Genomic DNA, 72,089 nt, shown 5'->3' with positions numbered 1-72,089 from the left:
CCTATTTTGTGCCTATCCTTGGTGTTGTTTTACTAACGTTTTAATCTCAAGTAGGGCAGCTGCCAGGAAAAAATAAATGTGCTCACAATAGTATCTGACTTTGATGCTGAGGGGCCGGCTGTTTTCCTTGGTCTGTTTGTAAACTCCTTATAATTCCATGTGAGATAAAAATTTAAATAACCAAGGGAAAACTACTTAAGAAGTTAGATATAAAATCGTTGTCAATGCCTGGCTTCCTTGCACTCTCAAAAACTGTAATTTTGTTTCCTTGAGCTACATGGGGAATTTTTTTTTTTTTTTTCTTTTTGAGACAGACTCTCACTCCCAAGTAGGTGGGACTATACACACCCATCACAACTCCTGGCTAATTTTTCTATTTTTAGTAGAGACCCAGGCTGGTCTCCCAACTCCTGGGCTCAAGCAATCCACCCACCTCAGCCATAGAGAGCACTGGGATTACTGAAATGAGCTGCCCCATGCCTGGCCACTTGGGGGAATATTTGTGACAACAAAAATTTTGTTTCACTCATGTTTGCCCTCCCTCTTGATTGAGCATTCCAGGAACAGGAAATATAAGAGCTGAAAAGAATCACTGCTCTCCAGAGAAATTGTGCTACTCCCCTGGATGAGGCCAGTGGAGAGCTACTTTCTCTTGTGCATGCTGCTCTCTGTTCTCTAAAAAGTCTGGCTAGCCTGTTAGCTACCATATAAAGAGATCGATGGTGATAAAGAAAAAGATAACTGAGGGTCCTCAGCTATTTGAGTCTTCCCAATCCAATCACCAGAAATGCAAGTGATGAAGCCTTCAAAGATACCAGTCCAGACACTAACTAAAATTGAATGAGTCTCCAAGAAAGAATTTCCCAACAAAGACCTGTAGCTTCAGATTTGTGAGCAAGATACATGATGTTGCTTTAAGCCATTAGATTTTTATTTTTTTTTTATTTGTTTTTGGTTTTTTTGGTGGTAAAGCAATAGATTACCAGAACTATAAAACTATAAAACTGTAAGCCAAGTATACAACAGAGACTTAACTGTAAGATACTAGTAGCTTAGACAGAGCAAGATGAAGAAATTGAAGTTAGTTGTGAAGAAGGAAGACCCACCGAGCTTCAGCTCTAGGGGAAAGAAATATTCCTGGCTTTGGAGTCAACAAGATCACCCTCATAGTAGCTGGCACTTGCTTTGCAGATGGCAACTTACTTCAAAACTCTAAGTAACTAATTCTCTTGTTTGAATTCCAAGCTTATGAAACAAACAGAAAATACTTATAAGTAGCTGAGACTCTATCAGGTTTCTCATTGGAAATTTATGTATTAAAATTCTGGTTTTATATATCAGTTTAAATATGATAACATAAAAAACTCTGCATTAAAAAATCAGACCTATTTATAGGGTCAACTCCAGTTGTTTACATAATCTAATGCTTCATTAAAGGATAAAATATAAAAAAGTATTTTAAGGTGGTCTGGGCATGGTGGATCACACCTGTAATTCCAGCATTTGGGAGGCTGAGGCAGGTGGATTGCCTGAGCTCACAGATTCTAGACCAGCCTGAGCCAGAGCAAGAACTTCATTTTTAAAAATTGCTGGGGTTGGGTTGTGGCAGGTGCCTGTAGTTCCAGCTACTTGGGAGGGTAAAACAAGAAAATTGCTTAAGCCCAAGAGTTTGAGGTAGCTGTGAGGTATGATGCCCTGGCACTCTACCAAGGGTGACAAAGTGAGACTCTTATGAATATAAATTCTATATAAGATAATGTTGGGATATATTAGTAATTTTTTAGAAGTAGCACTTTTGTTGTGATTATGTATGAACATGTTCTTACTTTTAGGAAGAATACACTGAGTACTTTGGTGAGAAGTGTTATGATGGTTTAGAATTCATTGTTAAATGGAAAAGTTAAGGTTGCTGGTACTTGAGTATCCATCATGCTAGTCTTTAAAATTTTTTACATGTTTGAAAATGTTTGTAAAATAAATTATGAGAAAAATTCTAACCCTGAACACAGAAATAATTAGAAGATTACATAAAAATCATGAAATGGATATTTGAGAATTATAAAATTTTAATAATTTTTTTTCATTTGTTACAAAGAAATCTGAAAATTTAAAAAAGAATAGGATATAACAAGGTACAGAAAGTTGAATTAAACATCTGGTGAAAAATATTTTCTATTGATTTAATGAAATATATCTTATTTTAAAGTATATCTGCAATAAAAATTAAAAATTACCATAATTGCAAATTGCTAATGTCAATAATAGCAACTGATTTCATATAAACAACTATTATATAATAAGCATTACAATAGGTATTTTATGCATATTGTCGCAACCTATGTAATAGGATATGTAGCAGGTATGTAACAGACTATGTAGCAACTTGTGTAATAAGATATGTAGCAACCTATGTAACAATATATGTAGTGATCTATGTAACAACCTATGTACAAGGTGTGTTGGAACAAGGACAGCAGGCTTGCAGAGACAAAGTGTCAGTTGGAAATTGGTTATCTGTGGAAATCTAGTGTGGGAGTCAGGCTCAGGGGAGGGGAGCTTGTTCTCAATAAATAGCAACTACAGAGGTTGCTTGGGGCCTTTTTCCCCACATGCATGGGGAGGCCCACCTCCTGCAAGTTTTGAGCTTACAATCCATTTTCCAGCCTGCTTCCTTGGTGACAGCACTGACTTTTGGCATAGTTGGCAGGATAGCAGATATAGACTGAAGGGGAATATCACTCTGAGTAAGTAACCTTCAGCAATATGGCAGGAGGAAGTTATGGGGAGGGAAAAGGGATTCTCTATCCAGATTAACCAAGGGACAGTGTAGCCTTTGGCCACCATAGGTACCTAGCAAGGGGACAACGTCACTTAAAGTTAGTGCCACCTTTGGCAAATCATAGGCACCTACCAAAGGGATATTAAGATCTTTGGCAAAATAATAAGCAAATCTCTGTCTGTCCTACCAAAAGGAATGACAATTGTAGTGGGAGAAACCTTTTTAAATAGCTAAAAGATATACAGGAAAGCAATGGATGGCTTCTGGTCTGTGGAGTCGCAACAGTTTCAGACTGATAAAGACAGTGATGAGGTGGTGCAGCAGGTTCAATTAGAACAGAATGTGAAAGAACCCAAGTCTTCGGACTCTCTGTCCTCCTATCTTTTTCCACCTTCATGCCTCAATAAAGCTAAGCTGAATCAAACCCTAAAAGTCAGGATTAAGTAGTTAAAAGATCCAACAGTTAAGACTACTCATATAAAGCTTCCAGTTAGGAAAGCACTGTTAGAGGGTCGCCAAACAGGAGGCTTTACTTTAGAAAATACTTTGGGGGTCTTTCCTGTTACAGTTACTGACATCCCTCCTAATTCACAATATCCTAAGGTGGTCAACACTTTAGTCATCATATGTTTACTTTTAAAATTCTAAAAGATCTAAAACAGGCTGTAACACTGCATGACACATAGTCCCCGTTTTCTAGAGGCTTATTACCGGGACTGACACAAAAGCAGTGACTTATTACATATGATTGAGACATGATGGACAGAACTCTTCTTGAATTTGCTCAATATTTACAATTTAAAACTTGGTAGAAGGAGGAGGTTGACCTGATAAGTCACCAGAACCAGGAGAGGAATGTTCCCATAACTTCAGAACATTTCACTGGCTCTGGTCAGTAGGTGGGCATTCTGAAACAACTTTAATATGATGATATAGCTATAATACAAACAAAAATGTGCTGTCTTAGAGCCTTGGAAAAGGTTCAGGCACCTGGAGAAGTCTCTAAATCATTCATTAAAGTAATGCAGTCTAAAAATGAACCTTACACTGAATTTTTAGCTCGATTAAAAATGTCAGGAGATAAAGCTATTGCTCAGTCAGAACTTAGAGATATACTTATTCAAACCTCAGCATTTGAGAATGCTAACTCTGAGTGTCAAAAGGTTTTGTGTCCTCTGAGGGCAAAAAATGCTCTTCTAAAGGAATATATACAAGCATGCTCTGATGTGGGAACTGAACCCTATAATGCTAATCTTATTGCTGACACCATAAAAGGTGGCTTCAAATCAAATTTTGTCACATGCCATAATTGTGGGAGGCCAGGCCATATGAAAAAAGGGTATTGGAAAAGGAATAGCAATGGGAAGGGCAATTTCAATAATCAAAAGAGACAAGGAAAATCCAATCCCCCAGGGGTATGCCCCAGGTGTAAAAAAGAGTTCCATTGGGCTAAGGAATGCCATTCTCAATTCAATAAAAATGGAACACCTTTACAGCAGGGAAACTATCAGTCAGGCCCAACCTGGGGCCCATGGACAAAAGTACATACAGGGATTTACCCACTCACAAGCAACTTCAGCCCATCCAATCCCTTTTACATGTCACCCCAGGTAGCTCTGCTTTGGATTTGCCAACGTGTGATAATGTTCTTTTACTTCCTAACTTGGGAGTAAAGAAATTAAGAACAGGAGTATGCAGTCCTATTCCCCCAGACTCTGTTGGGCTATTGCTGAGAAAAAGTGGTTTAACATCTCACAGGGTGCTAGTCCACACAAGTGTTGTCAAGAGCGACTTTGTAGGGGAAATACAAATCCTGATCTCAGTAATTCAACCCACTCACATTTTAGCCAGACAAAAAATTGCCCAGTTGCTGCTTCTCCCTTGCATTAAACTAACTGATAATAAATGTACCAATGATCTTGGCAGTACAAACAGTATTTTTTGGCAAACTTCTATTAATTATAATAGGCCTCAATTAACACTCACCCTGAAAGATAAACACTTTAGTGGCCTGTTAGATACTGGTGCAGATGTTTCTGTTATGGCTTTAAATCAATGGCCTAAGGAATGGCCTAAACAAATATTTGATGTTACTTTTACAGGTATAGGAACTTTAAATTCAGTTTTTTGAAGTATTTTGCCTTTAACCTATTTAGGACAGGATAATCAACATGCTCAAATTCAGCCATACATAGCTGAAATAGCCATTACCCTATGGGGGCGTGACTTACTCCAACAATGGAAAGCTATGGTAACTATGCCCCCCCTACAAATTCTTTTCAGATTCTTCTTTCAAATTCTTTTCAATTTAGCCTAGAGGCCACTGCCCCAAAATATGCTCACAGTTATCTTGGAAGAGCGATAGTCCAGTGTGGGTGGAGCAGTGGCCGTTAACAAAAGAAAAACAGGATGCTTTACAATTTTTAATTCAGGAACAAATAAAATAAGGACATGTTGAACCCCCCTCTAGCCCCAGGAATTCCCCTATCTTTACTATAAAAAAGAAATCAGGCAAATGGAGAATGCTCACCAATCTCCACAAAGTCAATGAAACTATTATCCACACAGGTCCTTTGCAAACTGGTCTTCCTTTGCCCTCTATGATTCGTTCTAATTGGTATTTTATATAATTGATTTAAAACATTGTTTTTTTACTATATATTTACATTCTGAGGATCAACCCCATTTCACCTTTTCTGTCTCTTCCTATAACCTGCAGAGACCCTACCAATGCTTTCAGTGGAAGGTTCTGCCGCAAGGTATGTTGAATAGCCCTACATTGTGTCAGCATTTTGTTGATCAACTATTGCAGCCCATTAGAAAGAAATATCCTATAGCCTATATCATTCATTACATTGTTGATATTTTGCTTGCCCACCAAAATTTGACCATTTTACAAGACATGTTTAAACAAGCCATATTTGCCTTAAAATCTTAGGGCCTTCAAATTGCACCTGAAAAAATTCAAATTATACCCCCCCATACTTATTTAGGATACAAATTTTTGGTTAGATTCTTTATCTACTTTGAATGACTTTCAAAAATTATTGGGCAATATTAATTGGGTTCATCCTACTTTAGGAATACCAACTTATGCTTTAACTAATCTCTTTAAAATTTTGGAAGGACCTTTGTATGTGAACAGTCCTCACTCACTCACCCCTGAGGCAAAAGAGGAATTGCAATTAATTGAAAAGGAGTTTGCCTCAAAAGAATTAGATTGGATTGACATTAGGTTTCCAATTCAACTGATAGTTATAGCCACTTCTCACTTCGCATGTGGAGTTATTTATCAAGAGGATATTGACAAAGTGGCTATTCCTCTCTAATAAAACCACACAAAAATTGCAACAATATTTGGCCAAAATTTGTGAACTAATTGCTAAAGACAGAAACAGACTTTGTCAACTCTTAGGCTATATCCATGTTCTATAGTTGTTCCCTTTACAGAAAGACAAATTCAACTTAATATTTAATCATCAGTGCCTTGGCAAATCACTCTTGCATCTTATATGGGCCTGATTACCAATGAATACTCTCATGATAAAAGATTTCAATTCCTAAAGCTTACTTCCTGGGTTCTCCCTCATATTGTCAAGGACTCCGCACTTAATAGACACTATTACTTTTTACACAGATGCTAACTAGCATGGCAGAGCTGGATACACTGATGGTAATAATCTCAAAGTTGTTCAAAGTCCTTATAACTCTGTTCAATGAGAATGAGATGCATGCTATTTTTATTCTACTCCAAGACTTTGACTGTGCTATGAACATGGTCACTGACTCTCAGTACTCCAGCTTTGCTCTTAACCACCTTGAAACAGAGACTATTCCTCATACTGATGAAATCTCTTTCCTTTTACAATCTATCCAGAGACTCCTTCGATACCATATTCATCCTGTATATATTACTCATATTAGAGCACGAACCATTCTACCTGGTCCAATGACTTTTCTGAACTCTCAAATCAAGCTCTTATCGGTACCATCCAGTAAGCATCCACTTTTCATTCTTATGCACATGCTAATGCAAAAATGCTTCATAAGAAATTCCATCTCACAAAAATTTAATCACAAAAAATTTTCTTCAGTTATCCTTCTTGTTTCAAAATACATGTGTCCCCCTTTTATGAAGGAATCAACCCTAGAGGATAAACAGTAAACCAAATATGGCAGATGGATGTGACCATTGTCCCATACTTTGGTAGATTATAATATGTTTATCATTCCATAGGTACCTTTTCTCATTTTTCCTAGGCCACAACCTTACCAGGAGAATGCACTCATCATGTCATTAAACAATTAGAATGTTTTAATGTCATGGGAGCTCCCTAAGTCAATTAGTACTGACAATGATCCTCTTACTCTGCTCAAAAATTAAATAATTTTCTATCCTTTTGGAATATTAAAAGTTCTTATGGTATTCCTTACAATTCTCAAGACCAAGCCATTATTGAATGTCACCACAAAACATTAAAAGATATGATAGTTAAACAAAAAGAGGGAGATGGCATAATCCCCTTGAATAATAGCTCCAGATATATTTTCACTAGAGCCCTGTTCACCCTTAATTTTTTGAATTTCAACAATGATAGAAACATAGTTCCTGAATGTCACTGGACATCTCTGACACATACGCCATATTCCCAAGTGCAGCAACCTATTTTCTATAAGAAACCTGATATGGCTGAATGGAAACCTGGTTATGTGCTACAGTGGGATCTAGGGTTTGTTCATATCCTTACAGAACAATGAAAAAAGCACTGGCTACTTGCTGGATTAAACCTCAACATGAGCAGGAGACCTTGCCAACACCTTGACGAATCCATCCTCAGTAACTCTTTCTATAGATACAAGGTTCCTGCACTTTAGCCAGAATAAGGAACTCAAATTTTTAGGCCTGAAATTTCATGAAAACATTCTACTCCAAACTATCCACCGTGATTGTCATTTACTGTGAACCCTAGATCACCCTCCTCTGAGAAACCTCTAACTGCCTCCCATATCATCTTCCATCCTCAGCAGGAAGTAGCTTGGAGCAGTCAGCGCCCTTTTCTCCATAAACAGCTAAAGCTTCTGAGAGGCAGGATCAATATAGGGTTCCATCATTTAAAAAAATTCCTAATCTATAGACCCAAGTGAGCTCAGTCCACACCTTCTTAGCTCTAATAAGGTTCTGAACAAAGCAGTCAACTGTGGTATGAAATATGTAAAATTAATATTACCCTTATTTGTTTAGAAGAATACAGCATAACACAAATCCTTTTGGGGGGGGTGCATCTGCTAGAAACTGCTTTTTTTTAAAATATATACTTAATGAATATAGATGAAAAAATATTCAATAAGATCCTAGCAAACAGAATCCAGCGACATATTAAATGAATTATACCCCATGACCAAGTGGGCTTTATCCCAGGGTCTCAAGGTTGGTTCAAAATACAAATCCCTTTTTGTTGGTGAAGGCCTTCACTGACTCCTCTGATGTCGTTTTGGTAACTATTTTGTGCTTTTCTTTTTTCCTTTTTCTTTCTTTCTTTTCTCTGCCTAGCTAAAAAGAGCACTATTTGAAAAGAACAAGTGAAATAAATAATTACAGGGTTTTCCTTTACCCTGCATAAGAATGTCTTAAACAAAAAAGGAGGAATATGTAGCAACCAATGTAACAGGATATGTAGCAACCTATGTAATAAGATCTATGCAGCAATCTATGTAATAGGATATGTAGCAGCTTATATAACAGGATATGTGGCAACCTATGTAACAACATATGTAGTGATCTATGTAACAACCTATGTAGCAACCTATACAGCAAGATGTGTAGGAACCAGGACAGTGGGCTTGCAGAGTCAAAATGGCAGTTTTTTGAAACATACAAGCAATCACTAAACATTAAGGAACAGACATTGGCAGTTGGAAATTGATCAGCTGTGGAATTCCAGTGTGGGGGCTTGGCCTTGGGGGAGGGGAACTTGTTCTCAATAAATAGCAGCTGTGGAGGTTGCTTGGGGTCTTTTCTCCGACATGCATGGGGAGGCCCACGTCCTGCAAGCTTCAAGCTTACAATCCATTGTCCAGCCTGTTTCTTGATGATGGCACCAACAGTATATTATACCTAAAATTCAACAGTGCTATAAGAAAAGTATTATCCCTGAACTATATGAAGAAAATCTTATTTCCTTGATGAGAGAATTTCTCCAGCTTTCCAAAGAATGATCACTGTTGCTTGAGTGAATATAATAATAAATGACCCTATGAAACATGAATATTTAATAAATAACTACATATAGATACTGACCTGAGATATTTTTCTAAGAAATAAGTTTAGAGGAAAAATACCTAATAGTCTTTTATTTTGCTAAAATAAGTATGCAAATTTTAGATGAGGACTAAATATCTGGAAAATTATGGCATGTGGGGAACATTGGATACTATACAGGGTAAATCAGGTAAGAACTATGAAGAAATTCTGAACTGAGAGGAGAAGGAGATATAATTGCTGCAGTCTAAATGCATGTGCCCCCCCCACCTCGCTGGCAAAAGTCACATATTGAAATTCTAACCCCAAAAGTGATGGAATGAGGACATGAGTCCTTTGGGAGATTATTGGATCACTTGGGCAGACCTCTTCTTACTGAGATTAATGTCCTTATAAAAGAAACTCCAGAAAGATCCCTTGTTCTTTGTTGTTATGTGAAGACCTGTCAAGAAGGCATTGTCTGTGAACCAGAAAGTAGACCTTCGTCAAACATTGAATCTGTCAGGGCTGTGATCTTGGACTCCTTATAGTCTGGAGCTATGGGAAATAAATTGTTATTATTTAGCAATTTATGATATCTTTGTTGTAGCAGCCCAAAGGAACTGACTCACTAATGGGACTTTAACTTTCCATGGGCATGCATGTAAATTCTCTATCCTATTCCCTGGCATTTTAGGTGACTATCAGAATATAATCAGTTTGGCATTTGAACATGCAGTGAATAGACATGTGGCAAGAGCCAAACCATGCACTTAAATTTGGTCAGTTTGGAGCTAAAGAGAGGAATACAGAGTTTTGGATGAAACACAACTGATTCATGATGCACATACCACTTAACTGGTGAAGAATGTTTGAGGGCAAATTAGAGAATAAGCATTTAGCTGTGACTGTGCAGTGTGCCATGGGCATCAGTCAGTAAGTGCTATAGGAGGATAAAAAAGTTTCAGGTAATTATAAAAGCCAACTAAGTAAATCTAACCATCTTTAATTCTTCTGATTATTAACATCCCATACTAAAAAATTTTTCTAATTTTGTAAGCCTGATTGATCAGTGTGATAGTGTAATGGGTCAGCTTGGCTAAGCTATAGTACCCAATTATTTAACCAAAACATTTACTCCAGGTGTTGCTGTGAAGGTGTTTATAAAATGTGATTCACACCTACACTTGACTTCTTAAGTATAGGAAAATATTCATGACAATGGAAGTAGGCCTCAGTCAATTGGTTGAATGGTCTTGAAAGCAAAACGAATATTTCACAGAGAAAAAAGAAATTCTTTCTCTAGAGTACAATAATAGCTCCTGCCCCAGTGTTTCTAGCTTGCAGGTTTTACAACCTTCAAATTTGCTAGTCTCTACAAATTCACAAGGCAACTTCTCAAAATATATTTCTATCCCTTTAAATATATATTTATTTGTTATCTATTCATCTATCATTTAGCTAGCTAGCTAGGCGTTCTAAACTAAGGCAAAGAAGCAAATCACTACATAATTTGGAGAGAAATCACCTATTGTCATTATGGAAGGCATTTTCTTTTCTTTTGATATTTTCTAAAGGTCAAGGGTTTGGAATACTAAAATATTTTGCATTTCAAAGTGATGAATCAAAAGGGAAATCAAAATCTGCCAAAACAAGGGCAGGCATTTACACCTGATGCATAGTTTGAGTGCAACTGTGAAAATCTCCAAAAGCCAAAAATAAAAAATATTGGTGAGGATGCAGAGAAAAGGGAAATCTTATACACCGTTGGTTGGAAGGTAAATTATTGCAACCTCTATGAAAGGAAAATAAATCATTATATGAAAAAGGTGCCAGTAGTCATTGTTTATCACAAAACCATTTACAGTAGCAAAGATATGGAATCAAACTCTGGGCCCATCAATGGATGAATGGATAAAGAAAATGTGATACATATACATAATGAAATACTCGTTAGCTGTAAATAGAATGAAATTGTGTCTTTTGCAGCAACGCGGGTGGAAATGGAGGCCATTATCTCAAATGAATCAACTCACGACAAAGAAAGAAAAATACTTCGTGTTCTCACATGTAAGCAGGAGCTAAATAGTGTTTAGACGTGGATGTAAAATGTGAAATAATAAGATAACAGAGACTCCAAGAGCTGGAGGGGGTGGGAGGTGAAGAGAAGTAGATAAAATAGAGCTAATTAAATTGATTAATGAAAAGATAATATTCAAATACCATGAAAATCAAAATTTGAAGAAAAAGATGGTCATAGAGCAATATCACAAAAGGCCAGTCTGGTTGGCTTTGTAAGAAATTCATTCAACTTTCAATAAAAATAAAAATGTTGTGAAATGCTTTAGCAAATGTAAATATTTAAAAGCATAAGTTTATTTTATAAAGCTAGCATAACACTGATGTCAAAATTCAGTGATAATTGTTACTTGCCCTTCTACTTTAGCTCGTTCTCTCAAGTCACCCAAAGACACTGGCTGATAGTACATAGAAAACACAGGAAAGCATAAATGAATAGCTGTATAATTTTGGAAAAGGAAATGTCATTAAGAGTGACATTAATTGTGACTCAAGGGAAATCAAAATAAAAAGATGCTATTAAAGACAGAAACTATAAAGGAAATTTTATTCATTACAATTATAAGAAAAAAATGTGTAAAATGTAATTAATTAAAAGACAAAAGAGGCTGAGCACAGTGACTAACACCTGCAGTACTGGCACATTGGCAAGCTGAGGCAGGAGATTGCTTGCATCCAAGAATTGGAGATCAGCCTGGGAAATAGTGAGACACTGTCTCCACAAACAAATAAAAATAAAAATGGTGGTACATGCCTGCTGCCCCAGCTGCCTGAGAGTCTGAGGCAGGAAGAATCACTTCAGCACATTTGAGGTTGAGGTTGCAATGAGCTATCATGATGCCACTAAACTCTAGCCCAAGCAACAGAGTGAGACCCTGTCTATAAAAAAAAAAAAAATTAAAACTCATAAAAATGTTTTATTCAATATCTATTTTAGAGTATATATGTTTATCTTTGAAAAATGGGCAAATCTCTTTTAGTGCCAGTGGAAACCAAGAACAATCACAATCTGTCATCAAATCACCTTCGCAAGAAATTCTAGACGTGGAAGCTACGAAGGTACACACAGCCATGGTTAGAAGACACTAGAATCACTTGGTGACATTTGAAAAAATAACTGCTTAGACCACACCTAGACTATCACATTAGATTCCTGGCAGGTGGGGTGTTTATTTAAAAGTATTTTCATGAATGTTTACTGTTTTCATCTTTAATATTTTATGATAAGAAAGCCACAGAAAGCTACAGTTGCATACTTTGTATCACTTCCCTAGGAAGCTTTTCTATGTTTTAATACCCAAATAACCCTAATTTGTTGTTGTTATACTTTTAACTAGTCATCCTCATTTTCTTCTAAAATTCATTGAAAAGTAACTTAAACGTGTATTTGTTTACTGATACTTTCTGAGAAAGTGTTAAGGGAAGGGTAGAGAGTAGAAGCATCAGGGTTAATATAGTTCATATAATTCTAAAAACATTCTAAAATTCTTCACCCATCTGTTTCTTCAATGTATGTTCAACAGCTGCCTTCAACTCTCTACTTTGTTTCTTCCTAACTCTTTTGTTTCCTAACCTTTCATGCTCAAATTCCATCAGCACAAGCTTTTGTCCTGTTATTTCCTACTGGGTTAGCTGTCTGTTATGTGTATCTCTTTCAGAGCTCATTTCAGATTCTCCCATGACCCATACATACCAGATACTAACAGGAAACTAAAAACATCTTAGATTCTGGGAATTGGAGGAGTGAAAACACTTATAAGTATTTTATCTTAATCACAATTATAAATGTAATTCTTACTAAATAAATGATGCTTTCCAATGGAGAATAAAAAGTTTACTTTAATTCAACATTTTATTTTTAAGGATTAATAATAGAATCAATGTAGTTAAAAATATCATAATATCTTACAATGTTGAATTTTAGTGTTATGTTTTAAAGAAATTAGGAACAGATTGTGGTGGGGGGGAGCAAGATGTCAGACTAGAAGCAGCTTGCACTGGTCATTCTCAGGAAGAGAATAGGAAGTTGGAGGTACAGTTAATTTATGGTTGGACCTTCTTGGAGACAGAATTGTGCATCATTAGGAAAGCAATGGGAGACGCTCAAAACTGAAGAAGAGAGAGTCAGGCTATCCTTTCAGCAAGATTGGAAGGTACCTGTGGAAGAATTGACATATGGAGAAGGTTCAAAGAAAGAACCTCAAGTCTCCACAGACCTCCAGAGAAAACCAAAACCTGAGCTTCAAGGTGCTCCTCTATCACAGCAGACTTCTGAACTAATGAAGGGGCTGCTTGGAGACTGTGAGGCACTATTCCACCAAACAGTAGGCAAAGTGAGTCCCAGTGGCATCTGATTATGAGTCTCTGTAATAGGCACTATTCTACTCTCTGCCCCAGAGCACCTGGTCTATATAGGAGTCAGCTCCATATAGCTACTATCCCATTACCTCTGCAGAGTTGCACAGGGAATGGGAAGAGCAGGTACTTTCACACACACTGTGACTGGGTACCATGTAATGTCCCCACTACCACCCCATAAAGGTCTTGATGGCAAAGCAAACACCCACTGGTCCTCAGCATGTGCAGTTGCCATCTCATGATCTCAGCAGTGCCATCACTGCCACCTGAGAAGCACTGCAGCAGCGGTTGCAGTTGGGCCTGGGCAGTGAGAGACACAGACACCGTGAATCCCCAGTAGAGCACTGCATGTCTCCACCCAGCCTCTGCAGCATGAGCCAACATACCATTGGCTGAGGTCCTACAATCAATGCAGGCATCCCTCTAGCTTCTCAGGTACACAACAAGCCAACACAACCCACTCAGGCACCTATAAAGGTCCAGTGCCCCATCCAGCCAACTTGTCAATGTTGAGACCCATCCAGATGCCAATCAAGTTCCATGACCTGCCTGGATACTTGCAAAGTCCCATGACCAACCAAACCTCCCTGGCCCTTCACCCTACACATCTCAGCTCCGCATGCTGTAAACCTGGCACCACTGTGCACGTCAGTAAGCACGCTCCATGCTGCACAGCTACAGTGGTGCTACCCACACAGACTCATAAGAAGTCACCTTCCACTGCCCCTGGGACTGAATACATACAATGCCCACAACACTAACATAGAGGCTAGCACACCTAAATAGACCACCCAGCAAACTCTGCCACTGCTGCTACCATGTAGAGTCCCAAGGAGAGCAAACTCTCACATCACCTCCCTCCATGGAAAGGGACTTTCCTAAATAAGTTTCCAACAGTGGCCTGGGGACACTCCACCAGGACTTCATATGAACATTCTCCAGCATTGGCTTGGACTGTGACTTCCACAGGGGACTGCGACTTCCACAGGAGAACTTTTGCATTATAGGCTCTCAGGGTATGAACACCCTCACGCTGGCTAAATCTTCTGGAGTATGACAAATATCCCATCATGGACCTCTCCTTTTCACCCAGCAGAGGAGCACAGGTGTACCACAAACTTATATTTCTTAAGCTGAGAGAAGAGATTTCAGAGGAGAAGAAACCAACATGGGAATTCTGTCAGTTTTAACAACAAGTTGTTTTGAGGGCAGCGCCTGTGGCTCAAAGGAGTAGGGTGCCTGCTAGAGGTGGCGGGTTCAAACCCAGCCCATGGGTGTCAAATAAGAAGAATGTGATCAAAGAGAAAGTTGAAAACAAACACAAAGGAGACAAAAAGAAAATCAGGACTTGAATTAAAAAAATTAGAATGTTACTAAAGAGATAGACAACATAAGGAAAGGTAAAGCATAACTGGAAGAGATGAAATAGTCTTTTAGGAAATTCCAAAATACAACGAAAAGTTTCAACAACAGGCTAGACCAATGATTTTCAATGGGTGGGCTGCAGCACACTGGTGTGCCATGAGAGGGTCCTGGGTATGTTTCAAAAATTGTTAAAAATTATTAAATTATTTTTAAAAGAAGTTCCAAGCACAGTAATTGTATTCTTTTTTTTTTTTACTCACTTTTTGAAGCAACATAATTTAAGCATACTGTGGAAATTTAATTTATAGGTGCAAGTGTACTATGAGATTAAAAAAAAAAAGATTGAAAAACACTGGGCTATATCAAGCAGGAAAAAGAATTTGAAAGGTTGAAGACAGGCTTGAACTAACTCAGTTAGTCAAAGATGCAGAAAAAAAGTATTAAGAAGAATGAACAATCATTCATAGAAATACAGGACTATGCAAAGCAAGCCAATATAAGAATGATGGGTATCACTGAGGGAGAAGCAAAGCAAAAAGTACAGAATATCTATTTAGGGAGTAATTGAGAAAATATTCCTGGTATTGCCAGAGATTCAGATACATGGATACAAGATTGTCATTGAACACCTGCAAGACTCGTGGCAAATAGGACATCACAAAGACAAATTGGAATCAGTCTGGACAAAGTCAAAATGAAAGAAAATCCTACAAGCTTCAGTATGAAAGTAACAAAGGAAACCTCATCAGACTGAAGGCTAACCTTTCAGTAAAGATCTTACAGGCCAGAAGGTCAGAAGAAATTGGGGCCCCATTTTTAGTCTTCTGAACAGAAAAATTGCCACTTAAAAATTTATATACAACAAAAGTTGTAAGTTTCGTAAATGATGGAAAAATAAAGACTTTTCCAGACAACCAACATTAAGGCAATTTGTCACTACTAGACCTCCCCTACAGGATATTCTCAAAAGTACACTATACATGGGACAGAAAAATAGATACTTACCACTCTAAAAATACCTCAAAGTTAAAGCTAATAGCTCTTAAAAAACTGTAGCACAAGAAGGAAAACAAAACAACAAGGTGTCACTCAACACAATGAAAGGAGATGTGAATGAATACTCTTCATGTTTTTATTAAAAGACACAGATTGGCTGAACAGGTGAAAAATCACAACCCATTTATATTATGTATCTAAGACACATATTTAACTCTCAAAAAGTCATGCAGATTCAAGTTAAATTGATGGAAATATATATATATATATACACACACACATATATATTTGCATATACATATATACACACATATCATATATAATGATATATACACATATCATATATATGTATATATACACATATATGTACATATATACACATGTATATATATATCATATACATGTATATACACACACACCACATGCAAATTAACTCAGCAGCACATTTGATGGAAATATATATATATAACAGCATATATATATGCACACATATATACACACATATACATATATATGATGTATATATATGTATATACACACATACCACATACAAATGAATTCAACAGCACATTTAAGATAATTTTATATGATCAAGTGGGTTTTATATCAAATGTCCAAGGATGATATAACGTACACAAATCAATAAATGTGATTCACCAAATAAATAGAATTAAAAACAAAGACCACATGATCACCCCAATAGATATATAGATGAAAAATTTGATAAAATGTAGCATGCCTTCACAATAAAAATTCTCAATAAACTAGTCATAGAAGGAACATATATCAGTGTCATGAAAGCCATACATTACAAACCTACAGTCAACACAATATTGCATGGGGAAAAGTTGAAATCATTCCTCCTAACAACCAGAATAAGGCAAGGGCATTCATAGTCACCACTTCTATTCAACACGGTACTGGAATTCCTAGCCAATGCAATCAGGAAAGAGAAAGAAATAAAGGGCATCCAAATTGGAAAAGAGAAGTTCAAACTATCCCTATTTGCTGATGATAATATTTTGTATTTAGAAAATTCTAAAGACTCCACCAAAAAACTCCTAAATTGCAAAATAAATTCAGCAAATTCTCAGGTTACAAAATCAATGACACAAATTAATATCTTTTCAATATTCTAACAGTCAAACAGTCAAATCAAAGACTCAATGTCATTTACAATATCTACAAAGAAAATAAAATATTTAGGACTCGACTTAATGAAAGAAGTGAAACATCTCTATAAGGAGAACTGATAAAACACTGATAAGAGATATCATATAAGATGCATATAAAACACTGATCAGAGATATCACATAATATGCACATAAATTAGAAACATCACATGATCATGGTTTCGTAGAATCAACATTGTTAAAATATCCATACTTCCCAAAGTGATTTACAGATTTAATGCAAGTCTTGTCAAAATACCAACATCTCTTTGCAAAGATATAGAAAAATACTCCTAAACTTCCTCTGGAACCAATAATAACCCCCAAACCAAGGCAACTTTAAACAAAAAGAATAAATTTGGAGGCATCACATTACTTGACTTTAAATTATATTACAAGGCTATAGTAATCCAAACAGCATGGTACTGCTATTAAAATAGAGATATAGAACAACTAGATAGAATAAAGAACCCAGACATAAAGCCAAATAGCTACAACCAACTGATCTTTGACAAAGCAGACAGAAGCATACATTGAGAAAAGGAAGCCCTATTCAATAAATACTGCTGGAAAAATTGGATAGGCACATGCAGAATGTTAAAACAGGATCCCTAGCTTTTGCCATATATAGAAATCCATTCAGTATAGATGAAAGATTTAAATGTGAGGCATAAAAATCATAAAAATTATAGAGGGAAATGTAGGAAAAACTCTTCTAAATGTAGGCATCAGCATCAAGCCTGTGCCTAAAAGTCTAAAGGAAAAAACAGCAACAACACAAAAAGCTAAATGACACTCAATTAAGTTCAAAAGCTTCTAATCCACAGTGGAAATTATCAACAAGGTAAACCAGCCACCTATAGTATAGGAGAAAATAGTTTCAAACTATACATCAGACAAAGGGCTAAAATATAGAATCTACAAAGCAATAAACATGAAAAAGAAAACCATCAAAATTTGAGCAAACACATGAACAGATTATTTTATTTAAAAAAAAAAAAGATAACTATTCAAAAAATTTATTTTAAAAAGTTCAACATCACTAGTCATTAGGGAAATGAAATTTAAATTCACAATGAGTTATTACCTTACCCCTGTCAGAATAGACCTTAATAAGTAAAAAATAAATAAATAAATAAATAAATAAATGAAACAATACATGCTTGTGTGGATACAGACAAAAAGGAACATTTATCAACTGTGGGACTTATATACATGGTGGGACTGCATGTTAGTATAATCCCTATAATAGACAGCATGGAGATTCTCCACAGAACTAAAAGTAGACCTACCATTTGATCTGGCATTCCCATCACTGTGTAACTAACTAAATGAAAAGAAATCATTTTATCAAAAAGTCACCAGAACTTATATTTATTGCAGTACAACTCATAATTCCAAAGATATGGAATAAACCTAAGTAGCAGTGGATTAAAAAATGTGGTAGATGTATACCACACAGTACTACTCATCCACAAAAAGGAATGAAAATATTTATTTTATCATAACGTGAATCAAAATTGAGGCCCTAATTGTAAGTAAAGCATCTTAAGAATGAAAAAATAAACTCACTAACAAGTGGGAGCTAATTGATGGGTACACATAGGCACAAAGAGGCATAAAGGACATTGGAAACGAAGAAAGGATATGTGATGGGAGAGGGTTGAGGGATAAAACTTACCTATCAAGTATAATGGACACCATCTTGGTGATAAGCATACTTTAGCATTATACAGCATATCCATATAATAAAAGCGCTTGTACCTTCTTAATATTTTTGGAGAAAAAAAGAAATTAGGAACAATTTGTTGAAGAGTTGGAAAATAAAGGTATATAAGCTTATGGTAGATGTATAAAAAGAAATGTTATGTGTGTTACTGTTTAGACAACAATAGCTATATTAATTTTATATCTCCCAAGCACAGTAAAGTGCTTTCAGCTGGTTATTTTGTTGCAGAAGGACTGATATCATTTTTCATGGCACAAATCATATTTTTCTTCTTCTGTACTGTATTTACTCCTTGTAATACCTAGTACAGTGTAGACCACAGGTAAGCGCTCAATAAAATGTTTGCGTAAATGAATTCTACTAATATAGGAAGCGCTGAGAAAAAGAAGAGTATCAAACAATGACAGAAAAGATTGTTGGAAGGAAGATAGCAATTGATTAGTAGTTGCCAGAAGCCATTCAATATTGTTCCTGCATCAACAAAGGAGGACAAACACAGCAAAAAGATCAATTTTTCTTTTTACCATTTATTTCTAAAGCAAACTCCTGCATCGCTTTCCCCCTTCACATAGTAAATGCAGAAGGGCAGTTTTGTACTGTTCTTGAATAGGGTAAATTAGCATCATTACCTATTCAGTTTCCCTTTCTGTCTCCACTCCCCAAGAGTGATATTATCATACACAAAAGGAATGTGTGGAAAGAAGGACCACAATTGACTTCAATCTATATTAAAACACATTTTACCACTTGGGCCACATATAGCAATATATTGAACTTCCTCTGCCAATTTTCTTTTATTTACAAAGCACTATCTCTGTAACTACTTTTTCTTTTTTTTAGTAGAGACTCCATACATTCAAGAAGCCCTTTAGCCTGCTGATTTTATAAACATCTCCCAACATGAAAAACAGTATTTGAACAATGCATGATAGGCTGGGAGCAGGGATAAGATTGAAAGAGACTAGGAAAGATGGTAAAGAATCAGGGAGGTTGTTGAAAATTATGTATACAATCATGAGCCTAATAATGGCATTTAAGTCAACAACAGACTGTATATGTTATGGTGTTGCTTTGACATTATAATAGAGTTTAAAAGAACTCTTATCCTCTAGTGGCATTGTAATCTTCCTAATGTCAGCGCAATGCAACTCACATGTTTATAGAGATGCTGGTATAAACCTACTGTGTTGCCAGTTGTATACAAGTATAGCATATACAGTTATGCACAGTACATATTTAATAATCAAAATAAATAACTATGTTACTGGTTTCTGAATTTACTATGCTATAGATTTTATTATTAAAGTATAAACACACTCATAAAACAAAAATCAACTTTAAAACAGCCTCGGGATGTTCCTTTTAGTATGTGTGGTTTTGTCTTGGTGATTAACAAAAAAAAGATGTAAAAAGTAAACAAAAAAAAAAGATAAAAAAATTTAAAAGAAAAATGCTTATGGAATAAGGATAGAAAGAAATTATCTTTGTATGGCTATCCAATGTGTGTGTCTGCTTTAAGCTAAATGTTATTACAAAAGACTCTAAAAGGTAAAAAAAAAAAAAATTAGAAACTTATAAAACAAAAATGTTACAATAAACTAATGTTAATTTATTATTAAAAACAGACATAGTTTTTATAAATTTAGTGTTGCCTATGTGTGCAGTGTTTACAAAGCCTACAACAGTGTGTGGTAATGGCCAGGCCTTTACATTTACTCACAACTCACACACTGAATCTCCAAAGCAATTTCCAGCCCTGTAGGAACCGTTCACAGTAAGTGCCTGAGACAGGGTCTTCCTGTGTGGCTGAGGCTGGAGTGCAGTGGCATGATCACAGCTCACTACAACCTCACATTCCCAGGCTCAAGTGTTCCTCCTGCCTCAGCCTCCCAAGTAGCTGGGACTATAGGCACTTGCCACTACATCTAGCTAACTACTTTCTTTTTTATAGAGATTAGAGTCAGCTATTTTTCAGGCTGGTCTCAAACTCCTTACCATGAAGAAATCCTCTTGCCCCAGCCTCCTAAAATGTTGGTATTCCAGGCTTGAGCTACTGCACCCAGCCCAAGCCTGTAATACTTTTATCTTTGATATAGTATTCTTGCTGTTCTTTTCTATGTTTAGATACACAAATGCTTACTAGTGTGTTACAATTGCCTGCAGTATTAAATGCAGTAACCTGCTGTACAGGATTGCATCCTCAGAACAATAGGAAGTACCACATAGCCTAGGTTGCAGTAGGGTGGACCATGCAGCCTTGTGTAAATAGTCTCTGATATTCACACAAAAATAAAACTACCTACCCACATATCTCTATAAATGTGGTTGTGATGGTTCAACTTATGATTTCCATACTTTATAATGGTTGGGATAGCATTTATCAAAAACAACATATCAAATTTTGAATTCTTTTCTTTTCTCAGGCTGGCAATCTGTAGCACAATGTTCTCTCATGATGGTTGCAGTGGCAGTGAGCATGGCTTCCAGTCAGCCCTGCAACTGTGAGGGTGAACAATGGATACTTGATACCTTCTGGAAGGATGTTATTCCTACTAAACCCATGATAGGTGTCAATGCCCCGTGGCCTTCCACCAGCTATGCTCCAGCCTCATCGGATGAGAGAGAAATTGGCAATCCTGCAGGTAGAGCACCCCCATCATCCAGCAGTTGATTTTTGTCAGTGCCTCAAATATCCTTTAGGTCCACTCACTGTGTTTTCAACTGTGTAAGTTAACTGTGAGTACTCACACAATCATTCTGTTTTTTACTTTCAGGACAGTATTCCAGTATTCAACAAATTGTATGAAACATATTAAACTTTAATATAAATTAGGCTTTGTGTTACTAGATGATTTTGCCCCCACTGTAGGCTAATGAACGTTTTCTAAAAATGCTTAAGGTAGGCTAGTTTAAGCCGATGTGAGGTGTATTAAATGTCAGGATGTGACCCTTCTATAAGTTGAGGAGCATCTCTTGTGTATAGTGTATACATACATATATTTTAATAATTTATTTTTATTTTGCATTTGTGTGTATATGTAGTATATACCATCTATATTACACATACAATATCAAGACAAAATGAAAAGCAATAGATAACACTACCCTTCCAAAAAGTAAATTTTAGCCTTTGATAGAAAAGCAGAATCTAGCAGTGTGGTATCAGCCATACTCTCCTAATTGTTAGGAGGAAGAGGTAGTCTACAAAGAGCACACAGACCAGTAATAATATAGAGCAGGTATGTGTGCACATACCATCCAGTGCTCAGATGGTTATCACGTAAGATACACTAAATTATATCGACAACAGGATAAATCCACGTGTGGGTGATACTATTAATTCATTCAACATACATATATTAAATGCTTACTTAGTGCCAGGGACTGTGCTCATTTAAATCTTGGGGTAAGTAAATGCAAAACATCAGTCACTGATGGGCAAACCATCAGAATTAATATAAGGAAGTATTTCATGGTTTTTAGAAATAGGTCACTTTACACTAAGTGCAGTAGCACACCTCTGTAGTCCCAACTCCTGGATGCCAAGGCAGGGGGATTGCTTGCACCTAGGAGTTTAAGGCTGCAGTGAGCTATGGCTCACTACAAACGTCCTGTGGCTTCCACAACAGCCTGGGTGACAGAGTTAGACTCTCTCTAAAAAAAATTTTTTTTTAAAGAAATGGGTCATTTCCTGATGCAAATGCAGTCTATCAGTGTATGTTCTAAGAAGCTAATGACTGAGATAAGTTCTTATGGGAGGAAGAGAGCAAGGAGGAAATAGAAGAGAGAATTGACAACATATAATCGCTTCTTATCCATCTCCAGCCTAATGTCAAATACAGAAGCTGTAAAGCAAATGCTGTGAAAGGTCTTTAATGACTTAATATTAGTATACTCTGATATTTCTAACGTTGCATGTTATATCTTGACATTTCTTCACAAATGAAAATTATCACTTGTCATTACAGACTTTCAACAGTACCCAAGCAGCTCAAGAATTCTGCTTCTTTGTCCCAGGCAGTTCTGAAACCAAATCTAACATGCATGAGATAAAGCCAAATATAGCTCTTAAGAAGAAAGGAATATTTCAAAAAGAAAATTTCTCAGTCTAAACTTTATATTCAAATTTAACAGTGTACTTGAGGGGGATGACATTGAGAGAATTGTAGCTATGTTTAAGAATCTAAATATTTCAAATAAAGGGCAATACTGACAAATAGGAAGGTACAAGATGCCAGAACCTGCTGGCATTTCTCTCTTTTCCCTCATCTTCACTTTTACTACCCCCATGTTCTCCACTTTAGTTGTATTTACATTGCTTAGCACATGACCCTACCAAGGGATATATAAGAATTATGAATGTTTGTGTATATTTACACATACACACACACACACACACACACACACACAAATCCCCTACCTGTGTTCTTCTCCTGCAGACTACCTGGATTTTGCGATTGTTTTTCTCAACCATTCTATGATCTATGTGCCCATGCTGGAAAGCCTCAGTTTCCTCACTCTACCTTTCAATCTGCCCTCTTGCACTGAGATGACAGACTTGAAGTCAATTCTGTTTCTCATGATTGCAGCAGGCTTCTTTCAGGAAGAATGCAGAGGCTCTAAATTCAAGCCAAAACTCTGCCCTATCTAGATATTATCACTTGCTGGCTGGAGAAGTAATGTTCTAAACCTCCATTTTCTATACCTAAAAACTGGGCATAAAAATAGCATCTAATTCTAAGATTTCTTATGAATAAAATAATTAGAATAAAATTTAAAAATACACTTACAATAGTGACTAGTACATAATTGCTTTCTATTAAATATATTATTTTGTTAGTGTCATCATCACATATCCATCAGCATCACTTCATCATTATCACTGAAAAATTTAAAATATCATAATGAATAATTCTAGCTTTCATAGAGTTAGTTGGTTCTTTTTTTTTTTTTCTTTTTTGTCCTTTACCACTTAGTTTCAAGTTTTCTTTTCTACTCTTTTTCTTTTCCTTAATTTCAGGTTGATGTCAGAGTACAGATGTTCAGGTTACATTGTTTTCATTTCTAAGGTAAAGTTCAAGTTTTAATTGAGCCCTTTACCCAGGGGGCGTTCTGTATACACTTACATTGTGCTTATCACCCTACCTCATCCCTTTTACCTTTTCCTGCTTCTCCTCTCGCTCCTAGAATATACTGTGTTCTTTTGTGTGGGCATGCAGTTATTTATATCTTGATTTTATATTAGTTTTGAGTACGTTGGATACTTGCTTTTCCATTCTTGTGATATCTTACTAAGAAGAATATGTTTCAATTCCAGTCAGGTAAATAGAAAAAATGTACTGTCTCCATGCCTTTATATAGATGAATAGTACTCCATGGTATTCATATACCACAGTTTATTAATCCATTCATGAGTTGATGGGCACTTGGGTTGCTTCCATGTCTTGGTGATTGGAATTGAGCTACAATAAACATTTTACTGCAAACGTCCTCTGGCAAAATCATTTTTTTTTCTAAGTGGAAAGCATTTCCACCATTTCCACTAAAACCAAACTAGAACCAGACAAGGATGCCCACTGTCACCACTGCTATTTAACATAGTGCTAGAAGCCCTAGCCAATGCAATCAGGCAAGAGAAGGAAATCAAGGGTATTCAAATGGGGACAGAAGACATCTAACTCTTACTCTTTGCAGATGACATGATCTTATACCTGGAAAACCTACAAGACCCTTAGAAGTGATCAAAAAATACATTAATGCCTCAATATACAAAAATAAATGTCCACAAATAAGTAGCCTTCATATATGCCAATAACAGTCTCCTGGGAATCAAGTCAAAGACACAACACACATCACAATAGCTTAAAAAAGATGAAATACTGGCGAATATATCTAACAAAGAATATGAAGGATCCCTATAAAGAGAAAAATAAAAACTTGAAAAAAGAAATAAAAGAACACGTTAACAAATGGAAGAACATACCATGCTCACAGCTTGGAAGAATCAACATTATTAAAATTACCCAAAGTAATCTACAGATTTAATGCAATCTCCATCATAGCACCAATGTTATACTTTGAAAAACTTGAAAAAATAGTACTTTGTTTCATATGGAACAAGAAATAATTCTGAATAGTCAAATTTACTTTTGTAAATGAAAACAGATCCGAAGGGATCACATTGCTAAGTGTCAGTTTATACTACAAGTCTACTGTGATCAAAGTAGCATGGTACAGGCACAAAAGTTAGAGATATAAATCTATGGAATAAAATAGAGAACCTAGAGGTGAACCCAGCCATCTAAAATTCAATAAACCAAAGAAAAGTATGCACTGGAAAAAAGAATCCCTATTTAAGAAATGGTGCTAGAAGACAACTGGTTATCCACATGTAGAAGTTTGAAATTGGACCTGTACCTATGTCCACTGACAAAAATTGACTCTCCCTGGGTAAAAGATTTCAGCTCCTATATTCTCCATCCTTGGAGTGATCAGCCTTGAGGGAGGGGAAGCATGAATGAAACAAAATTTTTCTTGTCACAAACATTCCCCCACGTGGCCGGGCATGGTGGCTCACACCTGTAATTATAGCATTCGGTGAGGCCAAGGCCCATAGATTGCTTGAGCTTAGGAGTTTGAGACCAGCCAAAGCAAGAGTGAGACCCCTGCCCTCTACTAAAAACAGAAAACTAGCTGGCCATACTGGCACTTGCCGATAGTCCCAACTGCTGGGGAGGCTAAAGCAAGAGGATTGCTCAAGCCTAAGATTTTGAGGTTGTGTGAGCTATGATGCCACAGCACTATACCTAGGACCACAGAGATTCTGTCTCAAAAAGGAAAAAAGGTTTAAGTTTAAGGCACAAACAATAAAAGTCCTAGATGAAAGTGTGGGAAAAACTTTCAACAAAATTGGCCTGAGAAAAGATTTTATGAAGAAGACTCCCTTGACAATTTCAGCAACACCGAAAATAAATAAGTGGGACATGATCAAACTAAAAGGCTTCTGCACAGCTAAGGGTACCACAAGAAAAGCAAACAGACAGCCTTCAGAGTGGGAGAAGATATTTGCATGCCATAAATCTGACAAAGGGCTGATAACTAGAATATACAGAGAACTCAAACTAATCAATAAGAAAAGAGCAAACAGCTCATCACATCTCTGAAGAACACAGACGAATGGCCAACAAACATGTGAAAAAGTGCTCATCACTCCTAATCATCAGAGCAATAACAAATCAAAACCACTCTGACATCTCACCCAACCTCAGTGAGCATAGCCCATGTCAAAGTCCTGAAACTGCAGCTGCTGGTATGAATGTGGAGAGAAAGAAATATTTTTGCTTTGCTGGTGGGACTGCAAACTAATACAACCTTTATGGAAAGAAGTATGCAGAATCCTCAAAGAACTAAAAGTCAACCTTCCATCGGCTCCCACATCTCATTACTAGGTATCTACTTAGGAGATGTTTTCATTGCTTTGGCTATTCACACAAAATTTGTCCTGTAGTTCCATGTTTCCCAAAGGATGTGCCGAGGCATCCTGGGAAGCTACAGAGAGCTAACAGGGGAACACTGAGATATTTTAAATTTTTAGGAGAAACATATACACTACTAGCTGAGCATCACAATATTCTTTTCAGTACTATTTCCATTCAAAGCTTGGATTTTACCTGTTGCTCTCTTAAAAGGCAAATATAATGAGAAAATTAATACAGAATAGGAATGGAATGTGAAAGCCCTCAAACTGAATACAGGTTCCGAGGAGTTGTGCATTGCCCACAGCCATTGTACATATCCCATAAGTAAATAAGTTTGCTTATTTTAAAAGGAAATACAAGAAGAAAGAAATGAAAATATTATTTTCCTCTTAATTTATAAATATTAATTTTCAAGCTGCTGCTAAGATACAAATATGTATTAAGACACCTCAAACTATTACTCAAACAGAACTCTTAGGTGTTTGTTTTGTTGACTTACAGATTCTAGGAAAAAATTACTATGAATGTCAGGAACCATGATAATTTAGGTTCCCTGCTGGAAGTTTTTCTCATACCTAACTGCTTATTAGTATCATGTGGAGTAATTAAACACAAATTTAACCTCACCAGGGGATTCTGCTATACCTGAGGATTGAGAAATACCACCATAAATAATCTATTTACTGGATGACAAAACTGAAGAAAAGAAAGGCTTCTTCCACGTAAGTCGCTATCCTAAAGTCAAGTCTATGACGATTACATTTTCATGAGATCATAAAACTGACTTCTCATCATTTCTTTCTTCCCACTTCTCCACTTTTATTTTTACTACATTTTGTCAATATTGACAATCAATTTCACAGTTAAAACCATGTTTTATCTTTAAGAGAAAGGGAGGTCTTTTAGCACAAATGCTCAAAGTATAATAATCATCCTGTAGAGGAATGTGTTAAAATGCTGATTCCAAGTTTGTTTTCTAAGACATTCTGTTGTGGGTAAGAAAAGAAAAACATTTTAGAGAGTTTAGAGTAGAAAATACATGGATGCAATGACCAAAAAGCTCCCCAAGAATACTTCTGAAATTTAAACTACAAAAGCAGGTCGGAGTATGATAGATTGGAAGAAAAAATATAAAAGGTCATTTCATAAGTTTTAAAAGATAAAAAAATATTCACTTTACATATATTTACATACTTATATTTGTATACATGTAAAAATAATATCCACAGGAAATGCTAGCTTCTCCATAGTGGAGGCATAAAGTACTACCTGAAAGGCAACATTGCCGTAATGTGAGGGAACCAGCCGGTGCTGGCCCCTGAGGACTGGATTTTCTGTATTCCAGTGATACTTTTAGTGATACTGGTAGCTTGAACTTAGCTATGGTGGCTATATTTACCCCACAAAAATGGCGAACATTACAAATGAAGATGGTTTTTCCTCAACAGCCAGTTGCTAATCTTTTATCAGCAGGCCACTGGATACCAGCAAAACTCAACAAAATCTGATTTAGGAAAGAAATTTCCTTACCACATAGGATAAAAAAATGGGTTATCTTAATAGCCCATCCATCCATATTGTGAATACAAATGTAAATATCTGTATAAAAGTCTGAAATGTTTAATATTCATCTCCAATAAATAATTCCTTTTACTCTTTTTTAAAATCCCAAATTTTTAGCTTCACATACATTTTTTTTCCTTTAAAAGAGAACAACACTGGACCATCTCATGGTCCTCACTTTAAAGTCTTGCCATGCTAATTTATGCTACGTTGAGAATTTAGTGATCATTATTATCTATTTAAGTCCAAGAAATCCTAAATGCTGTCAATCTTAAGTTCCTACAAGGAGGCTCCATGGTCAAGGCTACAAATGATGGCACTTTATAACCAGCTAGTTGGCTTTCTCTCTAAAGACTCACTAACTTCAACACATAACAACCTTCAAAGGCAATTCACTAGAATAATTAATTAACAGGGCAGTACTTCCTCAGACAAGACTGTATTAGAACAACTTTACAAAAAGTTGCCCAAAATTAGTAATGCTATAATTTTTTCTTTTACTGTATAATATAGTCACATCAGTTAAACCCATGTTTAATGATTATCTCTCTCTTCTCTGTATGGTCATTTTTGAGGTCTTACAGGCTAAGGAAATGTCTTCAACCCCTCTAGGCCTACTCAGTGAAAACATAGCAGAAACAAAAATCCACTTAGGCTCAAGACTCTTCAAAATGCCTGAACCCCACAGATTGATTATATATAAACTTAGATGTTGAATTTTTAAGGTCAGCCACTAGCAATAACGTAGGTATAAAATAACTACTTTACGGGGCAGAACAACATTATTTGTCTCAATATTATTTTACCCTCTAGGGCTTATACTGATTTGGCAAAGAAATATGAAGCTAAATTTCCTTTGATGATTATCAGATTTAGCAGGTTCATTAGAAGAGATTACTACCAAAGATTTTTTTAAGAAAAAAAAACATTATAAATTAGGACTTCATAATAATGTATGATTATGTTTCTAAAAATGACCTCTGGTGTGTATCTATAGATCCATACAGATGGTTTCTCAGGCCTAATGATTTACCGTCATTGAGACAAATGAAAAAATAATCCTGTAAAATTATAATTACTTACGTCTTCTTAATCTAGATAGGTTTTTAATGGTAATGCTTTATGAAGCTATAGTCTTATGATTCTAATGCACTATTTCAAGACAACCTACTTTAATAGCAAATGAACAAAAATGATTAGTGAGAATAGGAAAGATACATAGAGCTTCTAAGTAAATGAAGCATTTTCATGAAAACTATTAAATTGATGAATGAGATTAAAATGTCACTGCCATTAAACTCTGTTTAATAAATGTCAAATAAATACTTTAGCAGTGCTCTACAGCCTTCATAACTGTTACTGTATCTGTTAGGGAAGCATAACCAATTGTTTTTGCATGTTATGTGTTTTACCTAATAAAAAGATTTACTTTCTTTCCCTGATCATAATTTTCACCTCTGCAGATGAAAATGAATTTTGAACACTCTTGGGCTGCAGCCGCAAAACTTTGAGTCAAGACAAAATGTTTCCCCTAAGAAGTATATATTTTTAACAGCCACAATCTATATATTATTAACCATTTACAGAGCCCTTCAGAATACGTGCATAAATACACACACACACACATTTTCTCAGTACTTTAGAAAGAACATGGGTGTTCTATTCCTGAAATCCCCAGGATATTCAGGCTTTATAGGATCATTTGATTCTTGGACCTCAAGCAAATGGAGGTGATTTTGCACAGTGGGTCAGAGTCGATGCTTCATCTAGACTTCTCAGAAATAAGAGCAGATATAGGAAAAATGCACTCTGCATTGAGGGCTAATGCAGTGTGTAACCATTGCAGCAGGTGTAGTTAACAGATTTGTTGTTTGAACTGCACAGTGTAAACAAAGGTAGATCTGTATTACTTAGCGGATAGCATACCAAGCTGCGTCCAAGTTTACATGTGAAAGATGGCTGTTAAAATCTCTTAAATTTGTCTAATCTCCTTTTTGTTCTGTCCGTTTTGCCTTCAAAGGACAGAAGTACTATTGAAGTACTATTATGAGTTATCTACACCTATATGATTTTTATTTCTTTTTCATGAATTGATTCACTTAACATTGTGAAAATTTCCATTATATGTCTAATATTTTTTGTCCTGAGGCCGGCTTTTAAAACTATTCTCAGAGCTGCAATATATTTATGTATATATTTTTATTAGACTACCCTTTATAACTTTTAAGTTCCTGTATTCAAATATAAAGTGCACCTTGTAGAAAGTCTTTGAATTATACTTTTCTTCGCCAGTCACCATTATGACAAATCTCCCTCTCAATTGGAGTTGTCTATCATCTTGCTATTTATTTATTCTCTACATCTATTTTTGTTTTGTTTTGTTTTGTTGGTAGCTTAATTTAGGTTAATCAAATACTTTTAGATATTCTACTGTATTTTATTTCCTCTGTTAGTTCTTGATGCTCTCTAACTATTTGTTTTAGAGATTATAATATGCAAACTTAAACTTATATTGCAGTCCATATAGTATAATTTGTGTTATAATCCTTCAGATTAATTGTGAGAAATTTATAAGAGTTTAATCATTAAACCTCTTATTGCTTTTGTTTTCATTGTCCTTTATTTACTTCAGTATATGTTATAAATTCCTGAAAGATTAAACAAATTAAAATAAAAATGCAAAGTAGTCTTACATTTGCTCACATATTGACCACTATGAACGCTTTTTATTCCTTTCTATAGATTTAGTTTTCTCTTGAATGTGAATTCTAGGCTAAAGAAAAAATTTTTTTTTAATTTTGATTTCTTTTTGTTCAGAACTGATACAGAAATATTCTCTTAGATGCATTTATCTCCATTTTTTTGTTACTTTAAATAGCAATTGCTACAAAACAGGTTGACAGGTTTGGAGTTTTATTCTTCCTTCCTTTGTTTTCCTGCATCCAGTGTTATTATATCACATCAGACATTGTTCATTTTGTTTGGCTTCCGTAGGTAATACGTTTTTTCTCTTTGGCTTCTTTTAAGATTTTCATTTTTCTTTATATACATATATATATCCAGCATTGTGTGTTTGGGTATCATTTTCATAGATATATTATTTTCTGATAAATGTATATATAAATTATAAATGTCACACATATAAATATTTGGAGATCGTAGGCTAAATCTTAAATTGATCATTTTCATAAAATTGGGGAAGTAGTCACTCATTATATTATCAATTTTTTTCTGTCTCATTGTCTTTCATTTTCCTTTCTCTGCCTCCCTCAATACATGTATTGTACCTCTTGTTTATTACACAGGTAACTGAAACACTGAACACCTTTTTCATAATCTTTATCTTTTCTCCCTCATCTTCAGATTGGAGAATATTAGTAAGATTTAAATAGGACTTACTTCTGTAATATCCAATTTTCTATCAAATACATTTAATAAATGTTTTATTTTGAAACTAGATTTTTTAATTCTAGGATTTCCCTTTGATATTTTTGTTACATTTACTCATTTATCAAGTCTAATTTCACTTTAAGTCCATGACTATATTATTGTAGCTATTTTAAGGTCCTTATTTATTGCAACATCTGGAATATCTTGGGGTCTATAACTGTTTAAAAAAAATTATGTCACATATTTTTGCATCTTTAGATGTTTATCTAAAAAACTTTTGTACATACCTACAGACCTTTTGTCATATGCTGGACTTCATAATATATATCATTTGGGGTCTAGATTATTTTGACATCCTTGTAAGGGTCTTGAGTTTCGTTGTGGTAAACAGCTAAATTATTAGATAATCCTCTTGATCCTTTCAGGCTTCATTTAGTTTCTCTTAGAGCTAGTCTCTTTTGGTTTAAATGTCAGTCATCATGAATTAGGCTCTTTTTTTGCCTCTATAACATGGCCTTTTGGTCTATTCACTTAATGTCCAAGGTTTATGCATTACAAATAGGCCAACACTTCAACATTACTCTGTCATGCAAACAACTCTTTTCAGAGTTGATTTTTTCTTGCATCACCTGCTCACTGTTTCACTCACAGAGGGCTTACCTGAATATGTGTGGCCCAGTCCTCAGTTAAGAACTTGCAAGGCCTCCACATCATCTATTTCACTCCCCACAGAACTCCAAGTCTAGTACCTACACCATAAATTTCAATCATTTCACCAACCCCAAACTCTGAACACTGTCTCCTGAACTTCACAAGTTCTGCTGTGTCTATCTTGTCTGCACTATGAATTCCTACAAGTAGCTTGGTATTTTTGGGGGGAGGGGCTGGGGCTGGGTTTGAACCTACCAAATTCCATAGGCGGGGCCGGTGCCCTACTCCTTTGAGCCACAGATGCTGCCCATGAATTCCTACAAGTATTGGTCTTATATATTCTGTCTAGTGATAGTTGTTTACAGTGGGAGGAAAACTCTGGGACCGTGGAATTAATTATTACTTCATTATAGCTGCAATCAGAATTTGAAGCTAAGTTATACTGAGTTAACAATAAAAATATTACCAGAATCTTGGAAAATGAAGTAGAGACATAAAGAATTCTTAAAAGCTTACCATCAAGTAAAAAATAATAAAAAAAATCACATATAAAAATAAAAAGTGTACCAATCAGAGAGTACAGGCAATGAAAGCCGTTGAAATTTAAGAAAGTAACAAGATAGTTTGTGAATAGTAGACATTCTGATGCTGTTGTGCCCCACATATTGTTTGTGAGCTTGGTTACATAAAATTTAAAGTCTATTTTAGCGACACTGGAGTGAAAAGTAAATTGCCAGCCAAATGAACCAAAGATAAAGAAGAGATTTCATGTAATAGAAATCTGAGACCATCATTATTACTGAGCACTAAACATGATAAATTTTTCCCAAGTCATTGTGCTGGAGAATTTGAGAAGAACCTGCAGGATGTAATAAACAAGGTGTAACCCATTCCTTAGTTGGTCTCGAAATATAAAACCAAAGAGAGGGACTAAAGAATAGAAAAGATGGTTGGATGGAATAGAATAATGAAATTGTAAAAACTGTTTTCTTCCATGTAAACATGAAGGACGTAAAGTCTCCTTCTTTCTTTATGGCTGCATAGTATTCCATGGTATACATATACCACAGTTTGTTGATCCATTCATGGATTGATGGGCACTTGGGCCTCTTCCATGACCTGGCATTTATGAATTGGGCTGCAATAAACATTCTGATACAAATATTTTTGTTGTAATGTGGTTTTGGGTCTTTTGGATATATACCTAATAAAGAAATTGCAGGATCAAATAGCAGGTCTATTCTTAGTTCTCTAAGTGTTCTCCAGACGTCTTTCCAAAAGGAAGGTATTAGTTTGCATTCCCACCAGCAGTGTAGAAGTGTTCCCTTTTCTCCACATTCACACCAGCATAAATGTTCTTCTTAGCAAAGTATCACAAGAATGGAAGAAAAAGTATCACACAGCCCTATTATGAAACTAATTTATAGCTTTAATATGAAAGCTATAACCTAATTATAGCCTAAGAATATAGAGAGGGAGGAGGGAGAGGGGAAGGGAGATGGGTGAAGGGAGGGTGATTGGGGGATCACTTCTATAGTTTATCTTACAAGGGTACAAATGAATCTTTCTAAGAGAAGAATATAAATGTCTTAACACAATAACTAAGAAAATGACATAAAGGCTATATAACCAGCTTGATGAAAGTATTTCAAATTGTATATGAAAATACCATACTGTACCCCATGATTGCATTAATGTACACAGCTATCATTTAATTAAAACCCATTTATTAAAGGGTGATTTTTAACTATCACAAATATGATAGTGTAAATATATTATCAACCTGTGTGAAAAAATTTGTATTGAATTTGAGTCCCCAATATTCAATGGGGACTAACTAATTAAACATCCTTTTTAAACTTTTAACTTAAATCTGGTATAATAAAATAAATAAAATAAATTTTTTAATAAAATAAAACATCACAATTACATTTAGGTTAAATGCTATAAATGGTCAAAAAAAACATCAAGTCACAGCTTTTTAAAATAGCATCACTCTGACCATAGTTACAACATGTACAGAACACCTCAGTGAGACACAAGTAAAAACTCAATAAAGTAAAGTACACGTATATAAGAACAAGAAACAAGGAAACAAAATATCATCAAAAACACAGAAGTGTATATTAAGCCAGTAATAAATCTAGGCTTACATTTTCATGGATGAAAAAGGTTCAAACATAAATTGAGTCATCAAAAGAATAAAATGGAGAAAAACTAAGGTTAAGACTGGCAGGTAATTTCTTGTGCCAGCTTCTTATAGTTTATTCACAACAATAAGATTTATGGTTCCGCTGAGACATTATTCTCCACCACAGGAAAATTTTGATGACAATTTAAGCATTTGACCCAGGAAAGGAGGGTAAACAAGAACAATAGTAAATAACTATGCTGTTGATTTTTTAATCTGTGTTTCAACTCAAATAAAGCAAAAATCACCACTGTGGGAAGGGAATGAACGCACATTGACAGAATTGGATGAAAGCAGCAGTTTGTGAAAGAAAAGGGCTTGTGTGTGTTTAATTTTGTTTTCACACGGAAGCAGCATTCTGCCATAAAGATACAGAGAAGAAAACAGAGAAAATGTTAAATCCCAAAAGCAAAAAGTGAGAATTGGGAAATATTACATATGTACACACAAATAAACATGAAAGAGTTTCCAAATACATGCTATTAATAAGATGGAAATCGATCTGTTTAAAATGATAGCATTAAAAGATCTGTTAAAAACTCTAGGGAATACAATATAGCTACATGATGTTTTATGTCAGGGCAAATGCAAATATCTAAGAGAAAGGAAGAAGAAAAAGATGGCAAAAATTAAAAAAATAATTTCAATCTATGAATACTCCAGTACAATAGATATAAATCAAGGTACTAGGGAAGCTAGTAAAGAATTCGTTATATTTTTAGAAAAGGAAAGGAGGAAGAAGGATTAAAAAATCTTCATGCCACATGTTTGAAATAGAGCAAGAATACAGAGGACTGCACATTATCAACGGAGAGAGTACATCCAGAAGGTATAAGATACAGGATCCAAAGTTAGTGTAGTGGAAGAAAAGCAAGTGGATGTAAATTTGAATGCCACACACTTGAGACACTTGCAGAAAATATTTTTAAGTACATATATATGTACTTGCCTTCACATAGTTAAGAAAATTTCTTAAAGTTTGTTTCTCCTACTCTTTAAAAAAACATTGTTGTGGTAAAGTACTTAACACTACATATTCTCTCTTAACAAATGTTTAAGTGTATAATATAATATTGTTGACTGTAGATACAATGTTGCACAGAAACTCTCTAAAGCTTATTCAGCTTTTGTAACTGAAGCATTATACTGATCAGTAACTCCTCATTTTCCCCTACTTCTATTCAACAACAGTTGAGTTTTTATACCCTAACCACTTGATGATTACTTCCCTCAAACAGTCAAGATCTTTCTTTTTTTTTTTTTTTAAGCTTTTGAGTTTTTATTATATATTTTTTTTTATTAGATCATAGCTATGCACATTAATGCAGTCATGGGGTATAATGGACTGGTTTTATTATACAATTTGAAATATTTTCATCAAACTGATCTTTCTTGTTTTATGCTATGTCTAGAATAGTCATTGCTATTCTAGATCAAATTGCATAACACAGCACTATGGAAGACCAGGATTTTACCTAATTCAAGGTTACCCTATTTTGTGGTACAAGATGGGAGCAATTCCTTCTACGTTGACCTTTAAAAACACATAATTATAAATTCAAGGTTGAAAATTTAAACAATTTATATATCTTTAATTCCATTAAAAATTAAGAGTAACAAAATGGAAAGGCTGATATACTCCATTGGTCTTTTTGTAAAATGTAGTAATATGGTATATATTATTATTAAAATATAGAATTTATATTAGGTAGTGCCTGTGGCTCAAAGAGTAGGGCACCAGGCCCATATGCCAGAGGTGGCAGGTTCAAACCCAGCCCCAGTCAAAAACCATGAAAAAAAAAAGTACTACTTATAGTTAATGAACAATTTTGATAAGAATTAAAAATATTACCTTTTAAGCCTGGTGTAGTGGCATATGCCTGTAACTTTAGCTGCTTCAGAGGCTGAGGCAGAAGATTGCTTAAGGCCAAGAGCTGGGGGCTATGATGTTTAAGCCACTGCACTCCAGTCTGGGCACTGCAGGAAGACCTCTTCTCTAGGGGGAAAAAAATTACCTTTGAGATGGAGAACAGATGGCAGTATTTCTTAAAGAGATTTTATTTCTTTCATTATGTAGATCTTCAGCTGTGATGAACCAAACATGTCAGTTTATCTAAATAACTCAGGCTCCTGTAATGAATAAAAATGAAAAAAAAAGCATAGATAAAATAAAAGCTAAATTTAGCTAGTGAATCTTTGTAATTCTTCTTATTCTTACAAAGAGAATTCGGATCCACATTTATAATTGTGTATCTTATTTTTAGACATATTAATATCAATTAGGTTTTTTTTTTAATTTATTAGTTCAGATTCATTGAGGGTACAAAGAATTAGGTTACATGGTTTGCATTTGTTAGTTTTTTTTTTTTTAATTGAAGACAGAAATAGAATGGGGGAAGGAAGTATTTTCCATTGACTATATTTCATAAGTACAACATACAAAACTGAAGTAGGAAAACAATATTTTAATTAACATATCAAATATTTTTTGTGCTAATTATTGGTAAAAACTTATCCTTATGCCAATAATCTTGAAGTATTTAATTTTCAATTAAACATTCTGATATTACTATACTTCTTCACTCCCAAATCTCCTTTACTTTCCTAAAAAACTGAACAAGAGGATCTTTTATGCTAGAAAATATTAATACTTTTAACTTGAAAACATTAATTAGGAAGGTAGAGGATAAAAATATTTAAAAATAGGTTTGATTTCTTGGCATTCATTTTTCATGTGCACCATCACATTTCTAATTAGGGCATTCCAAAGACACATTGTATAGCATTTAACATTTAATCTACTATCATTACTGGAGAATGATTTTAATATTAGAATTAGGTCTAACATTTAAGTTCATGAACTCATCCTAGAAAAAGTGTTACATACCTCATTGCTGAACTTCACTACTGTTACCTTCAAAGTACTCCCTTTTGGAAGCTATTTACCCACATCAGTGCTTAGTGCACCTTCCAAAGAAATTTTGTGACTCTTTTTCTGAAATGACCATCAAAATTGTCATTATATTACCCTCTGTGACCTAAATGTCATCAAAATGTCTTCCCTTCAAAAATTTCTTTATCACAGGATAAAGGGACAAGTCACTGAGGGAGGGCATTCCATTACAGTTGTTTACTAGTTAAAAACTCCCTCACCAATAGTGCTGTGTGAGCTGGTGCTTTCTTGTGAGGCCAGAGCCACGAATTGTTGTCCAAAAGTTTCATTTCAGATTTTCCTAACTGTTTCCCTACGGATAGTTACTTGATCTGCTATGCTTCTCATAGTCAGAAGATAATTTTGACACACAAGTCTATGGATTTTTGCAATGTTTTCATCAGTTTTGCTCTTTACTGGGGATGCTGACCTGTCTTTATCAGTGATGCTTTCTCTCCCTTCAGAAAAACGTTTAATCCCTGTATACACTGCCATTTTCATCACGGCATTATCCATAAACTTGAACTAACTAACATGTTCGTGATTTCATTTTCACTCTTGCCAAGTTAAGCAAGAAATTTATGAATATGTATTCATTGCTCGAATTCAAGCTTTGACATTTTCACAACTGTGCACAAAAGCAGGGAACAACAAAAATGAGCACCACTCAGCAAGACATGACCATGTGTCAACGTGAACACAACTGTGAGACACTGATATCCCAAGGTTATAAAAATCACTGAGTTGTCGGTACAGTGCTGCCAATGTAAGCACAAAGAGGCAAGTTTACAACCTTTAATGTCAGACCTCGTATGTTACTTAGGAATAATAAAAACAAAAGTAATGAGTATAGACATACGTAGTTATGGAATAATTAGAGCTGCATACCCAGAGTAAGTTGATTTGTTGGAAGATAGAGAAAAATAAAACTCAAAATTTAAAATGTCTTATATCAATGAACCAATTATTTTAACTCTGCTACACATACACATATCTGTCCTTAAAAAAACTAAGATTAGTTTAACATATGCTAGTCCACAAACATTATTCACCATATCAACAGATGCAAAAACAAAGTCCATATGATCCTCTCAATAGAAGCAGAAAAGCATTCAATAAAATCCAGCATCCTTTTCTAGTTAGAACACTGAGAGTATAGGCGTAGGTGGCACATTTCTGAAACTGATTGAAGTTATCTATGACAAACTCACAGCTAATATTTTACTGAATGGAGTAAAACAGAAGGCTTTTCCACTTAAAACTGGAACCAGACAAGGTTGTCCTCTATTGTCACTACTATTCAACATAGTGCTGGAAGTTCTAGCCAATACAATCAGTAAGAAGGAGGAAATAAAGGGCATTCAAATAGAAGCAGAGGAGGTCAAACTCTCCCTCTTTGCTGGCAATATGATTTTATACTTAGAAAACCCCAAAGACTCAACCACAAGAATTCTGGAAGTCATCAAAAAATATAGTAATGTCTCAGGATATAAAATCAATGTCCACAAGTCAGTTGCCTTTGTATATACCATTAACAGCCAAGATGAGAGGCTAATTAAGAACATAACTCCCCTCACCAAAACTTCAAAGAAAATGAAACCTAGCAATATACCTAAAAGAAAAGAGGTGAAAGAACTCTATATAAAAAAATTATGAAATCCTAAGAAAAGAAATAGCAGAGGATATTAACAAATGGAAGAACATACCATATTCATGGCTGGGAAGAATCAACATTGTTAAAATATCTATACCACTTGATGCCATCCCTATTAAATTACCAACATTGTACTTTTAAGATTTGGAAAAAATAATTCTTCATTTTATTGTATAGAACCATAAAAAACCCTGTATAGCTAAGGTAGTTTTTAGTAATAAAAACAAAGCTGGTGGCATCAGCATCCCAGACTTTAGGCTGTACTACAAGGCCATACTGGTCAAAATAGCATGGTACTTACACAAAAATAGAGAAATAGACATTTGGAATTGAATACAAAATGAGGAAATAAAACTAATACCTTACAGCCACCTAATCTTTAATAAACCAAACAAGAACATACACTGGGGGAAAGAATCCCTATTCAATAAATGGTGCTGGGAGAACTGGATATCCACATTTAGAAGACTGAAACTGGACCTGCACCTTTTTCCACTCACAAAAATTGATTCAAGATGCATAAAAGACCTAAATTTAAGGCAGGAAACAATAAAAATCTTCAAAGAAAGCATAGGAAAAACACCTGAAGATATTGGCCTGAGGAAGGACTTTATTAAGAAGACTTCCATGGCAATTACAACAACAACAAAAATAAACAAATGGGATTTAATTGAACTGAAAAGCTTCTGTACAGCTAAGAAGACAACAACCAAAGCAAATAGACAACATACACAATGGGAAAGAATATTTGCATATTTTGAATCACACACAAACTTGATAACTAGGATCTATAGAGAACTCAAATTAATCCACATGAAAAAAGCCAACAATCCCATATATCAATGGGCAACAGAGACGAATAGAACCTTCTGTAAAGAAGAGACAAATGGCTAGCAAACATATGAACAAAATGTTCATTGTTCCTAATTATTAGAGCAAAGCAATAAAAACCACCCTGAGATGTCATCTAACCCCAGCAAGATTGGCCCACATCACAAAATCTCAAAATTGCAGATGCTGGTGTGGATATGGAGAAAGGAAGACTTTTACACTGCTGGTGGGATTGAAAACTAATACAACCTTTTTGGAAGGAAGTATGGTGAATCCTCAAAGAACTCAAATTAGACCTCCCTTTTGATCCTTCAATCCCATTACTGGGTATCTACCCAGAAGGAAAAAAAATCCTTTTATCACAAGAACATTTGCACTAGACTGTTTATTGCAGCTCAATTTACAATTGCCAAAATGTGGAAACAGCCTAAATCCCCATCAACTCAGGAATGGATTAAGAAACTGTGGTATATGTATACTACTCAGCCATTAAAAAAGATGGAGACTTGACATCCTTTGTATTAACCTGGATGGAAGTGGAACAAATTATTCTTCATAAAGCCTCACAAGAATGTCCTCAATTTTGATATGAGGATAATTAATTACCTAGTACATGGTGGAGGGTGGGGGAAAGGAAGATCAGAGAATGGGTAGAAGGGAGGGTGGTGGGGGTCTTGGTGTGTGACACATCTTTTGAGTGCAAGACACAAGTATAAGAGGGACTTTACCTAACAAATGCCATAGGTGTAACCTGGTTTCTTGTATGCTCCAATGAATTCCCAACAACAAATAAATAATAACTAAGACTAATGGAAGATAGAGAAAGTTAACACAAAAAATTTGATATGCAAGTATAAATTATGATTTGAGTTACATGGTTATTTTAAAATATGTGTACAAATTCTGATAGCCATTAAATAAAGAAATCTCATTTCTCTCATTTTAAACGTGGGTGATTTGCTTTGAAAAATAAAATATTACTGAAGTGACACTGAATGCTTTCCAAGGTTATATCATGTAAGGTAGTGGAACTTCTGCCTGGCCATGAGTTGCTACACTGCAGAAGCCAAGTAGCTATAGGGAAAGGCCACATGAAGGTGTTCTGGTATCCCCTCAGCCAACAGGGAGCAAGAGCTATCAGACATGTGAGTGACTGGGTCTTCAGATGATTCCAACTCTCCAACTCTGAGCTGCTCCAGGTGGTTTTTACTAGCTCAGAAGTAAGCTGTCCACACCTAATTCTCACCTAATAATTGCAGAGTCATGAGAAAATAAATGTCACTGTCTTAACCTGGTGTGTTCTGAAACAGTTTTTAGTGAAGCAATGGACAACTGGAAACGCTATGAAAACTGAGTGGGACAATGATGAGCTTATATGCAGTAGGGAGATGGAAAGAACCTTAGGTGAGATATGGGGTGATATTTTAATTTAATTTTCATAGATGTTGGACAGTAGATTGTGTATATTGTATACTGTTTTTCAATAGTTTTTTACATTATAGCACAAGTGAAACCTTGTTAAGCTATCCATAAACTTCTCCACAATGCCCCTTTGTAATGCCTTTCCCTTCCCACTTCTATCTCATCTTCATCCCTCTGTTATTAGGAGGTACTAGAATTTTATTTAAATAAAATTATAACTTATGTACTATTTTATTTTTGGTCTGACTTCCTTTACCCAGAATAATTCTTTTTGGAGTCATACCCTAATAGTGTTCATTGTACCAAATAGATAGGTTTTTACCCCTCTCCTCTCTCTTCCCCTTTCTTGATTCCCTATGACCTTGACATTTCTTTGGGCCTGTGTATCCCAACTTATGCTTCCAATTATTAGAGAATGCATGGAATGTTTGTTTCTCCATTCCTATGATACTTCACTTAGGATAATGGTCTCTAATTCCATCCATATTGCTTTAAAATATATTATTTCATTACTTTTTATGGCTGAGTAGTACTCCATAGTGTGTATATACACTATATATCACATTTTCTCAATCCACTCATGTATTGATGAGCACTTAGATTGATTCCACATCTTAATAACTGTGAATTATGCTGAAAAAAGCATTCAAGTTCAGGTATGATTTTGATAAAACAACTTCTTTTTCTTTGGGTAGATACCCAGTAGTGCTATCTATTTCTTTAAGAAATCTCCATACTTTTTTCCATGAAGATCATATTAAATAGTAATTTTCACTGTCAATAATAATATATAAGCATTCCTTTCTTTTTGCATCCTTGCTGCATTCCTGTTTTTGAGTATATTTTTATGTGTTTAGTTTCTATATGTATATACATTAAAAGTTTTTAAATATTCCAGATAAAAGTCCTATTTCTAATAAATACTTAGTAAAATATTTTGTCCCTGTATATGGTTTGCCCTTTCATTAGCTGTACTATCCTCTGAATTGACTATTTTAAATTTTAACAAAGTCAAATTGACTGATTTTTTTTTTCTGTTTATAATCCAGGTTTTGGGGGGTTCACAAAAATTTGGCCAAACTAAAATCATAAGACTTTCTCTTGTTTTCATTTAGAAATTGTATGATTTTAATTCTTATATATACTTCTTTGATTCATTTTGAGCAAATCTTGGTATAGGGTGTGAGGTAAGAATTGAGGGTTAATTTTGCATGTGGATATTTGCTTGTTCCAACACCATTTGTTGTAAAGATTATCCTTTTCTCAGTGTTCTGGTACTCTTCCTGAACAGCATGGTCATGTATGTATTCATCTATTTCTGGACCACTGTTCTCCTTCTTTGTTCTTACATATATCTTTAGGCAATTGCTACATGTCTTGAGTATTATTTAATCCTTTGTTATGTTATCAGATGTAACTGTTAGTTTCTATGGAAGATCACTTAGTCCACATATTTAAATTGTGATAAGTCATAATCTACCTCTAAAAATATCAAACAAATTTGGCTATCGAATATAAACCTAAGACCTTATTCTTCTACTTCTGCTCTACTCTTTTTTGAGCAATTGTATAGTACATTTTATCTCTAAAGTCATAAAAAGTATAAGTTAAACTAAAATATTTTAATTTTTTTTCAAAAAAAAAAGAAAATATTACATTTACCCATATTTTACATTTTAAGATTCTTTATTCTTTTATGAAGAACTTCAGTTAAGTATAAATTTTTTTTTGCCTTATCCCCAAAATACTTCTTCAACATTTCTTACAGTGCAGGCCTCCAAGAAATGAATTCTGTCAACATTTATATGGCCCAAAAGTCTTCATTTCATGACTTAACTTATAAGATATTTTACTTGTGCATAGAATTCTAATAGACTTTTCTTTTCTATTGCTTCCGTGGTTTATAGTTTGCATAGTTTCCAATGATTAGTCTCTTGCTATTATTACATTTGACCCTATGGATGCATTAGACCTTTCCTCCTTGTCTACTTTTAGGATTTATCTTTGTGCTTGTCCTTACATTTCATTACCTCAGAGTTCATTGGATTCTTGCATCTAGGAGTTCATAGTTTTCAAAAAAACTAAATTTTTCTTTTAAAAGGAAGGTTATTTATATACTTTTACATATTTTTAAATATACTTTTTTGCCTTCTATTTCCTCTCCTTTGAGGATTCCATATCTTATATTAGTCAGCTTAACACTCCAACCCACAGGCATTCTTGATTTCTTTTACTGTTTTTTCTCTCGATGTTTCACTTTGAATAGTTTTTCTTTTCCAATTTAATTTTCTATATATACCATGTAGCTTATTTTTCATATCAGACTTTTTACTTTGTATTACTAGAAGTCTGATTTCACTGTTTTTATATTTTCTATGGCTCTATTTCATGTGCTTAGTCTTTCCCTTGCAATATTAAGAATATGGAATATAGTTTCAATACTAGTTTAACTCTAGTTTTAATATCTTTGTCTTCTAATTCTATAATCTCTTTTATTTTGGGGTAACTGCCAATCACCTGATTTTTTTCTCATTATAGTTTATAATTTTCTGTTTATTTTTATGCCTGCAAATTGTTCCATACTGATTCTTGGTACTAATTTTTCTTTCTTGATTGTGTTTATTCCACTGCACAGAAGGAAGCCAATACACTGAGACTGCAGGTGTTTCAGCAGTGAAAAAGTTTAATAATCACTAGGTAGCCAAGTGAGCAGACAGGAGAAATTTTTCAAATTCGTCTTCCCAAGAGTTTAGAGGTTAGTTACTTTTAAAAATGGTTTGGCAGGCATGAGGCTAGGGAATTGGCACTGCTGATTGGTTAAGTTGTGGGTGAAATCACAGGAGTGTGGAAATTGTTTTCTTGTCCTGAGTTAGTTCCTGAGTAGGGTCATAGGACCAGTGAATTGGTTCCTTGGTATGAGTCACTACTGCTTGGCTTCCGTCAGTCCACTGGAATATCTCAAAGGCCAGCCTCAGGTTTTAATAGTGGTGTTGTCTATAGGAAAAGTTGGGAAAGTTAGAAATCTTACCAATTGTCAGTTTTAGGACTTTTGGGCAATAAGCAATTATAGGAAGATAAGCTGTGAAATGATGGTTGGCTATTTTTTAACTATGCCTATACTTTAGAATTATGCAAAGTTCTCAACTTATGGCCCTACTCTAATTTTTTAAAGGGAAGTTTCAGTTGCTGTATATATTTGTATTCTTTTAAATATTCTTGTGCTTTATTTTGTGATAGAGTTAAGTTACTTGGAGAATTTGATCATTTCGGGACTTGCTTTTAAACTTTGTATGGTAAACTGTGAGCAACATTTGATCCAGGTGGGCCTACTAGAGCCTGTGAACCCCTGCCACTACCTCCACCACCACTACCATGCTCATTTATGTACATGTTGCCTAAGTTTGCTTTTGTGCTACATTTCAGAATTGAAAAGTTTCTATATAAAGACTCTATGACCCAGAACAAGTAAAAAAACATTTACTACCTGACTAGTTACTGAAAAAGTTTGCTTATACATGCTTTAGTGCCCATCTCAATATTTTGTCCACTATCATGTTTTTCTTCTCTAGCTGCTAAGAACAAAAGCTAATGGGTGTCTTTTCCTCCCAAGAATTATTCTGTCCATTCTTTCTAGGTGGTTCTATTCTAAGCCCTGATAAATTTCTTAATGTGTGTGTTGCTCTATTTTCAGCCACAGGCTTACAGGACACTTCCTAAAAAACACCAGAAATCTTCCTGTCTGTGAAGCATTCTCCTCTCTGTTACTCTGTCCCACAAACTTGAACTGGCATGGCCACCCAAGCCGAGCTCAATGTTCTCAACATTAAAATGAAGAAATCCTATTTATTAAAAGACATTCTTTAGACTGTTTGTGCAGCTGTTCGGGAATACTAAAAAAAGGGGGGGGTAAAGGCATGTCACAACTGGGAGAATATATTTATATTATACTTAAAAAATGGCTAATATTTAGAAAATGCCTTTAAATTCATATGAAAAAGAGCATGAGTCAAAAAAATCTGAATATACACTTCAAAAAATAGAGTTATCAAATGACCTGTAAACATATGAGAAGTTATTCGGCCTCATGAACAGTCAAGGCAATAAAAATTAGGACTAAAATTAGGTTTAATATATGTGCATCAGGCTGAAAAAAAAATACTTGGTGACTGACCATACCAAGGATGTGAGGTACTAAACTCTGGTCTACTGGTGTGGTTACTGTATCCAAGTCCAAACACTGTAGAAAATATTTTGGCCTTCAAGAAAGTCAATGAATATTTTATGACTTATCAATTATGTTCCTAAGTAAATTAATGCACATGTACACCAAGTGACACAAACATGTGTTAAGAATGCCCAGGTAGAAGTATTCATATTTTCTAAAATTAGAAATTTCCCATGTCCATTAATCACAAACTATAGTATAAACACATAATATCATATAACAATCAAATAAATGAATGAAATATACATAACTTAACCTGGCAAAAATTTCAAAACTATAATTTTGAATGAATAAAACTAGACAATAAAGAACTCAGATAGTATGATTTTCTTTCCATAAAATAAAAAAATAAGCAAAACTAAAGTGTATGGTACTGCGAGTTATATGTGAAACTGTAAAGAAAATGAAATCCACAAGAACCTAATTACCGTGTAATCAGAGTAGTGATTATTTTTCCAGGGAAAAACTATCCAATTAGAGAAAAAAAATGCAGTATCCTATTTTATTATTGTTTTAGGTTAATTTAGGGTACAATGAATTAGGTTTCATTCTTTCCATTTGTTAAGTAAACCCCTCTTAAAATTATGTCCTGCCCTCAAGAAATGTGCCATACACCCTAACATTGTGCCCACTAAGTTTGAACACACCCATCCCCAACCCTCCTCCTATCTCCCTGCTCCTTCATTCCCACTCACTTCCTTGAATTGATTTGAGTTCTTATCTTATGTAGGCATGTTTTAGACCATGTACTGGCTTCATATTAAAATTGAGCACATTGGATTCTTATTTTTCCATTCTCGTGATGCTTTACTAAGATGAATGTGTCTAGATTGCAGCTACACATTAAAAATTTATGGTCGTGATCAAGTAGGCTTTATCCCAGGGATGCAAGGCCGGTTTAACATACACAAATCTATAGATGTAATTCACCATATTAATTGAAGCAGTAACAAATACCATATGATCTGCTCAATAGATGCAAAAAAAGCATTTGATAAAATTCAGCTTCTTTTCTAACAAGAACACTTAAGAAAACAGGCATAGGTGGCACATTTCTTAAACTCATTGAAGCCATCTATGACAAACTCATAGCTAATACCATACTGAACGGAGTAAAATTGAATGTTTTTCCACTTAGAACTAGAATCAGACAAAGATGTCTGCTAACATCACTTTTATTCAACATTGAGCTGGAAGTTCTAGCCAATGCAGTCAGAAGAGAAGTATATAAAGGGCATCTGAATGGGGACAGAGGTCGTGAAACTCTCCCTCTTCACTGATAATATGAGTTTATACTTAGAGAATCCCAAAGACTCAACCACAAGACTCCTAGAAGTGATTGAGAAGTACAGCAACATCTCAGAGTCAACAACAATGTTGTGTATGCCAACAACCACCAAGATGAGAAGTTAATCAAAGACACAATTACCTAGGAAAAGAGGTGAAGGATCTCTAAAAGGATTATCATGAAACCCTGAAAAAGGAAATAGCAGAAGACATTAACAGTATTCTATTTTTTAATAGATGAATGTTAAATCAATGAGTGCTTGCAGGTAAATTATATCCCTTTTATTTAAACTTTTGTATTATTTCTTGTATTTCATAATCAGAAGTTTAAAATTAAAAGTGGTATGGAAAAATTGTTTACAATTTTTCTGCTATATATAGCATGTTCAGTAGAAAATTCATTACTCTCTGGCAGGGTATTCAATCAAGTTCTCACTAATTCTTTTCAGTACAAGCATTCCTTGTTCTTTCATACCATTTACCTGTACTCCCATGAAAAGCAAAACCAGGACGAATTTCTACCCATGGCAAATAACTGGAGAAAACCAGTCTAAGTGGCTCCCACCCTTTAGTACAGATCACAGACCAGGGAGCAGGGAGAAATGGTGATTTAATGTGAATCCAGGTCAGCTTACAAACATTTTTTTTACGTTTTCAGGTTTATAAGGACAAATATTATGTTTATTTTGCTCATGACCTATTCTTCAAATGTACCAAACATTATTGAATAAAATAATAAATGAATTTATTTAAATTTAAGGGAAATGGATTTTATAAATTACCTCAATAATTGAATAAATATAGGATTTATAAAGGAAAAAATAAAATCATAGTCATTACAATTCACCCAAAATGATGTGTGATATATAGTGCACTGAATACATATTACATGATGATTCTTTGTTAGCTTTGAAAGTTATTCTCACTTAGGACAAGATTTTAACTTTAGTGAAATATGAAGCAACCGTTTGAGTTCCCTAGAGCTTCCATAACAAAATATCATAGATTGGGTGGCTTAAACAACAGAATTATTTTTTTTCCCTTCACAGATCTATAAAGGCTGGACATCTAAGATAAAGGAGCCCGCTGGGCAGGTTTCTCCTGGGCCTGTCTCCCGGTGTGCAGATGACGACCTCCTCACTATTTCCTCACAGGGCATTTGCTCTGTGTATGCACATCCCAGGCCTCTCTTTCTCTTCTTATAAGCGCACTTTTCATATAATCCTAATTACCTCTTTAAAGTCCCTATTTCAAAATATAGTCTCATTGGGATTTGGGCAGAATTCAGTCCATAGGGTGAGAAAATTAACTCGAAGTTTTTTTCAATATTCAAGGACTCATAAAATTTAGAAAACCATGACGCTACTCAGGCTTGCACAGGAAAGAAAGGCTTTCCCCTGTGTAAATATCTCCCTAATTCAAACTTTAGGTTATAGACTCACATGCCACCCTGTCTTCCTGCTGGCATCTCTAACCTCTGGCTTTCTGAATACCTTTATGCAGTTAGTTCTATGGTAGGCTGTAGAAAGCGTTTTTATGTTAACCATGTAGGTGATCTTTAGGCAATAGGCAAAGAGGAGTACAAGAATGTAAAGAATCTGAAGAGCAAGAGATGAACAAATTGGCCTGAAGCCACTGCCTAGCAGGAAACACTCTTGAAAATACATAAGCAGAGCTTAAGCAGATGCAGACATGTGGCCAATCTTTTACATTTTCATTCCTTTCCAGTCCACTTCACAGACTGATAAGGTTTATCGCTTCTGATTTGAGGTTGAAGGCAATTTTAATTTGGCCTTTCTGAATCCAAGTTTCTTCTACAAAACAGGAATAATTACACTTAACCTATAGAAAAGGTGAAGATTATAGGAAATAGTGTATATTTACAAAGGGCCTGGGATATGGTATACACGTGGCAGGTACTAAGGATTTTACTCAGTTGAAGTATTATCAAGACCCATATATAATTTTCATGAAGTAATTGGATTCTCATTAGAAACAAATTGTCTTATCACTCTGAGATGTTAGCTGTTATTCTGTCCCAGAAACAGTCATTAATTGTCACAAACAACTTCGTACTATTTCTTAAGCATTTCTTACCATCACCTACTGGAGAATATCTTTTAAGCTACTAAGAAAGTTTCAGGTGGGATGAGACATACAAAATGTTCACTGTTCTTATATCTGATGTTACTTTGATTTTAGATTACCACAGTGTTATTTTAGTTGTTTCAAGACATCCTTTTATTTTTATACTGTAAATGAAGGAGACGATCAAGATAGATTTATAAGTTTGAATCCAAGTCACAATGTGACATAAGTCAACCTCGTGCCTCTCAAGTTAAGGAAACCCACTCAGTCATAAGTTGATCATACACTAAATATATCTAAGATTAAGTTTTCTCAATCATGATGAAAGGAAGAAGAAAAAATAAATAAATGTTTGTCTCTCAAAGAGAGATGGAGGTCTGAAAGAGGGACTGAAATTTATTTGTGAAGAGAGAATCCATGACTATTATTTTTTCTTTTTTTTCCTTTCATTAAGTCATATACACATAGATCATGTACACATTTATGCCTGCGTGGGATTCCATGTGTTGATTCTTTGTACAGATCTAAGTGCTTACATCCAACTAATCAACATAGCTTTCACCTTATTCACTTAATCACTGTGTTAAGACACTTGTGTTCTATACTTGATAGATTTGACTTGTACCCTTGCAATACATGGGGTTGGTTTGATGGAGGGAGGGTGAATGAGAATCCATGACTACTATAAGTAATTTTCATTTAGGGGCTTGGTGCATCCACTCAGCCTAATCTGAAGATACTCTGAAATGGTACACAAGTCATTACTAAAAGAATAACATTTAACATTTATTGCATAACTATAATTATTTTACAAACAGTATAGTTGATATGATTCATTCTAGTTCAAGTGTAATGATATGTTTGTTGCTATCCTGCTGCGCTGATTAGATTTTTAAAAATATTTTGAAGAAAGAGAATTTATGCCATTGAAGTATGCAAAGATAGATTTTTAAAATTTTATAATGACTAGTTAAACCTTAATTTCACTTTTATTTAAAATTTAGATAGCTGACAGTGATCTTTAAATTTATGCATACCATTAAGCTAGTGAAGAATTTATACACTGTAGTGCTTAAGAACTGGACTCAGGAGTTTGTCAGAGGGCCTGGGATCCAAGCCTAACTCTGTCATTTGCTGGTTACTTGACATTGTGGAATGTGCTTTACCAATTTCCGCCTCAGAATCTTTACCACTAAGGCAGGAGTGATTAAAGTGCTGACCTTAGTGTTAAGTTGATAACACTAAGTACATAGAATAATTGAAAAGTATTCTATGTACTATGAAAAGTACAATAATTCTTTGTCCCCAGTAAAATTTAATAATCTTTTTTCTATTATAGATACTGATTAATAAATATAAGCATGTTCCTAAGTAAATTACAATGTGTTTTCTTAACAAAATAAAATTTACTTTTTAAAAATATAAACTCATTATTTTAAATACTTTACACAAAATATTCATTAACAAACTGCTTTTTGTATTTTGCTTTGTTTGCAAGGCAGGTTTCTGTGATTTTGGAATTTGCCAAAATAAGACATAAGTGTAAGTCTAGCTCATACTCCTGTGATTGAAGTATTGAAAGACAGATTTTTAAAATTTTATAATGAAAATTATAGCTAGGTCGAAAATGACTGCCCAACAGACAATTTTATTTGTTTGATCATTTTAGCCACTAAAACCAGGTTTTGTCAAATTAACTCAGCTACAGTAAATAGTGAGACATGTTAGGATAGTAGAAATGATCAGTTCAATTGTTAAAGTTTTCTCATTATAAATAAATAAAATCTTCATCTTCTGGATTCATTCAGTTGCGTGGATATAGTCAATGAACCTTTGTAAGCAGAATAAAAAATTGCATGAACTCTATAAATTCTACATGTAACTATTATGTATACATAATAATTAAAAATAATTTAAAAGTTAAGTTGTAACTTCTGTGCCTTGAATATCCAATATTTTTGTTTTGTTTTGTCTCTTGTTTCTAAGTATAATAAAGGTGTCTTCATTGTCAAAGCTCAAATTAAAAAGCTCACATTTTTAAATTAAACCATATGCATATTTCTTTCTTTTTCTTATCTATAATGTTGTAGGTTTCACCAAATCCAGAAATTAATTGAATGCAGTTATATCATTGGGTTTCTACTTTAAGGAAATGACTTTTAGTACTTAAATCTTACAAGTGCTCCTTGGAGACCCACAGTTTCAATCTGATAAGCTAATTTTATTTTTCAGCATTTAAGCTCTTTTGTTTGAAAAAGAAAGGTCATAATGAAAAAAAAAAAACCCTTCAGTTTTTGAGAGTGTGTTTGTGCTTTTCTATCTCATACACTGGAATTTTTCAAGTAAAGAGGAAACAACAGTAACCCTACATCGTGTGGGCACCAAGCACACCAGCTTCAATGAATAGTATTAATGTTTTATGAAGGTTGATACAAGAAGCTCATCCATTCCCTACCCCAGTATATTTTTGTGGGCATTTGTGTGTGTGTGTATGTATACATAGGTGTACATAAGTATCTGAGTTCTCTATAGAATAGACACAATAGGAGATGTATACATACAACATACATAGGGAGAGGAATTGAGAAAGGAGGATGTAGTATTTCTATATTATAGTCTTGAGGAGAATTCCTTCTTTACCAGGCAAACACAATTTTGTGCTTTTATCACCCTCAACTGGCCTCTCCTCTCATCTAGGGTAATCTCCTTCACTCAAAGCCAGTTGACTGAAAATGTTATTGACATGTCCAAAGTGCCTTCACAGCAATATCTACATTACTGTTTGGTCAAACGAGTAGGCACCATCACAGCACATGTGTGTGGTAATGCCTTCATTGCTTTACAGTAAGGGAGATCTTATCCATTTTATACATAAAAGAAATCACCTGGGCATTCCACTTACATCAAACAAAAAGTTTAATTCTCTGAAGGCATAATTAAGGCTCATCTCTGCTCAATTCCAACCTTGTTCACTATGTTCTTAAGATATCCAGATATCTTGCCCTGAATTAGCAATATATGTTACATATCTATTTGTTACAGGCTATATTTCTATGTTCTTAAGATATCAAGATATCTTGCCCTGAATTAGCAATATATGTTACATATCTATTTGTTACAGGCTGTATTTTCTACCTGAATGCCTTTATTTGCTTATACACATATAATATGATCAGAATACTGAATGACTGGGTATACTGCTATCAAACAAAGACGGTGCAATTTTAAATTTTAAATTGGTGACTTAGAACTCCTTGGTAGTTTCTTTATTTATGGAGTAGCTTAAGTCAAACTTATTGGGTGAAGACAAAATTTCTGTAATATGGCTCAAAATATATAATCTAGCCAGTGCACACTAGGCATTCATCCAAGAAATACAAATTAATACCTAGACAGAGAATTATGCACAAATGTTCATAGCAGTTTCTTTCATAATAGCTAAAATGTAGAAAATCAAATCCTCATAAATAGGTGAATGGACAAATTGTGAGTTATCTATAAAATAAAATACAACTCTGGGTGGTGCCTGTGGGTCAAGGAGTAGGGTGCCAGCTCCATATACTGGAGGTGGCAGGTTCAAACCTGGCCCTGGCCAAAAGCTGCAACAACAACAAAAATGAATAAATAAAATACAACTCAGCAATAGAAATAAACTATTTATATATCTAATAGCAAGGAATAGTCTAGAGATAGTTAACATTAAGTGAAAGACAGATAGTTAAATACAGCGATTTCATTTATATAAAATTCTAGAGAATACCACTGGAAAGTAGACCAGTGGTTCCTTATAAGTGGAATATGGGAAGAATAATAAATGGCAGGAAAGCTAAATTACACAATACCACAAGAAATATTTCAGAAGTGATCAATATGTTCATTATCTTAATTATGGCCTGGTTTCATATATGTATATATAGCTCAAAGCCAATAAATTATGTAACTGGTTTGTCATATGTCAATTACGTCTCAATGAAGAGGTAAGGAAAATATGGTAAAAGGCAAAATTTACATCATTTTTCTTTATCTACCTTTTTGTGGACTGGTCATTCTAAGATAAACAGCAGAGTGCCCTGCCTGTTCTCAAAAGGCCCCAATTGCCAGTCTCAGATTGATATCATATTACTTAATTATTATTGTCTGTAGCTAAAAAGGAAATTCTATGAAGGAACTCGTATTAAATCAGACTTCACCACATTTTTAATATACATTGAATGAGAAAGAATAAAAAGAAAAAGTAAGCATAGCAAATTTTGTAATCAACCATCTGGAGATAAGGATGAGAATGGGACGGGTTCATATAAAAAGCATCTTTGGGAGCTTTTCATAGGAATGATAAAAACAAAAGAAATATTAAGATCTGACATATTTTCCAGCCAAAACACCTATATACCAAGTATTTTTGATATTTAAATTGTGTAAACTAGTCTGCATAATAATTTACATCTCCTCTGCAACTAACTACAGGAGTCTTAAAGCACAGAGTCCAGACTTACAAGTGATATGCCCCCCAACTTTCTACTATATTTATTCAGTTTCTCTTGACTTTCAACACCATATTCTAATCATTCAACAAATAACTTTATTAGTCAAACAATATCCCAGCCACTGTTCATTTTAATTTTAAGAGTCCATGCCTAATTAGTCAGCTCTTTACAACAATACAGGTTGATGAAATATATAACTTGATATGCTTAGAATGGTTTTGCTTTGTTTATTATAGTTATATACCACAATATACTAAATATATTAGGTATTAGGCCATTAAATATGAAATGTCCTATTTTGAATCAAGAGTGTAGTTTATTATATCTCAAACAAAAGCAGTAGAATTAATCAAAGTATGTGCCTAAACCATAGCTTACAGTTTTGCCAATTTAACAGTAGTTTGTTTATACCAGCTGCGAACAAACCTAGAGAAGAGTAGCATTGAAATTATAAAAGGCTTTTCCACAGCTTATTGAGAAATGAATTATTTTTTCTTGCAAGAAGGGGTCCAAAGCACCGAAGAAGTCATTTGGTGCAATGTCTGATGAATACAACTTTAGAGCTGAAAAGTTCTAACCCAATTCATGTGTCCTGGAAGCCAAAAAATATTTACTATCTGGCTCTTTTTTTTTTTTTTCCTTTAAATTCCAAGTTAACAAAAGGATTTTAACTATTAGAGCTATTAGATTGCATTGTTTGTTTTTGTTAGGAAAAGTCCAAGTGGTGGTTGAGTCTTTCACTCAGGAGGTGTGCAGTATACCTCTACATTGTACACAGGGGACCTTGTGAGCCTCTTCCCTTACTTCCCTCCTCCCAGCTTCTTGAATTTAGTAGTGCTCTCTCCCTCGGGTGGGCTTGTAGTTATTCATCTACTATTCAGTGGTTCTCAACCTGTGGGCCGCAACCCCTTTTTAACAATGAAAATACATTGTAGCATTAGGAAGGTTGAGAACCATTAGGAGAGACTTGCTCACCCCTGAGTTCTGTGGAGAATGAGTTATCACTGTCATCTAATAAAATCTAAAGATTGCCACATTTATAGTCAAATGACAATCTTTTGAGCCAGGTCCACCATTAACTAATTGTAGAAATTGAAAAAAAATCTTACCATGTTTTAATCCTCTATTCCCTCAGATTGTATATGTTGGATTACATAATTTCATGATCCTTTCTAACTTGAATTTATATTACTAGAACATTTCATTCTCCCATGGAGGATGTTAATATTCCAAGTTCCACTGATAATGCCTTAAATCTTTTTTCCTCAAATCTATTGAAGAAAGAATATACTCATGAATGAATATTTTATAATGTAAACTATTGACATTTAAATTATTCAAGGAAGTGTACAATACAATAAGCTAAATACATAATGTTAAAATTTTAATATTGTATAAGTAGCTTGATTTAAAATAACAAACTAATCATAGCCTAATTCCTTTGCTTTCCACAGCTCTACTCAAGTGTTGTTTTAGTTGAAAACAAAGGTTTGTCTGGTTTGTAGTTCAGTGGGTAGGGCGCCAGCCACATGCACCAAGGCTGGCAGGTTCAAATCCAGTCTGGGCCTGCTAAACAACAATGACAACTGCAACCAAAAATAGGCAGGCGTTGTGGTGGGTGCCCGTATTCCCTGTTACTCGAGAGGCAAAGGCAAGAGAATTGCTTAAGCTCAAGAGTTTGAGGTGGCTGTGAGCTGTGATGCCACAGCATTCTAACAAGGGTGACACAGTGATACTCTGTCTAAAAAAAAAAAAAAGAAAGAAAGAAAGAAAGAAAGAAAGAAAGAAAGGTTTGCCATGTCTAAGGTTTCAATTACTTAGAATCATTATTGATTATTATTGTAGTTATGGATCAGTCCAAACTGCACAGGCTAATAGGCAAATAGGCAAAATAAGTGAGTTTTATGAAAACATATTAAAGACAAAAAAAGAGCATCACAGTCATGCTTAGAGAAGGAGGCAAAAGTAAGAAATGAACATTGATAATATTTAAAGAAGAGACATTGTTAAAATTTTTAAAAATGGAAAGCAGGGAACCATGGCTATTATTTTATTTTCCTGTTTTCTTTTTTTATTATTATTAAATCATAGCTGCGTACATTAATACAATCATGGGGTACAGAGTGCTGTTTCTATGTACAATTTGAAATACTTTCATCCAACTGGTTAACATAGCCTTCATGTCATTTTCTTAGTTAGTGTGTTAAGACATTTATATTCTACATGTAGAGAGATTCACATGTACCCTTATAGGATGAAACATAGGCGTGATCTCACCAATCACCCTCCCTCCACCTATCTTCCCCCTTCCCGTCCCCTCCATTTCCCCATATTCTTGGGCTATAATTGGGTTATAGTTTTCCTGTGAAAGCTATAAATTAGTTTCATAGTAGGACTGAGTACATTGGATACTTTTTCTTCCATTCTTGAGATACTTTGCTAAGAAGAATATTTTCCAGCTCCATCCATGTAAACATGAAGGAGGTAAAGTCTCCATCTTTCTTAATGACTGCATAGTATTCCATGGTGTACATATACCACAATTTATTGATCCATTTGTGGGTCGATGGGCACTTGGGCTTCTTCCATGACTTGGCAATTATGAATTGGGCTACAATGAACATTCTGATACAAATATCTACTAGGTATATATCCAGAAGACCAAAAATCACACTACTATTTTCCTGTTTTCTATAAATGAGACTGATATTAAAATTGGAAAAAGAACATTTATGGTGAAGATGAAGCTACAATGTTGGAACAATGGTAACAAACTTTCCATTTAACAGAGTTAAACTCAGAGTTTAACTCAGTTCTTCGTTAATCCCATTCCAAGGTACTGAGGTAACTTGGAGTAAATACTCTTGGTGATGGTGACTCCCTCATGTCTTGGTAGAAAGAAAGGTTATAAAGATGAAAGAAATTTAAATATTCTGATTTGCAAAGGCACCAATAAGAAAATTCTGGAAACCAGAGATCAAGGGACTGATTGTTTCTTCCTAATGAAATGTAATGAATAAATAAATATATTGTAACACAAAATTTATTTTTGGTGTGAACTTAAGAAAGGGTAATGAAACAACTAGTCTCTTCAGTTTGTCAAAGCATGTCAAGGCTCAAGCCTACAGCAAACATTATTCTCAACAGTGAAAATGTGAAGTTTTTCTCTTAGCTGAAAAACTAGATAAGAATGCCATTCCCAACACTTCTAGTTACCGTAATACTGAAAGTTCTAGCAAGAACCATTAGGTGAGAAAAAGAAACAAAATGCATCCAGAAATAACAGGAAAGTAAAATTGTATCTGGTTGCTGATAACATAGCATTATAAAAAAAGTTCTAAAGATTCCACCAAAAAACTGTTAGAGCTGACTAGCAAATTCAGCAAACTTGCAGTATACTAAATAAACTTACAAAATTTTTTAGTTCTTCTATACATTAACAATGAACTCTCTGAAAAAGAAATTAAGAAAACAATCCCATTTAAAATAGCATAAAAGATTCAGAATATACTTAGGAGTACATGAAGATCTGTATACTGAAAACTATAAAATGTCAATGAAATAAATTGAAGAAAAAAACAAACAGAAAGGTATCTTATAGACATAGATTGGAAGAATTAATACATTGCCTTAATAGAATTAATACATTAGAAGAATTAATACATTGCCAATCATTACGTTGCCTTAGTACCCCCAGTGATATATAGATTCAATGCATTCCCTACCAAAATTCCAATGTCATTCTTCACAAATAATGCTAAAATTTGTATAGAACCAGAAAAGACCCCAAACAGCTGAAGCAATCTTGCCAAAAAAGAATAGAGATGGAAGCATCACACTATCATATTTGAATATACATGACAAAGCCACAGTATTCAAAACATCACTGAACATAAAGTGTTCCAGATACATTCTGGTTGTTTCAAATAGTGGGTTTTCATTGCTTTTTAAGCTATATATAATATTTTGTTGTGTATATTTGCCACAATTTATGCATTCATCTATTCATGGACATTTAGGTTGATTCCAAACCTTGGCTATTGTGAGTAGTGCTACAATGAACAAGGGAGTGCAGATATCTTTTTGATATACTGAATTCCCCTCCTTAGGCTATCCATCCAATACTGGGATTGCTGGGTCATATGGTAGTTCTACTTTTAGCCTTTTGAGGAACCTGAATACTGTTTTCCTTAGTGTTTGCACTAATTCACATTTTCACAATAGTGCACAAGGGTTCCTGTTTCTTCACATCTTTGCCAGCATTTGTTATTGCCTGTCTTTTTGATAAAAGCCATTTTAACAAGGAGACATGATACTTCATTGAAGTTTGGATTTGAATTGACATTGAGCATTTTCTAATGTACCTGTTGGCCATTTGTATGTCTTTTATTGAGAAATCTCTATTCAGGTCATTTGCTCATTTTTCAAATGAACTCTTTGGGTTTCTTTTTCTCTTTTTCCTTCTTTCTTTCTTTCCTTCTTTCTTTCTTTCCTTCTTTCTTTTCTTTCTTTCTTTCTTTCTTTCTTTCTTTCTTTCTTTCTTTCCTTCATTCCTTCTTTTTTTCTCTTTATGTCTATTGAGTTATCTGACATTCGTCTATTTTCTGGATATTAACCCCTTGACATATGCATAGTTTGTAAATACTTTCTCCCATCTGTAGATGGTCCCTACAGTCTGCTGCTTTTTGCTTGTTTTTGCTGTGCAGACTTTTACTATGATGTAATCCCATTTCTGTATTTTGCTTTTGTTATCTGTGCTTTAAGGTCTCATTCAAAAAGTATTAAAAGAAAAATAGTAAAATAATTTAAATACCAGTAAAATAAAAACATGCATAGTTTATTTCATAAATTAAGTTAGGTAAAAGTACATCTTTTGGAGAATAATTTATTTGAAAGTTCAGAACAGTGTTTGGTACATAGGATGGTTAATAAATATTTTTTGAATGAATGAAAGAAGATAATACTATTTTGCCTATTAGTTTGAATTCAATAGAAAATCAACTAAAAGAAAAACAGGTTTCTCCATATACCATAAGATCTACAAGGTGCTTATCGATGGAGTATGATCTTACAGCTAATAATTTTATCTACAAAATAAATACAGATTTTCTTTTTTGTAAGGAAAAACATGATCGTGTTATCCACATGTGTTTTACTTTATTAACAAATTCCAATATTAGTAGGTTTAAAATATAGAAAATAGCTTATGGAATGAAGACCTTAGAAAAGAAAATATGTTTGTACAGTCATTCAATGCATTTATGTTTTAAGCTAGGTATTATTAAAAAGGAGTTCAAAGAAAAATATACTTTTATTCATTTTGTGTAACCTAAGTATGCAGTGTTTATACAGTCTGAAGGAGCATATAGTCCTTAGACTTCATGTTTATTAACCCAGAGCAACTTCCAGTCTCACAAGCTCTACTCATGCTATAGAGGTGTATCATTGTTTATCTTTTACACTATATTTTTTACTGTACTTTTCTATGTTTAGTTATATAAACATTTAGATACTATTTGTTAATTCCTCACCATTTTGCCAGCAATTACCTAGTTAAGCCAGGCTTACTCCTGTCATTTTAGCAGTCTGGCAGGGAAGGCAGGAATCTCTTTAGGTCAGGAGTTCAAGATCATCCTGAGCAAGAGTAAGACCCCATCTCTACTTAAAAACAGAAAAATTAGGTGGTGTGGTGGCACATGGCTATAATGTCAGTTACTCTGGAAGAGGAGGCAATAGGATTGCTTGAGCACATGAATTTGAGGCTGTTATGAGTTAGAGTGAGGCCATGGCACTCTCTCTCTCTCTCTCTATATATATATATATATATATATATAATATTTTCCTACAAATATAATCACCCATAGCAATAGATTGTACCATATAGCTCAGGAATATTATAGGCTATATCATCTAGGTTTATAAAGTACACTCTATGATGTATGAATAACAAGAAAATTGCCAAACACATTTCACAGAATGTGTATTCCTGTCAACAAGCAACATACAGTGCCATGCAATAGTTAGTAGAAGAGAGAGAGAGCTCAATATGAAGCTTTTGAATAGATGATCAGATTGCTATTAACCAGAAAAATTTCTAAACACTACTGTCTAGTTGTATTAAGTGAATGCATTTGCGTTAGTTGAGTACACAGTAACCTAATTCTCCAAACATATAGGGATAGCCAAGGAGGACTGGAATCCCATGTCTATGTCCATTCTATCTAATCCTTCAGATTCAATGTGCTAGATCAGTGGTTCTCAACCTTCCTAATGCCGCGGCCCTTTAATACAGTTCCTGTGGATTGCAAACCACAGGTTGAGAATCACTGTGCTAGATGCTTTTTATGTCTGAACTATAAAGTATGTTTAGACAAAATAATCTAAATAAACTATACCTTCATTCACTCTTTTCTATTCATTTATATATTGAAGAGAGTAGCAGTCCAAAAAATTAGTCTTCCCTCCCATTTTACTCATTTTATTCTATGGAAATGTGTGTGTGTGGGGGGGGGGTAATTCTAATGAATTGTTGGATTTCAGTTTCATTATTAATGGTCACTAAAGCTATACATATATGTCAGCAGAAAGTATACCTGGACAATTATAGGCAATAGACATGACATAAAATGGGTTAGTTTAAATTTAACCTGGCTAATCACCAGATAGAGAAATGTTCACTCAGGGGACCTAAAACTAAGCATCAAAGTCTTTTAAATTTTTACTCAGTTTTTCCTTTTAGACAACTACTAAACACTGGAGTAAAATTAAAGAAACTAAAGTTAGAAAGTAATCAACACTGTGTTTTCTCTTTTAATTGAAAAGGAAAATGCAGTTCTGGTTCAGCAACTGTGGCTTAGAATATCTTTTAATCCCTCCCCCCTCCCTTCATTCCTGCAAGGTTCTTCATTTAGCTGGTGGAGATAACTAGTAATGCAAGCTTCAGTTAACACATAAAAAAGGCATTATCAAAAGGCACTGCATCCTCATTTCTGATATCAGAATTATATACTTTCTTCACATCAGAACAAACCTCTTTCCCTTTTCCAGAAATACATGCATTGTGATCTAGCTTTGTGTATTTTTTTAGCATTACCTTGTTATTTTCTTCCCACTTTATTAGCTTCATGGTAAATTTTTGTTTTGCTTCGTGATTATCCATTTCACTATCGATTTATGTTGTATCTTGATAGATAGTTTTAAAAATAAGACCATTTAACAGCTCTGGGTTTTGCTCAGTATTTTTAAAAGGTAGTTTTTCTTTCTACCAATCAACTTCCTATCTTTCTTTCCCCACCAAAGGAAAAAAAAGATAGGGAGGAGACACGCATGAAGGTCATCACTGAAGAGTCATAAACCATTGTGAATAATGTCAGAACTATAATTTAATTAGTGCCCCATCTGTCACTTTCTGTTTGACGAGCACTAAATGTCCAATTATCATTTAATATCTGCTCTAATCAGTTCTGGCAAATTTTGCAGGCACACGAGAGATGACATTAATAGATGAAAGTGAGGCTACTCTTGCCACATTATCAGAAAGAAATCTTGAGCATCACTGACTTACAGCACGGAAGGTAAGAATTTATTCCAATTAGTGGTAATGACATTTTATATCAATGGTGTTGTGAGATGTGTACAACAAAGAATTTTCTTTGTTCTCTTAGGAAGTTAATGAAATAATCCTACCTATCATTCTGCATGAATGCGTGTATGGATTTTAAAATTCATAAATATCATTGACATAGTATTATTCAGCTATCCTTGAATCAATGTCTTTGAAAACCATCTACTTCTGGGTTAGTTTTCTGACTTTTTGTGAACAAACTAGCTTTTCTCCAGATAAAGGCATTGTTTAGACTTTGGCAACCCAGGGAGTTTAGTAAGTCAAAGCATGTGCTGAATCAATTTTGGATGTGGTCTTTATAAAAAAAACATAATTCAGTCAGTGACTCTTAACTTAAAAATAATCATATGATAACTTTTATCCAATTTATGTGGCAGTGAAATAAATAGAAATCTCTTTTTAGAAAGAGCTGAAATTTCAGCTCTTCAGAATTTATATCTGCATACATCTGTGGTTGTTACTGATTACTTTAGCTTAATTTAAAGACTGGAATTATAACTCAAAGGCTCTTAACTGTTGTCAATTTATTAAACACAGATAACAACCCCAGGCACTATTATTCCTATTATTAATGTTTTTGCCAGTGATGCTTCTCTGTACTCACTTTTAAGATGAGCAAAAATAGACTTATTATTCATTGAAAAGGTGAAAATCATTAAAAACTATCAGATTTTCCAGAGAATAATTTCAGAAACTGAGACCAGGAGAGTTGCTTGACTTGCTTACTGGGACTCATAAATCAGCATTTTCTTTTACTACATCTTCCTATAATGTTTCATATAATCAATAAAAATCTATGCAATCTGAATTCAGTATGAGGTATATATCCTCCGGGTAAACAAAACTGAACCCTAGTCAATCAGCAATACCAAGACAAACCAATAATACCTACTTTGTGTCTAGTGTGCTAGATGCAATAGCCAGAAGAGAAGGGGATTAATTTCACTTAGATTGTGAATACTAAATTCTGAGTTTGAATTATTGGGGCTATGCTCTAATTGATTGCTTAATAAAAATAAGTCTTAATTCAAAACCTTTTTAAAAAATTTTAAATCATGCCCGTTATCAGTATATGCTTTTGAAGTAAATATCTGTGAAATGTTTGACATATTCCACTATGGTCCATTCACCGTGGTCTTTTGATCCCACTCTTCCTTTGCCCATGCCTCTAATCTTCTGTACTTAAATAAAAAAAAAAAAAAAAAAAACCAACCCAGTAACTCATGTCCATCTTTGTAGATCCTGAACAATAGTAACAAGCAAATAGTCAAACAAAATTTCATGCATCCCCAAATATGTTTATAGTCACATGAGAAATTAAAGTTCCTTCCTATTGATTCAAAAGTGAATTAATAATTTTCCTTAACATATATTTTCATTACTGAGCAGGAAAGGCTTTCCTTGAGTGACTTTTCCCTTTAATGAGAAAGTACAATTCATAAAAAAAAAAAGTTAGTCACAAAAACAGTTTTCTTTCTCAATGAATGACTTGTATCTATCTGCTGTGAAACTAACCTTTCTACAAAAAGGTTTGTAGGAAACTGGCTATTTCCTACCAGCCTATGCTGCCTGGTAGTTGAAAATAAAACTAAAAAGGGTTTTGAAAAAGTCCTCTCCAATGATCACGACTAGAAATTTAAAATAAAGCTTTTTCCCTTTATACTACATGTTTAAACTATACTCTTATGAGAAAAAAAAGTCATTACCAATACATTTAAATCCCTATAATATTGAAGCTGAGATTGAACTGACTGACTACTGTTAGATTTGGGCAAAAATTTGTTAGATTGTTGCAGTTCTTTTTTACTCCTAATTATTCTGCCTATCCCAAAATACAATTTGGTTGAGACTCCTTGAAGAACAGGACCTTGTTTTCTGTGACTTGGGAAAGAGAAAAGAGAGAAGGGTTTTCTCACTGGTGTGCACAAGAGGAATTTCTCATTGTGCACATCTCTGTGGATGCCCTTTGACCTTATACCTTGTAGAAACCTGCTGAGGTGATGAGCCAGAACTCTAATTATCAGATTTTAAAGACACTAGCAGAGAGAACCCCAAGTCAGAACTAAAGAGAATCGACTGGGGAGGTAAAATTAAGCAGCAAATTAAAATCCCAAAGTAGCATTTCCCCATAGGAACAGTTTACTCTATAAACCCTTTTCTAGAAGATAAAGTATTATGGATCCAAAATGCTACTTACATGTTACAGGCCTCAAAGAACAGCCCCAATTTCAAAAAATACCTCAGAATTCTATAAAAACAAATTCTTAGATTCTTAACTCTATATGAAATAGGTTTAAGTGTTTGGAGCCAAAAAGCTCATTAAGCTAATTCATCAGTTTTTGTGAAGGGAGTACATTTACTACACAATCATACTTGAAATATCTTTCCCAAATATGTTGAGGAGGTCAGAGGAGAAACTTCCCTATCTAAGAAGAGAGGATGGGGTTCACCTTGGTTTTGAAGTCTGTTCGGGCTCTTCTGGGTGTGCTGGTGAGCGGCATCACTTGATAATCAAACAGCCGTCACAGAACAAAGACAGAGATAGGAACTTCTGCTTCCTTCACTGGTTTATTCACTAGCTATCACAGTCAACTTCTCATATTAACTTTCTGTCCTTTGATTTAACGTATCATATAAGACAAAATGTATAACATATGGAAAACTGACAAACTATTCCTGGTGTGTCAGAGAGCTGCAAACTCCTAGGAAGAGGAAAAGTGATTCCTGCTGTCTCAGATCTCAGTATTTCCGGAGACCAGTGATGCCCTGGGAAATATCATGGGAGGTGAGATGTTTTAGAAGAGGCCAGAGTCCTTTAGTCATTAAACCATCATTTTGCTCCCTCTGAAAAATGTCAAGGCACCTCACAAACAGAAGGTGTTCACTCCCGTTATCTCCAGGCTACTGCATACTAATAATCACTAACTAAACATGTATTTATATCAGAAACCAAATAACACAGGAGACAAAGTCTCAAGAGAGGGCATTTGTCTGTTTTCTCAAATTCCATGAACTTTAATTAAGAACTGAAAATCGGTAACATTCAATAAATCTACTGTGATATCATTATGAATTGATAACGTCCAGTCAAATCCAAACCATTTGGCCTCTCAAATAAAGCAAAAAATTACCTGAATAGAAACAGAATTGATACCAGAACACTATATGAGCCCTATTCTAGGAGGCAGAATATTCAGGCATGTAATTTAAATGTTAGAGAGTATTCTCCCAATTCTTACATTTGGGAAAAATATAGCTCTTAAATATTTGAGCTATATTTTTTTCTTAATATAACATGATATAACCAAAACATCTTCAAGACAGTTCTACAAAGAAGGGAATTCAGCTACTGTTTACCCAGTAGAGATATTTCATAACAACAGAACTGTTACTGAATGCAATTGCTATTCTGTCTTTGTTTGTTTGAATTAACTCTGTAAAGTTCATAAATGGGCTAAATGAATTTTTGTTTCTTTAAATGTAACAACATCTCAGGATCCTAAAAGGAATAATAGAACTCTAGAGGAAGCTCATTTCTCTATTTCAGGAGGTATCAAGGTGGCTAAATGAATCTGGCCTTTTTGTTTAAAATGTAGGGTACATCACTTTGGATTTGTAAATATACTCTCTCAGGAGGCTGTCTTATCCAGTGATTTCTGAGTTCTCCAGAAAGGCAAAGGTAATTTGACCCATTCACAGAGAGAATTACCAAGACAGTGCAAACATTGAAAAATTTGCATGAACAAGTACAGTAAATAATATTGCCTCATTAAAATTCAAGCTGTGGCTTCTAAACCAGATGGGTTAGCAAAAATATCTACATAGCTCATGAAAGGAAATAGCTTATTTGCATTAAGCCAGAAAAAAAAAGAGTTTATCCAACATTTTGAAAAATAAAAATATCTTGATTATGATCATGAAAATCTACCTTAAAAATACACAAACCCCACTTCTTGTAATGCAAATTTAGACTTTAAGAATTGAGTATTGTTTATCAGGCTGAAAAACTGTTTACCTTGAGAGAAATAGGAAACAAAAATATAAAAGCTTTTTAAAATATTAATGATCTAAATTAAATGACTCTAACATTTGAGGGTAAAACAAATGGGTAATGAGTATCAGACTTTATTAACATGAATAATTCTTAATGTAACTAAAGAAGTACAAAAAAATAAACAAAAAATTGTTTTGAGACTAAGTCTCACTCCATAACCCGGGGTAGTGTGTCATGGCATCATCGTAGCTCAAAGAAACCTCAACTTCCTGGGCTCAAGCAATCCTCTTACCTCAGCCTCCCCAGTATTTAGGACTACGAGCACCTCCCACAACTGGTTAGTTTTCCTATTATTAGTGGAGATGGGTGGTAAGATGAGCCTCACTCTTGCTAGGCTGATCTGGAACCCCTGAGCTCCAGCAGATCCACCAACTGAGGCCTCCTTGAGTGCTGTGATTACCGGAATGAGCCACCTGTTCCCCCCCCAAACCATGATCCTTCTCATTCAGTGTGGTGCAGTGCACATCAATAGCTACCTTGTACTTGGCAATGGCATGCATAGTTTGTAGGAAAATGTAGAAAAAAAGATAATTTTTGGAAAACTAAGAAGAATTTCTCCTCGTGTATTTAGTGAGAAAATGTTTATTATTTGTTCATATGAAAAATATGTGTTAAAGTATGAGAATTGTAACAAAATTCTACCATTATATTTCAGTTTTTAAAAAGTTTTCATGGGTTTCAGAAATGGAACGATCCATTCTAAGCCCCCTTTTTAATGATGTTTTTAAATGCATAATATTTTAAAACATATTTTAATAAGGAGATTATAAACATATCACTTCAAATAAATGAATGAACAGATAATATTAACACTTTGTGCTGCCCCTAGAAAACACTCTAATTGAATTTGTTGAGGATTAAGTCACAGTTTAATCAATGGTGCAATCATTTGGATATGATTTAACAGCGAAATGGAATGATTGATTTTTGCCTGTTCATGTATATGTTTTGTCTGTACATGGAAGTATTTCTTTTCTCCCCCCATCTCCCAATACGATATAGAACTGATAAGTTTAAACGATAACAGTTATTAACATATTAGTGATTTCTTGTCAACTATTCTCAGCTGGGCATTGTTCTGGACACTGGAAATAAAATGGTAAATGAGACCAAGTTCCCCACTTCATGAAGCTTACAGTTCAGTTTCCATTATTATTCAGTTTCCTTTTTGCCCTTTACACTCAGGTGGCATTTTTTTTAAATTTTAACTAATCCCACTCCCTCAAACAAATTGTGACATGGATAAAATAGTTATTTTAAGGGTAAGATTATTTAAAGAATGCTATTTATAAATTATTTTAATCCATGCAAATTAATATAATCATTTTCCCCCTTCATAGGTAAGAACAGTTTTCTTGGGGGGTTATTAGAATTATTTGCTTAATATTTTATTTTTCTATACTTCATCTTTCCCTAAGCATATTGAAAAATTTGATTTTGTCATAAGAAGAAATGATTTTAACATTACAGAAGCATGAAACACATAGGAAACACAAATATAAAGTGAAGAGGAAAATAAAAATGTACCAGGAGCCCAAGTGTGAATTATACATGAAATGGTTAATTTTATGTTTTGGGTTTCTATCTTTCAATAAAAATAATCATAGGAATTTCTTATTCTTTCAAAAACTGCACAAAGTCTTTCAATTAAATGAGAAAGATACTCATAATCAACTTACCTATTAATAAAAACTGTCAGTCTCAACATTTTAAGGAAAATAGCAATGAAGATGCAACATATACCTATTAGTGGTACTATTTTTGGCCTGGGAACCTGTAATTTCTGTGGAACAGTTGAAGTGTGCATCTGTTCTCTTACTCCAATGAGGAGAAAGATGATCACTATCCAGAACTACTTCAATGTACTTTTTAAGCAAGTGTGCTTTCTATCCCATAATTCACCAGAATAGGCAGAAAATGAAAATGGAAAGAGACTCATAGGCATTTACAGCTTACACAGTGTGGCAAGTTTTCCACTTTCCGCATTAATAAAAGAGTTACTCATTTGTGTGAGTCTAGGTCTGTTGTTGGTCTGTGAATTCATTACCAGATTCAGGGGTAGGTGCTACTATTAAGAAAAGAAGCCTTCAAAACTGACGTCTTGCAAAAAAAGAAAAAAATACTTAAAGACATTTTTGTATCCTTTTACTTACCTTCTGTGTCCATTGTGGACCTTCCATTTTCCCTTTATCTACTCTGCCTTTTAGTGTTATAACACCAGCAATAATACACATGCTTTCAGTCTCTTCTACATATTTCCACCTCCCATCTCCCTACATCTCATACATCAGAAAAATATCTGGCAAATCCTTCATTCTCTACCAATCTTTACAATGACTGGTATGCTAATATCTTATGCATTTGGAAGGAAGAGTCCTGTGGAGCTTTTGAACAGGCTATGGTTTATGTTCGTTGTCTGGAATCTGCACAGAGTGTCTCATCTTCCCTGAAATTATTGCATCAGTAGTAGAGGTATAACTACTGTTTTAATTTTCAAGTGACCTACAGATCTTTAGAAAGGAAACAGCTATCTGAGGCTAACTTTTGAGTTACGTGCAAATACCCTTCTTGGTTATAGATCAACGGAATAACAAAGAATGGAGATTGAAAAGAAATAGCATGGATTTTTATTTGTGCCTTGAACAATTGTGCTAAAGACTTTTGTCTCCCATTTTTCATTTATCTTGAGTCCTTTTATAAAATAGTCAATATATTGAGAGTGTATTTGAACATGTAGAAGGCCCTGTCTGCTGAAAGTGGTTTTAGAAAAAAGGACAGTATAGTTGTTCTGATGTCCTTTCCCTCTCCCACGTATACCTTTTAATTAATCATATGTATTTAGATACATAAAATTTTTAAAGTATGAAATTTACATTTTAATAAAATACCTTAAATTGGTCCTATGACTGAGTCAATGAAAAAACTTTAAATTGTCAAATATATTATCATATAAGGAAGCATCCCATGAGAACAGGTGATAATAAAGACAAGAGCAATTAGGATTAATTGAATTGCTGAGCAATGAGAGTCGACACAGGGCTACTTGAGCAAAATACAAAAGAGTGTTGAGATTCTCTTCTGAGAAGAAACTTTGCCACCCAGAAAGACAGGAGTGGGGGAAAAGCACTCACACTCACAGCCGTTTTAAGAGGAAAAAGAGTTATCCCTTTGATTGATTCAAGTAAGTTCTGACAGTCAGCAAGATAATCTAAATCGGGGGTGCCCAATCTTTTGGCTTCTCTGGCCACATTGGAAAAAGAATAGCTGTCCAGGACCACACATTAAATGCACAAACACTGATAAGAAAAATAAATAAAAAAAATAAAGGTCTGTGCCTAATTTTCATGACTTCGTGATATCTACCACCACAGATAAGCAAAAACGTCTTCACATGCTAATCCCATATGCAGAAATTATGCAGCAGACCATTCAGAGAGTCTTAAACTTGCCAAGCAGGTTGTATTTGTGATCACTAATATAGAATATGTGCATATCCAGCAATCAAACTTTTTTTTAATTTTTTTAATAAAAATAATAGTGAGGAACATGAAACTAGTTGGATATTTGACATTGTGTTTGTAAAACTAATGTATCAATATCTGGTTCGATGGAAGTAGTTGTGATTCTCAGTGAGTTCTCAAGGTGTTCATCAGATATCTTGGTTCTAATTTTACTCTTAATGTGCTTCATTCTCGAAAATAGTTTCTCGCAAATGTAGGTGCTGCCAAAAAGCAACAACATGAATATGGCGTGATTGTGAAGCAAGAGATATTTGTCTCTGGGAAGACAGGATCTATAAAAATTCGCTAAAGAGACACAATCAAATTTTTCTTTAAGTTGAATATCAGATTTCAGCTCTGTGTATGCCATTTGAAAATTGGCAGATATCATATTTATGTTGACTGAAAATATTGGTGGAAATGTATCAAAATATTGATTATTTTCCCAGAAGTCTTGAAATATGTTTTCCAATTCATGTACTAAAATGAAAAGCCAGTCGGCATATTTTTCATTGTTGACAGAACTGTTTAGCCAACATGTCAAAATGCATAAAACAGTTTGCCTTAATTTGAGCTTTCCATAATTTTAGTTTCACTTGGAATGCTGTTATGCTTTGAAACATTGTATTGATAAGTTGGTTTTCTCCTTGAAGACACAGGTTTAACTAATTTAAATGAGCAGTTAAATCCATAATATAAGCTGAATCTGTAAACAAGTTTACATAGTCAAGTTTGGAAACAAATTTGGGTTTTGATACCATAAACTACTTGATATCATATCACAAGTCACAAAATCTTTTCAACCTTTAGCCTCAACTTAACTGTCTTGTTTCCAAAAAGTGAACTATGTCCCTGTAGTCTAAGGTGACCAGATTTTAACATTGGTAAAGTGGGACACCAGTGACAGGGGGCCGGGGGGAGGGCAGGGGGTGTGGTTCTTAATTAAAATTTGGTCTATATGGAGCAACAAAAATTTTCATAGAACACAAAAATAGTATTGTAATATATTTTTTAAATTTCAACATAAATACAATTTACAAATATAATACATTAAAAGTTATGTATAGTATTACTTTATTCTTTGGCATATTTCTCATTTGAGTGAATTTTTTTTAGTAGATTGCTGTCGTTGTTTAAAAGGTCGTGAAATTTTTCACAAGAATTTGTTAAATTATATTTCACACATAAAATGGCTTTCAAAGTCTCAACACTTAATTGTGATTTTTCTGATGTCCACACTTTATTTACTGTAAAAACATGCATTCAGTCACAGCATTAGTTCCTGGAAAGGACAGCACATATCCCACAATTTTTAGTGCATTATAATATGGAACATGGTTTGTTTCAAAATGATGAAATATTTCTAAGCATTTGTTCCCTATTGTGATTTTTTTCTGATGCCCAAGATTTAACCTTTTATTTATCAATATATTTTTTTAATAATGATACCTCATAAGTCGTAAGTGTCACTTTCAAGGCTGGTGCTAGACTTTTTGTCACCACTATAAAATATAAATAATATGAGTACTGTTTGCTAAATTCATGAAATAAATAAATAAATTACTGATCTAAATCATCTGAATAGCTGATTTGTTGACATCACTTATTTAACTAGCACTAGCACGCAGTACAATCTATATTGTCTAAGAGACAGTTACAAAATGTTTTTGTGTTGCCAATGCCAAAAAATGCCATTGTTCATTAAGTCCAAACAATGGTGGTCAAATCTAACAACTGATCAATAATATGAACTTTGATAAGCAGTTCTCGATAATCATTCTCAACAATTATTTGTTATTATTAAAGTTTAACATTATAAAATTAATAAAAATAATATAAAACTCATATCCTGGTGAAATAGCCACATGGCAGCCAAAAACCGTATATTCCCTTCCCATTCTCCCGCTGTTCCCTAGCTTGTCGCACATTCTTTCCAAAAATCGGGACTTTTTAAAAATGCTGCGGGAAGTGGGAGAAATTGTTAAAAATTGGGACTGTCCCACCAAAAGTGGGATGTCTGGTCACCTTACCATAGTCAACACCAATGCTTTTAAGGAATTCCTGGGATTGGTGATGATTCAATCCCATGACGTTATGATATTCACAGTCTTGACGATGACTTTCGTGACATTATCCATTTTTAAAGCAGATAAATTTTCTTGATGTGCTATGCACTGATACTTCCTCAAATGTGGATTTTAGGGCGGCAATTGTATCATCTTGTATTAATTTTATAAGTCTCTCTCTTTTACCTACTATACTATGAAATGTTGACAACAGAAAATAGCTTTAACATATTTTTTACTGCTTTGTGTAAATCTCTTGATTCAGTTGTGCCTTTCTAATGGCACTAAAGAAGCCATCTCTTCGGTGGCATTATAGTCATCATCAATATCTCTAATAAAAATGGCAAGTTGAGTCATATCTGTAGCATCAATATTGTCATCCATCACCCAAGCATAAAATTTAAAATTAGCAGCTTTAATCTCCAAACTTCTTTCAATAGATTTTCCAATTTCTGTGATTAGCCTGGCTATACTCTGGTGAAACATACTGACTTTAGAAATATATCCCTTTCTTTCAAGGCAAATTACAACTGCCATGCTTTCCACACATTACTTAATAAACTCACCATCCATTCACGCTTTTGGAATTTTTTGCTATTGAAAATGTTACTACATAACTAGCTTTTACAATGGAATTTGAGTTGTAGCTTTTTAAACAAATTTTTATTAAGAAGACAGACTTTTACTTAGTGCTGCTATTTTCTCCCTATGATGCAGTTCCTCATGTTCATTAGATTTGGCAGCATGTTTTTGCATGTAATGCTTTTTCAAATCATAGTCTTTGAAAACATGCACAAATCCCCTCCAAATTAATCAGAGTGCCTTACTATTTGCCTTGACAGAAAAACTAGTCATCTACTCACTTTCATTGAACAATCTTCATCTGTAAATTTTTCCTTTATTGGGTTCTGTGTTCTTTTGAGACAGATGTCATAGAAGCCATGCTTGGATTAAAAAAATACAATAAAAGTGGACTATATTTACTTTTCTTGTGAAAATTAATTGACAAGAAAATAGAAGGCAAGGTTTGAGCCCTTCCACATCACACCTGACAATGCAAGGGGAGGCACAGGGCCAATTATAAATCACTGCAGGCACTGCCAAGGTGAGGAAGTATTCTTAATAATCAAATAAGAATGCTTACCTCACTTCTAAATAATATTAAACACCTAATGTTACAATCTTAGGTTGAAATATTAGTGATAATTGGTGCCCTCTCCAAGGCACCATGAGCACATGGTGTCTGGCCTTGAAAGGTAACACACTGGAAGCACCACACCACAATGAAACTGAAGCCACATATGTATACAAATGGTCAGGCATTAGTATGTTAATTTCATGTGACTTTGCAACATGCTACTTTCATCTAGGAAGTTTGCAATTAACAACCCTGAAATTAAGTTACACACACACACACAAATTACAAAAAAATTTAATAATGTTTTAAGTAAGTTTATGATTTTGTGTAGGAGCACATTCATATCCACCCTGGGGTACATGTACCCACCCGCCTCAGGTTGCATACACTTGATCTAAATATCTTTGAAAACTACCTTGTGCTCATTGATACAGTGTCGCAGAGCAAGTATACAATGTTAACTACATTATCTAAAAAATAGAAAAAAATAATAATGACAATAAAAAGCCAGAAAGAAAGATACTATATTATTCTACTAATATGAACTACCTAGAATAGGCAAATTCATAGAGATGGAAACAAATAGAGGTCAGTAGAGACTGTAAGGAGAAGCAAGGAACAAAATGTTCCCTAATAGGTATAAGGTTGCGTTTAGGGTTAAAAAGCATCTTGAGGAATGTATTTAATCTGCTGAATTATAGATCTACAAATGATGTTTGAAATGGTAAACATTCTTATGTATGATATTTTTTTTACCTCAATTGAAAAAGAAAAAAAAAAAAAGATGATATCCAA

This window comes from Otolemur garnettii, unplaced genomic scaffold (assembly GCF_000181295.1).
Source record: "Otolemur garnettii isolate 467f Iridium unplaced genomic scaffold, OtoGar3 scaffold00005, whole genome shotgun sequence".
NCBI classification, from domain to species: domain Eukaryota; kingdom Metazoa; phylum Chordata; class Mammalia; order Primates; family Galagidae; genus Otolemur; species Otolemur garnettii.
The sequence above is the reverse complement of the archived record's forward strand: the minus strand, read 5'-3'. Positions refer to the sequence as shown.